We start from the raw sequence: 72089 nt of genomic DNA, 5'->3' as shown, positions 1-72089 counted from the left end.
TTAAGCGGTTCTTCAGGCTGCATGTAGACATTCATGTTGGCTAGGACTTGGGCCATCCCTGTCTCGAAATCATGCAACGGATCATCTTGAGAACTCATATTTGCTGTTGGAGGAGGTCCCACTTCATTTCTTCATTCATCGTCAGAATTCCCTACTCCTTCCTCAAGTTCTGGTTCAAGGTTATCTTATCTTTCTGACTTTGGTTGCATGTCTTATACATTTACTGGGCTGGATAATTCTATGGGTTGACTAACACTGCATTGAGGATTTTCAGACGTTCCCTGTTTTGACATCAACCTTGTAGATCCTCTGCATTTGTGAGGTATGCTTCCTGAAAGGGCAGTCCTTTTCTTTTTGGAACAAGGTTAGGTGCTAGCAGGTTTTCACCTCTTTCAAGGGCCAATATAAGATCATCCCAGGTTGATTGTTGTTGGGAATGGTTGTGACGAACTATTAACCTGATCAGACAATCGTGACTAACTAATGTTTCTGGATGTTGAGACCATCTCATCCTCTTGGAAGTGTCATGCAATAATGAATTCAATAGTGCAAGAAAATTAACAAAGCATTTTTGTTTTAAAACTACTAAAAGTTTGAGTTGTCACGGCATTACCACATCTCTATGCCCATTGTAGGTAATATAGTTCTGGAAAATTCGTGTCAATTCTCCCCATGGCTCTTCGAGAGAAGATGGCCGAATTCCTTTACCCTTATTGATTAGTTCCTGTCCTTCATCCTTAAAAATCTCCATAGCACCATGCAGACTTAATCACTTGTCAACCCATACTAGTCCTTCTGCTAGCAACATAGACACTTTTGCTATCACGACATCTATTACAGCGATTTGTCTGCCTCTTACCAAGGATTTTCCATTCTATAGATGCTGTAAAAATTCAATGGCATTTTCCTCATTAGGGGGTTGAAATCTTGTAAAATATGTTGTCCATCCTGCGTGGGCTAGAATTTCCCTGGATTATTCGGAGACATCCAGTGTTAAAGGTTCTTGGTGCATTGTTCTTCCTCCCATGACGCTTGACTTCTGGAAACGATTAGTGCAGTGGCGAAAGCACAACAACGTGCAGAGCCAAGAGATGGAACAAAAAATTGTTTTAATGGCTCTATCATGTGATTTTTTATAAACGTAAATACCATTATCGATGACTGTTATAATGCCACATGATCTGTGATTATGGGATGTCGTATTATTCTACAAAATCAAATGAAAAGATGACAGCGCATGCATGAGTATACTGGAGGTCCTCGCCCCCTCTCGAAATAATAGGTCACCTATGACCGAATGGATGAAAAGATGACGCACTGGAGGTAAAGTGTAGGGGTGATGGATTGGGTAATGAAAGTGGCAGAGTATGTACATTAATGAAAGGATCATAAAAGTATATTGGAGTAATGAAAAAAAGGCATGTAATGAGAATTATTAATAAGTCATAAGATGCTGTGAGGTGATGCAATAAAGAAAAAGGACAACATACGTAGGAGATGTTACTTTACCTTCATTATTCCACTTTAAAATGTTGTGATTGATTTTAAAATATTAACTCATGCATAAAAGTTCAAGGTAAGTTAGGGACATAATCTCTCCATAGAAAAAAATAGAAACATAAGAAGAGGGCATTGTAATAATTATTGATATAGAAAATAAAACTTCAATACCATAAGCAAAGCTTTTGTTGCCTACAGGCATCCATAGCCTTGACAGAGTTGCTTTCTAACCCTTGGGAACCATGGTCCTCTGTGTATAAATGGGGAAGTGCATTATAATGTCCATAGTAGAGACCAATGTGCTAGCATGGTAACCAGATGAACACATTGCCATTCACTGGGAAGTAGCGAAAGTGGTCAGGCCAGCTCGTGATGAGACCTCCTATTCCAAGGACTTTGTTTCTTGATGCATCCATTGGATCATATCCCTGGTGTGGTGGCCATAGTGGGAATGCCACTTCACTCCTTCCTTATGATCATGGTAGGCTGGCTCGTGATGGGACCCCCTATCCTCCATCTGTGGAAAAATAAAAAATAAAAAATAAAAATTCATAAATTGATAGTGATATATATATATATATATATATATATATATATATATATATATATATGAACAAAACGCTCCCCGCTTTATATATAGAGGGTGGCTCAGTACTCCTTAAGAGTATGGATGGCAGAAGAAGTTTGAACATATCAATAGAAAAAGCGATATACCTATAATATTATTGATAATAAACTGAGACAATTATATGAGATGAGGGAGAACCAACATGGTAAAGATAATCAATCAGTTTCATTTATAGCGGAAATGAGGACAGTAAAGTGATATAGATAATTGTGTCCTTTCTTTTTCAATCATCACAAAGAAATCTTGTTAAAGATGATAATATTCAAGATATTTTCTTGCTTCAATAGACTCCATACTTGTTGTCCTTAGATATGTATTATACTTTTATGCCATAAAGAGGATCATAAAGAGTGAACTGGGATGGGCTAGGAATGATCATGTAAGGGGGAGAAAGGTTGCTCTCAAAAATACTCACAAGGTGTTTTTCCTTGAAGGGAACAACAAAAGAAAACACACGCAAAAAGTGTTGTTCCCTATACTATCCCTGTAGGGAACAACAAAGAAAAATACATGCAAAAAGTGTTGTTCCCTACAGGGAACAACAAAGAAAAATACACACGAAAAGTGTTGTTCCTTATAGGGAACAACAATTGTTCCCTATAGGAAACATCAGTTGTTCCCTATAGGGAACATCAGTTGTTCCCTATAGGAAACATCAGTTGTTCCCTATAGGGAACAACAGTTGTTCCCTATAGGGAACATCATTTGTTCCCTATAGGGAACAACAGTTGTTCCCTATAGGGAACATCAGTTGTTCCCTATAGGGAACAACAAAGAAAAATGCATACGAAAAGTGTTGTTCCCTGTAGGGAACAACAGCTACTCCTTGTAGGGAAAAGCAAAGGAAAACAAGAAAAAAACCAATAAAAAATCATCTCTACTATTCTAAGCAAATGCAATTGAATAGAAAGAAAATAGAAAAGCAATTGTATGTACAGGTTTCATAAATAAATTCTTTACTGGATTGGTGTTGTCAAAGAGTTACCTTCTTCAACGAGAATTTGTATCGTAGAATCTTTGTTTATCTGTTGGCAAAGGGATTCCCTTGTAAGAGGCTTGTGGTAGAGGCATACCTAATGCCCATTTGTTTTGAAAGAATAGCCAGACCCATCAATGGTGGCTAATGTAAGGGTGCCATTATCATGCACCTCTTTTATCTCGCAGGGACCTAACCATCTAGTCTGGAGTTTGCCCGAGAAATCCTGGAACCTAGAATTGTACAGAAGTGCCTAGTCACCTTCATGGAATATCTTTTTATTGATGAGTTTTTCGTGCCATTTTGCTCTTTGTTTTTGAATAAGTGCAGTATGCTAAAGAGCCAATAGCCAGATTTCATCCAATTCATTTATTTGTTGTAATTTGTTAATTTGTTCTTCATTCAAATCCAACCCTACTTGGGCTATTCTCAATGTCTAAATTTCAAATTCTATGGTGAAGATAGGTTCATTGCCAAACACTAGCTGATATGGGGAGTATCTTGTGGTATTACTCCAAGTCGTGCGATATGTCCACAGGGCTTCTGGCAATCGGGTAGCCCAATCACGTCTATGCAAGGTGACTATCTTTGTTAGAATGGCCTCAATTACTTTTTTGGTACTTTCTACCTGGCCATTTGCCTTTGGGTGGTATGGAGACGTGATTTTGTGCAAAATGTGATGATTTTTTAGTGTAGCAGTAATATTATGGCCTACAAATTGTGGCCCTCCATCCGTAATTATTTCTCTAGGCAAGCCATATGGTATGAAAATTTGGAAAGAAAGTGGATTACTGTGTCCTATGTTGCCCTTGGTAATGCTTCTGCCTCCACCCATTTAGTCACATATTCCATTGCAACCAGTATATATGTCTTTTGATTAGATGATGGATTTATTGGGCCAATGAAATCTAACGCCTAGCGTTCAAAAGGTTCGATGACTAACTTTGGAGGTAGGGGCATCTCATTAGATTGGCGAGGGCGGCACATTCTTTGGCAGCTGTCGCATGTCTAGACAAATTTCTTGTCATCCTTAAAAATGGAGGGCCAATAATAGCCCATCTGTAATATTTTATGTCCAGTCCTGCAATCTACAAAGTGTCCACCACAAGGTCCATCGTGGTAGGCTTTTAGGATATCATAGATTTCGTCTTCCCTGACACACCTGCAGATATGCATATCGGCTCCTGTGTGAAAGAGGTATCTTTCGATCCAAGAGAACCGAGTGTTGCGTTGCACTATTAATTTTCTTTCTCTAGGCATTAGGTGTTTGGGTAGTTTTCTCACTGCTAGGTAATTCACGACACCTGTGTACCACGGTGTTTTCATGGTCACAACAAATAGCTGCTCATCAGGGAACTTGTCTTCTACCACCACTGTCTCATCTGTTCTTGGCACACGTGAGAGGAAGTGTGCCACCAAATTTTCCTTCCTCGTCGATCCTTGATCATTATGTCAAATTCCTACAAAAGGATTAACCATCGTGTCACTCTTCCATTTGTAATAGGTTTATTAGCTAAATATTTGATAGTAGAGTGATCAATATACAGGACCATAGGGTATCCTGTTATATAGTGTCTGAATTTGTTAATAGCATAGATTACAACTAGAAACTCTTTCTCGGTCACTGTGTAATTCAACTCAGCAGGAGTTAAATATTTTCTGATGTAGTATATCGCATAGGGTTTCTTGTCTTCTTCTTTACTGAGAACTACTCCAATGGCTATATCTGATGCATAGGATGAAATTTGGAATGGTCAATCCTAGTTTGGGCCCCATAGTACTGGGGTTGTTGATACTAGCCATTTTAATTCTATAAAGGTAATGTCACATTTGTCAATCCATATAAAATCGATATTTCCTATCAAAGCATATAATGGTGTAGTAATTTGGGAGAAGTTTTTTATCAATCTTTGATAATATCCAGAAAGTCCCAAAAAACTACGTACCTCAGTTTGAGTGCAGGGGGTAGGTAATAAGAGGGTTACCTGAATTTTTGCTAGATCTACCTGAATTCCAGCTGCTGAGATTTAATGACCCAGGAATAGGCCTTCAGTCATCATCATGTGTCATTTCTCATCGCTTAAGCAGAGCCTAGTAGCAATGCATCTTTCGAGGACTATCTCCAGTGTCTGTAATGCCTGGTCGAAGTCATCTCCATTGGGTGTAAAATCCCCCATGTACACCTCTAATCCCTCGTTTATCAAGTTTGGAAAAATACTGAGTATGGCTCCTTGGAATGTAGTAGGTGCATTGCACAGTCCAAAAGGTAATACCTTATAAGCAAACGTCCCCAAGGGGCACGTGAAGGTAGTCTTATCTTAGTCTTTAGGGGCAATTTGGATTTGGTTGTAGCCATTGAAACCATCTAGGAAAGAGAAGAAGTTTTTACCTGCCAATGTGTCTAGAACCTAGTTGATAAAGAGGAGGGGAAAATGATATTTTTGCATTGCTTTGTTAAGCTCTCTGTAATCGACACATATATGCAATTTCCCATTCTTTTTAGGAACCACAACTAATGGAGAAACCCATTTCCTATCGGATATAGGATAGATGAAATTTACATCTAACAGTTTTTGTAGTTCGTCTTTAAGAACATCCTTTAGGTGAGGATTTAATCTTCACTGAGGTTATTGAATGGGTCTCACATCTTTTTCAATGTAGATGTGGTGCATACATAATTGGGGGTCAATACCTTTCATATCTGGGTAATCCCAAGCGAAAGCCCCTTTATATTTTCTAAGGATTTGAATAAGCTTCTGCTGCTGGTCATCACTCGGGTTTTTGTTAATGTTAAGGACTTTAGATGGTTCAATTTCAATGGGTTTGCTGTTATAGACAGTTGTTGTTGGTATTGTTTGGTCATTGATATCTTTTAAAGGATCTTCTTCAATTTCATTATCCAGTGCTGCTTCAATCATGTGACATTTTAGATTAGATACAATAGCTCGGTGGTTAACGTAAGTGTTAATAATATCATCTTCTGTTTGATTCTTAAATTCAATAGCATCTGTTACAGTTAGTGGTGATAGAATATTTTCAGTTAAATATGTTACAGGTTGCTTCCTAGTTTTTATTATGGTTAAGCTTGGCTAAGCTGGAGGATATAAAGCTAGGTTCTTCAAATTATTTCCTCTGGCTATAGTCATACTTCCTGTTTGACAACTTATATACGCATCTGCAGTCACTAGGGAATGTCTTCCTAATATTAGAGGATGTCCATCTAGCTAGTTTCTAGGATTAATAATCAAGAAATCTATTCGGTACTCCCAAGAATCTACAGACACCATTACATCCTGTAATGTCCCTTCTAGTTTAATAACTGAATGGTCAGCAAGTTCCAGCAAGGTCGTAGTTGGATCTAAGGCTGTGATGTCAAGTCTCTGATAGGTTGTTCTTGTGGGAATATTAGTGGCTGCCCCTAGATCGACTAACACATTGGGAAAGGAAAATCCATTCATTTGTACTATGACAATAGGGTTTCCTGGGTCTTCATATTTCATTGGTATCTCTCTTTCTAATAATAAATTATACAAAGTTTCGACTACGTGGAAAGTTGGTTTTCCCTTTATTTTCCTCGTAGGCTTTTTGGTACACAATTCCGTAATGGTTTTTGCATAGATTGGAATGTCCTGAATAGCCTGGAGGAGGGGTATTTTTACGCAAAGATTTTTTAATTCTCCCAGGAGATTGAAATTGGGATATTTGATTGGATGAGGTATAATCAATCTTTCTGGGAATGGCGGAGAAGAGGTAATACTTTGTTCGTGGGTTTTTTGCTTGATAGTATTCTCCCTTTGAGGTGTTTGTTCTACAGGTAGTGGTTCTTCCAATTGTATATTTTTATCATCCTCTGGCTCGATTATTCATCCAAACCTCAATTTGAGTTCATTACATTCTCTCAACTTAGTTTCTGGATCCAGACCTTCAATAATTTGTACCGACTAGACTGGTCTATTATTAGGATATGGGTTGGGCTAGGCTGGGAGTTGTGGTAGTATATTGGGTTGAGGATTCTGCCACAACATGTAAGGTGTTGGTAGTGTAGGTTGAGGTAGGGGGATTGTCCCTACTGGCTAGTTCGCAAGTCTTTGCTAGCTTGATTGCCAATTCTGGTTTTGTGAAGTGGAGGGGGACCATTGACATGGATATGGATTGTTCTGCCAAAATGATGGAAATTAAGAGGAATTTGGCCAACCATTTTTTGGATTTGACTGATTGGACCAAGGTGGCATAGAAAATTCTTGTGGTGGCCAATTAGGAAAAGGTGGCTGGTTTTGCCATGTAGCTTCTGTGTATTGCTGAGAATTATATTGTGAAGGCTGAAAGAATGAAGATGGGTCGGTAGGCATATTTGTTTTCCGTGCTTGCCATTGGCAACGTTGGTTTAACAGGTAGACTAGTTCTACTTCTTCCTCTGCCTCTTTGAAGACCACTTTTAATCCTAGGAGCGATGGGCAATTTTCTGTGGCATGTTCTTTAGTGCATATGGCATAAGTCTGTACTGTATCCAGTGGGCATTCTTTATGACTATGTTTCTTCTTGCATCGAGGGAAAAAAATGACCAGGTTCTGTTCTGCATCGACTTGCTTCTGCTTGGCTTGGATGATGTCTAATTATGTTATCAGGGTTCCCAGGATATCCGTTTTGAAATCTTCCAGCAGGTTTCTGATTTTAGTACGAGTAATGCTTCCACCAGAGATTTTGATGTCCCTGGTGATCATATTGCATTCAACTAGTTTCAGTCTTGTACTGCCCTCAAGCACCTGATACACAAATGAATAATGTTAGCATAGTCTTCTTGATAGATGTCACCTTTACCCATGATATTTAATGTCTCTATCCACTATTCTTTCATCCCCTTAATCATCATGGTTTTTAGCACATTATCAAGAAGATTTGAATAGTGAGACCTTTGGAGGTTATATTGGAAACGCTCCACATACTCTTCCAAAGTTTCACCAGGCATTGCTACCATTTGGAATATCTCATCTTTTAGTTCTCTAGATCTTCAATAATCTTGATATTTTTTAAGGGAGGCAGTTTTCATTTGGTCCCAATCATTGATGGTGCCTCCACCCAGTCCCATAAAGAAACATAGGGCTACTCCCTTTAAAGTGGAGGGAAACAGCTTCAGTTTCTGGGTATTAGTGGTGTAATCATAACCCTGACAGAGGATGCTAAACTCAAACAGGAATGCATCCGGATCTTTTGAAGTGAGTCCATGAAAGGTGGGAATATTTTTTAGAGGGATAGCTTTCATGGCGGCCTTGACAGTTGTGTCAACAATAGGATACTGTAATGTATGGGTCTAGGGTGTTTGTATATTATTAGCCATTTTATCAAAGATATTCCAGTACCCTTCCAGGATCTCTGGGGCTAGAGAGTTATCCCTAGGATGTCTAAAAGAGGCAGGAATGATCTTAACAACACTCCCTTGATCTATGAAACTGAGTGTCCTCTGCTCAATTACTACCTTAGGGGGTCTTAGTTCCTCAGGTTCCCATGTTTCTCCTTCTTCGTCATGGATGTTGCAAGAATTCCCTTCTTGTGAGGAAATTGGTCACAAATTTTCAATATCTTGAAAACTCTACTCAGTCCCTTCAGTTTTACTATGGAACTCAGTGTAGGCTACAAATGGTGAGCTTGTGGCCTGAAGGGAGATAGTAGGTTGTCTAGAAGCAATGGTTCAGGGACCTACTAATGGCTGGAGCAAGCACTTTACTTGTTCTTTACGTAGGTTCTTACCTTCCGTTTTCAATACCCAATTCTTTCCCAACAGCAATTATCAGATATACATTACTCTTTGTAAAATGGAGACACTCTCCCCGGCAACGGTGACAAAATGTTGGTTGATAAAAGGTGTCTTTTAAAGCTCCTAATTACCTCATATTAATCATCAACCTGGGCAAGTCCTTTTATTCCAAGAGTGTACAAAATATGTGCATGCTATGAATCCAGATAGTGATGTTTCTTAAAATGAAGTATAAACCTTTCATACAAGAGTAAACGGATGCATTTATAAAACTCAAATTGCAACTGTTAAAGGAAATATTACATCTAAGCATCAAGACATAATCCTCTACTAAAATCGTAATCAAATATCAAACAAGCAATTCAATCAATAGCATCAACTGAGAGCATAGTAGCAATAATCAATCTCTTCTAACTGATTCAATCTAAATCACACTCAATCTCAATTAAGCAATCCAAATGGGAATTTTGTCAACTGAGAGTTCAATAGTGATAACCAAACTATTTTAGCTGATTAAATCAATAAGGTTCACTGTCTTAACGGCTAATTAACTTAATCTACAATAAGCATAAATAGAATCAAATGACAATGCTGCAAAACATGTAAAGAAAATATACTAACTTCAATATAGGAAATCAGTAAATAGAAAATAAGATAAAATCATAGAAAATGGGAAAAATATCAAACCACACAAACTTGCGTGAATCAGAAATATATAACACAAGGGATAGCAGTTCAATCCACCAGAGGTCGGGCCCTTAGCCACCAGCGAATACTGCTGAGCTACTTTAGAGAATAGGAATGAACAACAACATAAATTATATATTAACCATTGAGCTCCAATCTCATTACAATACAGTCCTATTCTCCAACAGCACGAGTCTATAAATTAAAATTACAATTTGAAATAAACAGAGACCCATCCCCTTTCCTCCTACAATCTTTTGCTTTTATAGTCAGAAAGAGGTAAAAGATGAATGCGACCCTCAAGATCGAAGATCCTGAGGGATTCGCAACTAAATGTTGTCTTCTGACACCCTTCATATTTAGCGTTGATCCTCTTGATTCGTCTTCCGACCTAACCGCAATTGGGATGCCCTATTCTTCCTTTGTTGGTTTATGATGTTCCGTCTCTAGGGAACAACGACTGTTCCTTTCATCATTTTTCTGCATAAAAAGGAGTAAGATTTAGTTACGATGGCCAAATTTTAATCGAGAGTAGTTCATTTGTTTCTTATCATAATCTATCAATATGTTAGCATATCAAGATATGAAAGAGATAAGAAAAGAGGAAAAAGGTGAAGGAATTAAGAGTAAATATATGCCCATTTCGTAACTCAACAGTAGGGATGTCAGATTCGATGACGAGAAGGCCATGCAATGTTTCCTTGAGAGGGAGATTCAACTCATGAGGTTGAGGAGCTTTTAGCTCCTAAGGTTGAGTAGCTTTTAGCTCCTAAGGTTGAGTAGCCTCAGATTAATGTGGATCAACCACATATAGAGGATCCGGGAGTGGAGACATCAACTCAGGAAGAGTCTTCTAGAGATGGGAGAAATTGCACTAGATAGGCTCACAGGTTATTGCATGATGCGAGAGAGAATGTGACATCACCCACATCCTAGTACAGATAGAGGTGATTACCTAACATGTACACAGGATACATGGATCTTATGAGTGTATGTGTTGAGACAAATCCATCTTCCTTTGATGAGGTAGTGTAGCAATCGGTTTCGGTTGATGCCATGGTGGACGAGTATGAATCCACTATTTGTAACAGTTTTTGGGATGTCGTCCCAAGACTTGAAGACAAGTCAGTGGTGAGATCTCAGTGGCTTTACAAGGTAAAGCAAGTAGTGGATGGTAGTATGGAGAAACATAAGATCAGGTTTGTGGCTTGTGGGTTTTCACAAGTAGAGGGGATTAACTATGATGAGACCTTTTCTCCTATTGCAAGGTACTCATTACTCAGATCCATATTGGCACTATCAATGCAGATGGGTTGGAAGATACATCATATGTATGTAAATATAACCTTCCTTAATGGCAAGATTGAGGAAGAGGTGTATATTGAGCAACCTAAATGTTTTAAGACCTTTGACCATGAGTCACATGTGTTCCAACTCAAGTGAGCATTATATGGGTTGAAGCAAGCACCTTGTGTTTGGTACACTAGGATCGATAACTACTTCACTAGGTTAGGCTTCACCAAAAGTGAAGCAGATGTGAACCTATACCATATTACCTTTGACCATGAGTCACATGTGTTCCAACTCAAGTGAGCATTATATGGGCTGAAGCAAGCACCCTGTGTTTGGTACACCACGATTGATAACTACTTCACCAGGTCAGGCTTCACCAAAAGTGAAGCAGATGTGAACCTGTACCATATTGTGGTTGAAGGTAATATGTTGATCATTGTTTTATATGTCGCTGATTTGATTCTCATAGGCGGTGATAAGTTGATCAACTTTTGCAAGGAGGATCTTGCAAGAGAGTTTGAGATGAAGAACTTAGCGATCATGCATTACTTTCTAGGCATGTAAGTATGGCAAGGTGATGGGGAAATTTTTGTCTCTTAGGGAAAGTATGCCAATGAGATACTGAAATGGTTCCACATGGAGAGAAGGAAACCCATGGAGCCTCCTCTAAAGGGTAACTGGAGGAAGGAAGTTGTTACTTCTGATGAAATAGTGGAAGCTACTGTTTACAGGAAGCTTATGGGTTCACTCATGTATTTGGTGAACACATGAACGAACATGGGCTATGAAGTTAACCAATTTAGTCAAGCGATGATTAGGCCTACCTAGATGTATTGGAAGATGACCAAGCATGTGTTGAGATACCTCAGAGGCACTACTCAGTATGGATTGTGGTAGAGATAGAGAAAGGGAGTGAATCTTCGAGGCTTCACCGATGTAGATTGGAAACGGAGTCCATTCGGCAAGAAGAGCACATTAGGAGGGATCTTTAGTATTGGGTCAGCAGTTGTTTCTTGGTACATAATGAAACATAGATAAGTTTCACTTAGTTTGGTAGAGGTAGAATACATGACTTCAAGCCAAGCCACATGTGAGGCCATCTAGATGAGGAAGATTTTGGTTGGTTTGTTTGGTCAACAAATGGATCCAACCGTGATTTACTGTGATAATCAGAGTTGTATCAAACTCTCTAAAAATCAGGTTTTTCATGATTGGTCCAATATATGATATCATCATCTTCGAGATTGTATATTGAGGTGGATTATGTTGTTGGAGTACATTCCCATAGAGGAGCAAGATGTAGACATTTTAAGAAAAGAATTGCTAAGATGTAAATTCGAGTTTCACAAAGACAAGATTGGGGTAGCTTATAATCTATTTATTGTTGAGAGGGAGTGTTGAGAAATGGAAATAAGAAATTCTAGTTTATTTTGTCCTTGAATTAAATTCTGAATTAAAATGAAATTATATTCTCATAGAAACTTGTAAATAGTTAACCAAGTTTAATTGACTTAATTAACTTAGGAATTTCGAGTTGGAAGTCTTTCTGTAGTAATGTATGTGTGATCCCTAAATTTTATGGGTCTAGGATGATTTTATTTGAGTTTTAATAGAATAAATTAGTTTGAATGAGTTATGGTCAGTTAAACTAGTTCTAATTGTTGGAGGAACTAGTAGAGTTCTAGTAGTTGGTGCACTGGCGCATCCTCAGTGCTACTCCAACTAACTGGAGATTCACTCAAGAGAAACTCATGCATGTTAGTTGAGAGAAAGACCCAATTGAGACTAGAGTGCAAGGACATTGTACTATCAGTTGTATGATTTTATGAGTTATACAACTCTTGCATGCAATCAATTATGGACCTAAGTTTGGATTGTACAGTTTTGGAAGAAGGATTTCCCAATTAAATATGGGTTGATCCTCTTAGGAGTTGCATAAGGAGATAGGGGCTTGGTAGGCAACAAAATTGGCTAAGTATTGGCTAGAGTAGGCTTGTGAGGCAGAGATTTGATTATACTTGTGTAGGGATTGTTATGGTGAGAACAAGCGTTGTATTTTTCATCTTGGATTTCTGATTAATGTAATATAGATAGTCGAGATTTTGAGTAGTTGATTTCCCCAGAGAAATATTGTGTTATGTGTGATTGATTATCTTCCTCTTGCTGATTATTGTTTTCATCGATTATTATTGGTTTCCATTTTCGAGAGTAGAGTAAATTCTTGTCTTGTGTTTCATAAAATTACATGATTTGTTGAATATACCAGGAAATCTACATTTTAGACTCACAAAATATGAAAATATTTTCGAGCACTTGTATTTTTGAATTCGTTAAAGTAAATGAAAATATGTCTACAAGGTATAAGTTTAACCCTTTTCCGGATTAAGCTAGACTATCTATGAAAAATGAATACCTTAGTCTAACATGACTAAGAGGTGCTTAGGAGTATTGTTTTCCATCTTTTCATACTGAAGAGACTATCTATGAAAATGAACCTTTATATTTTTCTTTTTTGCCTCTTTTTCAAACTCTCTAAACATGAAAGTGGAGGAAAGTTAGACCTTTGCTGGGTTTGTAAAAAAATAAAATAGTGATGGACTCGAAAAACATGACGGGACTGTACCACTCCTTCTTAGGGTTCATTAAATGTTGGGGAAATTGGGAAATATGGTACTTTACCTATTACTAGTAGTGAGTTGCTCTTGAACATGACACTCTACCACTTCATATTTGTTGTTGTTGGGTTGGGAAATCTTCTTGTCTTTTGGTTCATCAGACCATTTCAAATCCTCCAATTTTTTTTATCAATGTTGCCAACTCCATTTAGTTCCGCCGATGTGGTCAATAAAAGTCATTCAATTGATATCTGCTATGATGATCTTAAGCCTTCATTCTATGTCTACCATTCATGAAGTAGTTCCACAAAAAAATCATTTTGTCTCAAATGATTATACTGATTTCATGTCATTGTTTGGGGATACATCAAGGCCTTCCTCTGATGGGTCGCTTCCTATCAACATCATCTCATTGTCTAGAAAGTTGGCCTAGAAACTCTATATTTAGTACCTTGGTGCTTATATAAATCAATGGAAAGTTTCCTCACTCTTGGAAATAGGTTTACATCATTGGCATTTGACTGACAAATTTTGTGTGGTGTTTGGCTTCAAATCATTCAGTCACACCATATAGATTGTACTAATGTACCTTAGAACTATTAACATCATCAGTGGTTTCTCTCACGTCTATAAATGGCTTACATAGTTGCTCAGTAATCAGATGGTGTCTACCATATTTGACTCTAGCTCCTTTATTCTCATGGTTAGAATCGTACATTGAATGATCGAGTGAATGAGATAAAAGACCCTAGATCTAGTTCCATCCATCCAGGATGCAATTTCAAGATTAATGAAAGGTTACAAAGCATGATGGCTATGATCAAACAAACAGTTATTCGATCATACATTCACACTTTGTCATTAGTGGAGACGACTTATTTATCATTATACATGTAATGTTAGCTTATGTGTTGAGCATGGGTATGCCTCCCTCAGCAAATATGTCATGATATAATGCATTGTAACAAATTATGATCTTGACCAGTTGTTCTTGATTGATAATTGTCACAAGGTAAAGCAATTCATTTATGAGCCACTGATATGGCTTTACACTTTAGGGGTGTTGGCTTAGGGTGTCCTCACCCAAGTTCAGAGTTAGTTGTGCCAACCAACAAATCCATACACTGCTGGCCCTTTCGACAAAAACCCACGTAGCACAAGTTGCAGTCTCAGTCGAACCAGTATGGGGGGATGCAAAAACCAAGTTTTTGCATCTAGAGACAAGTGTGATGTCTTTTAGCACCTCAGATATGCCTTCACGTAGATCGATAATCCCTTAAAGCTTTGTATTGCAACTCTACTAAAACAACCTTCAAACCTTCATGAAGGTCACAATCAGCCTTTACGGACCCTTAATAGTTGATTTATCCACTTACGCACATTAGAGAACAATCCTAAATTAGCGTTCATGCAAATCTACTTAAGTTATTTAGTAAACATAATAGAATTCATATCATTCTTTGCGAAAACAATTAACATGCATTGCGTATTAAGATCTATTCAAGAGAACCACCCATCATTAGATCAATATTTCATAAACACATTATTTATCCACAACATATTAATCTTAAACCGAAGTAAACAAAGATAAATAGATATACACAATATTTCTTCGGTAACTTTATTTATTTGTCTTCAATTCAACTTTACAAACTCAAAACTACCCTATGCACTTAGCTGCAGGGGTCCGCACACCTAGGTGTGGACTCTACCTAGGCCTCTGCGCACATATCTATAGAGACTTTCTCTCCTATCTAACCCACTTCTCTATGTTATCACTTCTCTTCTATTGACCCATTACATCTCATATTATGCCTTAGACTCTCCAAGACACACCTACTTATAGCCTTTTACATACAATCCCATGGTCTGCGGACCATGGGTGGATCTCAAAACCGACTCAAATAGTACATAAACAAGGGGATAAAACCCCTTTGACTTCTAATCATCTACATTCTCCGCATCCACAAATCATAGAGAATTTACATTATTTACAAAAAATACATTGAAACTTGGGTTATTTTAAACCCAAAACTAACCCAAGGGACCCCATCCCAAAAGGACCCTAACACAAAGAGCGTGAATCACCCTCGAGCCACTTAGCTAGTGCTACAATCTTGCTACAAAGATCCCCTAGCTCTACCTAAATTACTGCAACCTTGACAGTGCTTTGCGTAGCTTCCTACTTGACCTCCTTGAGTAACTATTTTGTGGCTAGTCCTTCTGCATCAAACCTCATTGCCTTTTGCTTCTACTGCAAGCCTTAAAACTTGTTCTAGATGGTGGTCATGACTTGATAAGCCTGTTCCAACCATGGCTACAACCTAGCATTTAGTAAGGCCTCCTTCTTCTGTTCTTCTTCTACCTGTGTGAAGAGCTGCTTCCCCTCTTGTAATTTGGCTAGGCATTGCACTGTTGAAATGGACCGTGTCATTTCCCTAACTTCGTCATACTACCGTTGCAGCTCCTTGACCTATGTATTTAGTGTCTGCAAGTTCGAATCCTCGTGCAGGTTTGCTACCAACTCCATGGATTTCTCAAATAAGATTGTCCAGTCTACAACTGTGGCATATAGAGTGGCCATCTCTTCCTTGATGGCGGATCTGCACTGCTCTCGGACCCCCAGTGGAGTCGTGGGCTACAACTTTAATTACAGCTCGGTGATCTTCATGTTGAGTTAAAAATGAACTTGGGTATCCTAAACTTTGGCATCACACACACCAACATCTAGTTTTATGATCTTTGTTTTTGGTTGTACATCCTCGGGGATATGAAGCTCAGGCAGTGTCCTACATGCCTCCACGATTTCTGACTTCAGTTGTGAACTGTGCGCCTGGAGTGTCTCCTTCTCCTACAGAACCTACATCTTTTCAGTGAGCACCTGCTAATTATTGACTTTGATTTGGTTAACAACACTGAGTGCTCCTTGTTCCCCGATGCAAAGCTCTTCCACGACTCCCTGTAGTAATGCATGTAATGGTGCTAGTGATATCGTAGCAAGGTTCAGGCCCATATTGGGGACCTTGTCAAGGAGAGTGGGTTGTTCCTCAATGTCGGCGCGGACTGACCCTGTAGCCAAGGGGAAGACTATCACATCATGTGGCCACAAAACCATCTTCACAGTTGTAATTTTACCCCGTGCCAAACTGCCTTGTGTGCCACTCACCTTCCCAACATCTTCTTGGATCTTGGTTACTTGGAGTTGAAACTCTCGGAGATCCTTCTAAACTCCTCCCAATATCTACATGTATTGTTGTTCCAACTGCTACAGTAATTCTATTGTAGCGTCCTTGACTTGATCACCGATCTCATCCAGATCACTTTCTATGAGTGGCATGGGATCAACCTATGTATCCTGAGCTTTCTGCTTCTTCCACGATCCACCTTGTTGCTCTAGTTCACACCTTTTTAGAATGAAGGGGGTGCACTTACCTTCCTCATCTCCGTCGCCTTGTCCTATAATCTCTTTTGCTTTTACTTCTAGCGAAGGTGGCTTGTCACCTTTCTGGGACTCGGGCTGCTCCTATTCTGCCTTCTCCTTGGCAGTGTGTTCCTTCTTAACACGTGCCTTCTCTATAACATCCTTCTTTTTCTACGTGTCCAAGTTCTGCGCAGCCTGCTTAGCTTCCTCCTTCATTTTCTTCAAAGCATCACTCTCCACACCCATGCCTAGCCCAACAATGAGATCTGAAGGGTTGCACAATTCTTCGGGCCATCTTTCTACCACTTCTTATACATCCATTTATGTTACAAAATATGGCAAGTCATGCCACTTCTGCACTAGATCCTTCCGCGCCTAGATATACACCTTATGGAAGTCAGCCTTGAATGTTGTGTAGGATGAAAATTGCATGTACAAGGTTGGGGAAAACCTTAGACGCTAGTTAACGGCCATCGAGAGATTCGCTTCCACCAGGACCCAAAATATTTTCGTCTCTATGATCCACGTGGGGTGCTTGGTAGCCCATAAGGAGGTGAATTGTGCTACCTCTAGAAATCCTTCCTCAAGCGAAGTAAACTGGTTGTCCTCCGGAAATTCCCATGTGACAAGAACAATCAACAACAATAACCAAGTGTAGTGAAGCAACTTGGTTTAATCTTGGACCTCTTGACAGTTCACGAGGAACTCCTAACAAAGGTATCTGGACCAATTGAACTGCATGCCCTTCATGCATTGTGCAGCTAGGGACACTACGGGTGCTGGAACTTCATCTGCGCGACATTTCCTCATCACCTTTCTTTCTAATATGTTCATGTCCAATTGAATTGCAGGATTTGAGATTGATAAAACTGAGTACCTGTGCGACTTATTTATGAGTTCATACTCTTTCTTCATTCTTTCTGCAAGCTCCTTCTCCCCTATATTTTCACCAAACTCCTTGGTCAAGTTCAGACCTTCATATGGAAGGTGTTTAATCCTATGAATGAGCATATCTGTGATGGGTATAGGCACTCCTATCCATAGGCACCCATCGTGCACCAGTGTAAGTAGCTGGCATACAAAAATTGTGTTAATGGGGGTGCGGTGGTAATGTGGCACCCATAGCAGGTTGAGCAATCCTGATTGCTCAACACCGTGGACACATTCCTCTGTTTCCAGTGATGTCACACCTATGTCCTCATAATAAACTCTTTTCATATATTTATTTGTCGCTAAGTGTGGGAACTTAGCGTGATTCGTGACGTCCCAATCCTCCATCTTCAATAGTGGGATTTGCACGAGCTGCAGACCTTTGAAAGGAACCTGCGCAAATAGCAGGGGCATGGAAATGGTTAATTTCTTTGAGTCTCGGTCCTTTGTGATCTTCACCTTTCCCTTTCTTGGAGGGATATACCTAGATCACTTTGTCATAGGTTCCATGCCTTGAGTGTCAATATCTTCCATTCCCTATGCTTCTTCCACCTCCAGGTTTACAACCTTCTGCTTACCTTTTGCTGGCTACATATCTTTCTTCTGTGTTGGTGTTGTGGTATGCTTCCTTGGGGAAGCGAGTACTTGCATCATCTTTTTCTATTTTTCTTTGTTGCAGGTTGCTTTTCTTTCACCATGGGTTGTTTTGGCCTTGGTCACCTTGGTACCATGGGAACCACAAGCGTAGCTTCAACACTGGATACTTCAGGTCTTGGAGCATCAGATTGGCTTCTTCTGAACTCAAGGCTTCAGCAAGGTAGGTGGCAGTCATCCTCTCCATAAAAAACTCATGGGCTTCACGAGAAATGTTTGTGTGTGTAAATAATTCCTCCCAAAATGCTTAGCTCATGAGCGATATGCAACAAATTTCAACAACAACTCTAAGGCCACAATGTGTTTTGTGTTTGGACGACATGCAAAAATTATAGGGGGTTTTGAATTCAAATCTGACCGTTCCCCCCAAACTTTTACAATTAATCTAGTTTGGTAGCAAATCTTCAAGGATTTTTTCCTTAAATGCCACCAACTCCCTCCTCGTAACCATCTTCTAGCTATCAAGTCATGAATAGTGACTTCAACATTCATTTTTCTATTGTGTTGCATGACACCTTCCAGGATGGTGCAGCTCTCTGTGCACAACTCCCTAGGAAGAAACTTTATTAATTTCCATGTAGCCCACCTATTGCATAATCCTCTAGCCTAGGCAGTGTATTTTATAGTCCTGTTCTCCCTTGCAACTTCCTAGAGCACTAAGATTGTCCTACCACCATATAGTCATTACGCAGGATCCCATGTATACAACTTCAGTTGGCTCCCATTCGCTCTTCCCAGAAAAGGTTCTCCATTCAACTTCGCGAGATGAACTGTGCCTCCATCTGTAATTTCTTTGATAATATATGGCTCTAGCCAATGCATCCGAAATTTCCCTCGAAACTTAGAGAATTTACTCTCATATAACAAGATAAGATTGTTTACCTTGAACTTACGAAGTTTGATGTGGTGATCGTGCCATGCTTTTTCATGTTCCTTCTATACTTGCTGATGGAATCCTACCAAGAATCAGTCCTCTTCAAGCTCCATCACCTACGCAAGACATTCCTCCAAGGCTTCATGATCCACCATACCTGTGAGATATGCTATGCACAGACAAGGCACAATATACTCCATTGGCATAATAACTTCTACACCATAGACCAATCTAAATGACGTTTGTCATGTTAACTTCTTGCAAGTAGTCATATATGCCCACAGTACTGCAGGTATGCACACATCATAGTTATTTCGATACGCATTGCAGATCTTTTTCAGTACATTCTCCAAAATCTTATTGAAGGCTTCAATAGTTCCATTGGCCTATGGGTGATACAGTGTACTCTTTTGATGGTAGAACTAGAATTCTTTTGTCAATGCGCTCATCATTTCATTCAAAAAGTGTGTATCTCTGTCATTCATCAACACTTTCGGGCAGAAAAATGTAGTTAAGACATACTGTTACACAACAATTTATCACCAACTCTGCATTCCCTAATTTTGGACACTACCAATCCATGTTATTGACATCTCCCTTGTGTCATATTGCAAATTATGTGTCAATGTCTTCCTTGTCATCCTAGGAAGAATGTCTCAGTTTACTTCTCCTGGAGCAGACCCTTGTTTACTTATGTTTTTGGGTCATCGTAGGACAATAGTTGTTCCATCCGTGAAGATGTCCAAGATTTCACTAGCCCTACCTAAGTCTTCACTCTCTGTGTCTCACTCATGCCGAGCTACTTTTGGCAATTTTTTTAAACAACTCGTCGAAGCTTCAAAGTGTAACAACTTCATGGGTGGTCCTAGGGTTGGTTGTTGGATCAGATGAGCTCACATCTCTCCTTTGGGATGGTTGTTCCACCTTTTGTACAACCTCTCAAAGGGAGAATCTCTTTCTCCCATCTTTTATGGAAGCTCCTCCTCCTATAATACTTCCTCTGTGACAGAGATCAGCTAGCTTCAAAGTTTAAGAATTCAATAGTAAGAGTAGAGAGTTTTTGCTAGAGTGTGGAAGTAGCCTCTCATGTAATTTAGTTTGGGATGGTTTTGAGTGGAGTTAAATTGGGTGTAAGAGTGTTCTAGCATTATCCTTTTGTGTAGGAGAGAGAGAGTTATTCATCTTTTGGGAAACAATATACGAGTGAATGCTTGTGGAGACATGCTAACAGAATCCTTCCAGGAGACTTACGATGTCAAGGCTTGGTTGTAAGTTCTACTTTGATCTACATTAATACAAATCAACAAATTATTTATTATATCATATGTCGAAATGCATAATGATAGCTTGAAGCTCCTTGACTCTTTAAGTAGATAGTATTTTTCATACTCTATTATGTTCGTGGTTGCGTACCATATGTTGTTTTCAGGTACAAGTGATTAGAAGAATGAAATCTGGAGCAACACAACAAGGACTTCATCGAATGACAGTTTGAAGGTAAGCCTTCATGGCATCAACTTTCTAAAGAAATTTTCTTTGGTATTGTATTTGCTATGACTAGACCCACTCTAGGGATAGAGGGGTTGCCTCTGTCCATAGAGGGAACTTGCCTGTGTCACAAGTTGGCGACCATACTTGGGATCTTTGTTTTTTGTCTCTTGATTTGATTTTGTTTTACTTATTTATTGTCTCCTTTACATTTGGGATGAATTTTTCATTTTCTGGGTTGTTTTGACTACTCCTAGTAGTCTTCCCTCTATTGTGGGTGATAATTTTGGCCTTCCCTCAGCTAGTTTTTGAAAATTTTTATTTGTTTTAGGGTCATCGTAGTTTATTTTGTGATAGTCGTGAAGATAGTCATGCCTATGTTATCTGTTTACGTGTGCCTTCTGCTGTTTGGCATGTTTAAGTTGCCTCACAATCGCGAAGAGCTCTGAAATCGGGTTAGCTCTATTAACTGGTGTACTTCTGTGATGACGTTGCAAAGTGGCTAGTTAGGGAGGTGTGACGTTTCATTGTCAGTGCATGTTGGCAGTTTTATGCTCGTGAATATTCCTGTAGGTTTCAAATTTGAAGTTTTGTTTGTTGATTGGCTAGTGTGTCCTATCCTTTTGAGCTTGTCTTCTGCTTATTTATTGTGTGTCAAATTGTTGATTGCTAGAATATTTGACTCTGGGTTTCATTCCCGTGAAATTTCTCCATTTGAACTATGTGACCTATTCAGCTTAGGGTTGCTTGTTCGTTTCGACCTTTGAGCTATGTTTGAAACAATCCCTTGCTTTGTTTGAGGCTTTTCCTTATTAATTGCTTTTTCATTTTCCTAATTGGTACGCGACGTTTGGTTACCAAAGATTTCAATTCTTTCTTGTTTGGTTTCCTTCCATCACTTTGCATAGATTACATTGTTGTCTGGTCAGTTAGAAAGCTTTAAAGTTTTGCAAAAAGAAACATATTATTTGTTTTAAGTCTTTGATTATTTTCCAAGTGGAATTTTTCTCTTTTCTTATTGAATGATTTCATTCGGAAAGGACTTAAAACTAGCATTGTTTTGAGTTTTGCATTTGGTTGCTTGCCATATATTTGAAAGAAGTGTTGCATTCATTTTGCATTAGGAAATGAGAACAATCTTTTGCATTAGTAAATTCTTGACATTTAGAAGTTGAAAAGCAAAGGATGTATTCTTCATTTTCTTAATTAGATTGTTTACAAGTTAGTGAAAGATAGAAGCATAAATCTTTCCTCTTGATTGGTTTGCTTCAGAAATGATGAGCAGTACCATTCTTGCATTTTCTTTCTTGTTGCTTTGATTGCTTTGACATGAACCTCTCACTTTTCTTTAGTTAGTTTTTCATTGAAAAGAAATGGCTTCTTTTCTCATATAGTTGCATTCTAGTAGTTTTTGAAGATGCATTCGACAGGGCCTTGAAACTGACATCTAATTCAAGATAAACTGTTAAAATTTATTGAATTAACCTAAGGAAGCATTGAAAGTTAACGCTCACATCTAGAGGTCTAGGCTAGAGACGTGTTCTAACGTCTTTAAACCTAGTGGTTGTTATTTTCACTAAGGTTGGGTGATTCCTCCTTTTTTGATTCAATAAGTACTAGTACGAACTTGTGCTCCCTATACCATCCCATATATGATGGGAGACCCCACTAGGTTGCAATCCTATTATCCATAGGAAACTGAGACAGCCGCCTTGCGGACATGATACACTGAACACAACATTTAGGGAGATTGCCTGCTCGTACTTCTTGGTTTGTAGGGAGGTATTCTACAGTTCACGCTTGCCTGGTAAACCTTTTTCCTAGAGTTCTAGAGCAGTCACTTTCATTCCTTTTCGACTCTCTAAAATTAAAATGATCATCCAAGCACTTGTCCTTTCGATCTCATTTCCAATTGAAAGTGATAGAGTCACCTTTCATCCTCTTCTCAACTCTTAAAACATGAAAAGGCAAAGTTTTGTTTTAGTGCCCTAAACTTAACTTCCCACGAAATATTCCTGGTAAAAGTTGACTTCCTTAGTAATTCTTTAGAGACGATTCCAATGGCAACATTTTCGGAGTCTACCAGTGAAGGGTTCCCCTCAGAAAGGAAACCTGGTCCTTTTCCTTCCTTTGGAAACATTGGTGCTCCTTATATGGCAATGTTGTCCCTTCCTGTGTTAACCATTGTTTTACCTGTCTGGTTATTTTTGACCTCAGTGATCCCAAATGTCTCAACTCCTGCCCTGCCATCTCCTTCATTTGAATCATGACATGATGATTCTAAGGTTAACCCCTCACCTTCTTCCCTTGTTTCTTCACCTTCCTCTTCTACTTCACCTGGTGAAAGTTTCAAATCTAGTAACCAGGATGCTAAGAAGAAGAAAAAGAAGACAAAGAAGAAGAAGCCAGCCAAGCAAGGGGCCAACCGTGCTATTGTTACTCCAAATGCACTTCCTATCAGAAAACCTTTTGATCCTCCATGGAAGGTCAAATTCCTTTGCAGGTTGTGTAAGTGTGACCATATCGTCCAAGGCTACCCTGGCATTCCTAGAGTCTTGGAGGTATGGTCTCAAAATCTGGATCGACCATCCTTGTCGACCTCTGAAGATCATTTCGATGCTACACTCTTGGATAATGATGGTAAGAAGAAAGGGAAAATTAGATTTCCATGTAGGTTATGTGAAGGATAATGTCTTCTTCACTTTTTTCCTCTTATGGATAAATCTTCCAAAGTTTTGGAAAACATTATAGATTCTCAACCCCAACTCCCTGTTGGTTATCAGAGGCTTTCTTCTAACCCTCTCCCAGTTGGTAAAGAGATTGACTTGGATTCATCTCTTACCCATCCTGCTCTTCCTGAGCAAGACTCTCTTATGTCTGTTCCTAACCAACCATTGGTCAGAGAGAGTGTCGACTTGGTTTCACCACTAGTTGTTCACTTTGTTCCAGAAGAGAGTGTTGATCATACTGCTCATGTTCTTCTCGTCTCCTCAAATTCTCATGAATCGAAGAGTGACCCTCCTACCCCAGTTGTTTAGGAGAGTCCTTCTTCTATTCCTATAAAGCATGAGGGAAATCATATGATACCCCCACCAAGTAGGTCTATCATTTCTTTCGATTGGAGTCACTCGACTGCTTATCGCCTCCCATCTTATATACTTTTCGAGATCACAGTACAAGCCTATAATATGGTAGTACCTGGAACTATTTTAGATGAAGGTGCGTATGTTAGCATCGTGTCTTCCACTACTTGGAAAGCTTTAGGCTCCCCACAGCTTGTGCCTATCACCGAGAATTTGTTGGCTTTCAACGGAGGAACCATTCAACCCTTAGGGATCCTTCATAGTTCCCCATTAGTTTGGGAGGAAAGATCGTCTATATATACATGATGGTGGTACAAGGTCTGTTAGATTTCAATCTCCTCCTTGGATGCAACTATGTTTATGTCATGGGAGCTCTTGTTTCTTTTCTTTTCTATGTGGTTTGTTTTCCACATGAAGGGAGAATTGTGACTATTGACCACTTGTCGTTCATTGGTGACTAGGCACCTCCTTTACAACCATCATCCCCTATCGGCTCTTGTTTGAAAGTAGCCCCTTCCATGCCACAGGTCAATTATGTGGCTTCCTGTTCCGTCTATGCATCTACTGATGATCACATAGATGGTATAGTACATTATGTACTAGGGGCATTGGAACCTGATCTCTTTTTGGTACCAAAAGACATGCATTCCTCCCAGAGCATGGTCCTTCCATCTAGTGAAAACCTCTGGGAGCCATGTTCTCATATGGTCCATGAATAGTCATGACGAGAGTTCCTTGTCTTGTTTCAAGCTCGTTAAAAAATGAAACAAGGGTCTTGAGTATAGTTCTTTTACTCTGTCAAGCTCGTTAAAAAATGAAACAAATCCCTTTTCCCAATCGAGTCTTTGATTAAGATCTCGTAAAATCCTAGTCGAGTCTTTCCAAGATCTCGAAAGTGAACCTTCATTCCATCCACCTAGTTAAATCAAATGAAGCTTGGGGGGCATGTACCTCGATCTAAGTCATGATGTTGGTGGCATGCGAACTTATAGCAAGCATAGTTTTTTGTTTCAAGCTTGTGCAAACATGAAACCAAATCCAAGCAGTGTTCTCCATGGTTCAAGCTTGTGTAAAAATGAACCCACACCTGATTTACATCTGGTGATTACCATTTTAATCAGTTGATTTCTACTAGATGAACCTTCGTTATTTCATTCCATCATTACCATCTCTTTGGACGACCATACACTTTCACTTGGTTGTTTTTCCTTTCCTGAGGGACCACAATGATGAGTGGTTTTATTAGCTAGCCTCTTGACCATTACATGTTTTGAGAAAATCCACCATTGCTGGAAATAGTTGCTACCCTTTATACCACTTGTTCCTCTAGGATGAGTCACCTTTAAGTTCTTTTCTGACTCGTAAAAAATGAAAAGATCGCAGAGTTTTTTCCCTTTTGACTCGTTAAAGAGAATAAAATGGGGGGTCTACTTTCAGCTCTTTTTCGACCCTTTATAAATGAAAATATGGCTGAGACCTTGTCGTTTTGAACTTGTTAATGGATGCGAAACACCGTGTGCCAAGTATAAGTTTACCCCTTTTTAGGATGGGAGGCACTATTTACGAAAAAAGTACTCCTTGGCTGAAATGGTCAAGCAGTTCTCTCAAGTATTGTTTTCTATCTTTTCAGATTCAAGGGACAAATTTACGAAAAGGGACCTTTGGAGTTTTATTTTCCTTATCTTTTTCAAACTCTCTAATTATGAAAAAGACTCCGAGTTTTACCTATGTCGGACTCGTTAGACCCTGATGACATTAGACTTGTCATCATGATGAGACCGAGTTTCTCCTTCCTAGGGCTCATTAAAAGTTACTAGGTCGGATTTGTTCGAAAGAAAAACTTACATTACAAGCATATGCTATCCCCTTCAAGCTCGTGTTTCAAAAACAATTGGGGTACTTGCCAGAAATGGTGGGGGGGATTTTGGAAGTATTCTGTTGATTATTACAGCAACTTGTCGCTCTTGAACATCAACACTCTTTCTGCTTCGTGTCAAGTTGGGATATCCTCACTTTATCATTGGCCTTCCAGGTTTTGGGTTATCCATTTTACCTCATTCCATCTGATCCTTGCTACATCTTCATGACCTTTGATCCTTTGGTACCAAAATGCTGCCAAACTCCGGAGTCATGTCACTGATATGTTCAAGAGTTTAATCCTTCTGTAGTTTGTATCCTTACACACCTTCCTCATATTCTCTATTTCATCCACATTCATATTGTTATTTTGTCTCGTGTTAATGATGTGGGAATCATTATGGCCCTCCTTCGACTGATCGCTTCCTGTTGACTTCATCTCATTATCCAAGAAGTTGATCTAGAAACTCATTTCTGGTACCTTGGAGATTTCATGCCTTAATGGCAAGTTCTTTGCATTCGACGACAAGCTTTGATCATTGGCATTCGACTGGGTGATTTCACAGGTGTTCATCTTTAGATCATACTTCACACTTCATGGATTGTACTAGAGGTACCTTGAGAACCATTGACATTACTAGTGGTCTCTCTCGCGGTAGTTAACGATTTTCATCATTGACCGGTAATCAAGCAATTTTATATTATACTTGAATTCAGCACATCTGTTCGCATATTAGAGTTTGTACCTTGATTGGGTTGGGTTTCAAGACCTTGGGCTTATATTACACAAGTCCAGGTTGCGTGGATTGGTTCATGATTGTATACATGACTCTTTTGATTGGATGGCTATGACCATACCTGAGTCTTTCATATGGTCCTTTTGATTGGATGGTTGTTACCATACCTGAGTCTTTCATATGGTCCTTTTGATTGGATGGTTGTGTCCATACCACAGGTCATTTATGTTTATCTTATGGATGGTTGCACCCATGCCTTATGTACATGTATGTCCTTTCACTATGTACTCATGTATCAGAGATATCAGTTGTACATGCGTTGCAAGTTCTCCACGATGGTGTTCTATTTCGGTTATGGATTTGTAAAGCATTTCACCCCTCCCACTCTCTTGGCCTTCATGCTTTAGGGGGCATTTTTTACACAGTGATTTGTCACCAACCCTGCATTCCCTGATTCTGGACACTGTCGGTCCATGTTATTGACATCTCCCTTATGTCATATTGCAAATTATGTTTCAATGTCTTCCTTGTCATCTCAGGAAGAATGTCTCAGTTTACTTCTCCTGTAGCAGACCCTTCTTTACTTATGTTTTTGGGTCGTCGTGAGACAACAATTGTTCCACCTACGAAGATGGCCAATATTGCACTAGCCCTAGCGATGTCTTCGCTCTATCTCTGTGTTGCACTCACGTTGAGCTACTTTTGGCAATTTTTTTAAACAACTCATTGAAGCTTCGAAGTTTAACAACTTCATGGGTGGTCCTAGGGTTGGTTGTTGGATCAGATGAGCTCACATCTCTCCTTTGGGATGGTTGTTCGACCTTTTGTGCAACCTCTCAAAGGAATAAGCTCTTTCTCCCATATTTTATGGAAGCTCCTCCTCCTATAAATACTTCCTCCATGACTGAGATTAGGTAGCTTAAGAGTTCAAGAATTCAATAGTAACTGTGGAGAGTTTTTGCTAGAGTATGGAAATAGCCTCTCATGTAACTTAGTTTCGGATGGTTTTGAGTGCAGTTAACTTGGTTGTAAGAGTGTTCTAGCATTAGCCTTTTGGGTAGGAGAGAGAGAGTTATTCATCTTTTGGGAAATAGTATACAAGTGAATGCTTGCGGAGACATGCTAGCAGGACCCTTCCAGGAGAATTACGATGTCAAGGCTTGGTTGTAAGTTCTAATTTGATTTACATTAATAAAAATCAACAGCTTATTGTTGGCATTATGATATAGGTATGACACAAGTGTTGTCCTTGATGGCAATGCACTCGGATGACAGATCATAGTTCAAACTCATAGAATGAAGAAAGAAAGGTATACGTAGGTTCACTATATACCAAGCCATGTATACACGTAGTTTCACTATATACAAAAGCATGTATATCATACACATGCACTTTCAAAGAAGGAAAGGTGCATACATGTTGGAAAGCTAAGTTTTGGTCTGTAGTATTTGGTCCATGGTATTCGGTCTGAGGTATTGACCCTAGGTATTGGGTCCAAGGTATTGGTCCTACGTGGTTTTGGACCATGGTATTGGGAGAGGCCTAAACCTATATAAGGAGAAGAAGATCATTAGCCCAAAGTGCAAGTGTGCGAGATTTGAATATCTGATGAAGTGTGAGATCTAGTATTCTGGTTACAAGTTTGTGATGCTTTGCTTGATCTAAACCAAGGACGTACCTATGCAGTTGATGATTGATGATGGATCGGGATCATAAGGCTTGGAATGTATTATCATTATGTGGTTTGATCATGGATAGAGTAGATCTGAATTATTGACGCATGTTTTATTGTATAAATTTTATGATCTAGGTATGACTGATGTCTGGTATAGCTGCAAAGTTCTAAGTTAATATTTGTAGATGTGTATGTGGGTTCGCTTTGGTAAAAGCACATATACATGTAGGTTCAACTCATTGAAGTCGCATATACTATTTGAAGTATGATATTTGAAGTTGTATATTGGATCTGGTTGTTGTTGCAGAGTTCTGGGTTCTACTCTATGTTCTGGTGACTGTGTTTTGATGTCATGGTTTCAGTGATTCAGTGTTGGGTGATTGGTTGATGCAATAGTTGTATTACAATGGTGATTGATTTTGTGCTTCAATGTTGTTGATGGGTCCAGTATGAAAATTGGATGAAACATGGCCTTCATATTATGGTGTTGTGATGAATCAAGAAGGTTGTAACCTGTAGTAGGCTGGCGCCTATGTACTAGTACAAGAGCTAGGGGGTTGTAGCTCCCTTCCAGTAGTAGCTAGAGAATGAGAGAAGGTTGTAGCCTTCTGCAGGTGGGTGCATACATACTTGTATGAGTCTGCACCAGTACAAGACTGTAAATAGGTTTTTCTTATCTTAAAGAAAACAGCAGCAGGTGGTTTTTGTCCCGCATTGGGTTTCCACCTTATATCATGGTGTTCATGTGTGCTTCTTATGTGTGATGATCTATTCTATTTTACTGCACCTGTTTACTATTCATATGGTTAATGAAGTTCTGATGCACTGATTAAAGATCAACATATTATGGATTAATTAGATCATAAGTTTACTGGATATACGCTAGTTGCATTAAAGACAATTGCATATACATGTGGGTTCCCTTAACTGAAGTAGCTTATATGAATCTAAGTATGAAAATGAAAAAGTTAGTGATTTGCTAATACTGATTCACCCCCCCCCCCCCCCCCCCCGCTCAATATTATTTCCAACAATTGGTATAAGAGCCAAGTCATTTGGTAGAAGCTTGATCGCTTGAAGAAGATTCGTAGAACAATGGGAAAGAAAGCACGCTAGAAGAAGAAGACAGCTCAAAGGAACAATGACAGCTTGCCATTGAGTGGAAGCAAGTATTCAGATTCTGAATCACCTTAGATTGAAGATGAGCAAGCAAATGAAACATCAGATAAACTCATAGATCAACAAGATCTATTTAACAAAAGGGAGAGTGCCCTCAAAGAAGAAGTTATTAGCTTAAAAGCTCAGCTGGAGTGTGCCTTCAGAGTACGTCAAATGCTACAGGAGCAGAATGAAGAACAAGAAAATGAGATTCTCAAACTAAGGCAACAAGTGGAAGAAGGAAGAAAGTCTGAAGAAATCTTGAAGAAGCAATATCTAGAAAAGGAAGAACAACATCAGGTTGAGGTAAATATCTTGAAAGGTAAATTAGAAGAAAACAATAAACTATTATGATTTCAAGACAGTATTAAGATTTTGGATGATATTCTTAGTAGTCAAAGGTCACCTGCTATCAAAACTGGTCTTGGTTTTTATGAATTTGTTGAAGGTGAATCTAGCTCAAAAGGTGAGACAATGAACTCTAATGCAAAATTTGAAATGCTCAACAAGGAGATGAGAGGTCAAACCCATCAACAACCAGGGAAAGATAATCTTCAAAGAAAATCTTTTGCTCCTAAATATGGAAGTGATAGAAAATTATTTCCTCCGATGTATAATATTGAATGTTATGTATGTCATAATTTTGGACATGTTGTAGCCAGATGCAGAAGTAGAATTGTTCAAGACCATCACACAGAAAGATCATCACGTTCTAGGTACTTTAAGGGATATTGTTTTTCTTGCAATATGTTTGGTCACAAAGTTGTTGACTACTACAAAAGTAATATGAAACATATCAGATGTTATGCATGTAACAAGCTTGGAGATATAGCAAAGGAATGCAGGAGAAGACTTTGGGCACCATACCAAAAGGAGAAAACATCATCAGAGTTGAAGATATGGAAGAGAAAGGAAGTGCAGTCAGAAATATATGGCATAATAGAGTATACAGACATGACAGACTCAGAGGGAGCTAAAAGTGTGGAACCTTAGTGTTCTAAAACTCATATGAAAGTTTCATGAAGACAAGTCGCGTGTATACACGAGTTTGAAGCTACACAGTTGCGTATATGTTCATTTAAGGAAAAGCAATGGGACATACTCAGGAAAAAGGGTCTAATATGGTTCAATCAATTATTTACTCTGTTTGATGATGGTTACAATCTAGTGATGATGTGTGGAAATGTTTTGGTACTCATAAGATGTTTTTTAGAAGTAATTTTCATCCTAACTTGATGATGATGATGCCTTGATACTTCTTGCTAATATATGCATGAAAAGATCTGACAGTATTGGTAGGCATAGGTTCAGGGGGAGCATATGCTTCGAATAATGCTTTGTTGGCATTATGATTAGAAGTCTTTGGTGATGATGCTTATGTGGCTAAATGATGCATCTTTCTACTTATTGTTGGTTGGCCAAGAGAATGGTATTGCAGGTTATAGGTCTGGATGCTGGTGATAGATTATTATGCTACAGACCATATGGTGTATGATAGTTGCTGATGACTATCATGGTCTTGTTTATGTCGTTGGTCTTTGTTAAAATGTCATGTATTTCTTTTAAAGACCCATGTGTCATATGATGTAATTTGTAACCCCATTTTGCATGGGAAGGATGATGCAATAATGTCTATTTCAGTCATGTATAAACATTTGGTATATCCCCACTTGGTTGGGTGGATGAGTCAAAATGGTGTATCCCCACTTGGTTGGGAGATTGATGTATGTATGAGTCATTGGTGATAGGAAGGTCATACTCACTTAGTTGAGTTGTAGAGTCATGTTATTCTTTTGAAAAATATCTTTGCAGAATCTGCATGTGCTTAGGGGGAGAATGGACAGATTGGCACATCTTGGCATGCACAAAGGGGGAGTTCAATAAGAGAATTTAAAATGTGCTCAGAGGAAGCATGGATGGATTGGTACATCTCAGCATGTACAAAGGGAGAGCTCAATCAGAGATTTTAGCATGTACTCAGGGGGAGTATGGACAATAGAATGTATATCAAAGGAGAGAATATCTTTGTCCACCCTTTGCCCTCGACGTCAAAGGGGGAGAGTGACTTGGTGTGGTGTTTCCATCAAGTCCAAAGGGGGAGATTGTTGGCATTATGATACAGGTATGACACAAGTGTTTTCCTTGATGGCAACTCACTCAGATGACAGATCACAGTTCAAACTCACAGAATGAAGAAAGAAAGGTATACACAGGTTCACTATATACCAAGCTATGCATGCACGCAGTTTCACTATATACAAAGGTGTGTATATCGTACACATGCAATTTCACAAAAGGAAAGGCACGTAAATGTTGGAAAACTAAGTTTTTGTCCATGGTATTTGGTCTGAGGTATTTACCCCAAGTATTAGGTCCAAGGTATTGGTCCTATGTGGTTTTGGACCATGGTATTGAGAGAGGCCTAAACCTATATAAGGAGAAGAAGATCATTAGGCCAAAGTGCAAGTGTGCAAGATTTGAATATCTGATGAAGTGTGAGATCTAGTATGCTGGTTAAGGGTTTGTGATGCTTTTCTTGATTTGAACCAATGATGCACCTATGTGGTTGATGATGGATGATGGATCAGGATCATAAGGCTTGGAATATATTATCATTATGTGGTTTGATCATGGATAGACTAGATCTAAATTATTGAGGCATGTTTTATTGTATAAATGTTATGATTTGGGAATGACTGATGTCTAGTATAGCTGCAAAGTTCTAAGTTAATATTTGCAGATGCGTACATGGGTTCACTTTGGTAAAAGTGCGTATAGACGCAGGTTCAACTCATCAGAGTCGCATATACAGTTTGAAGTATGATATTTGAAGTTTTAGATTGGATTTGGTTGTTGTTGCAGAGTTCTAGGTTCTGCTCTATGTTCTGGTGACTGTGTTTTGATGATAGGGTTTCAGTGATTCAATGTTGGGTGATTGGTTGATGCAATAGTTGTATTGCAGTGGTGATTGATTTTGTGCTTCAATGCTGTTGATGGGTCCAGTATGAAAATTGGATGAAATGTGGCCTTCATATTATGGTGTGGTGATGAATCAAGAAGGCTGTAGCCTTCAATAGGCTGGCACCTACGTACTAGTAAACGTATTTTCTAGTACAAGAGCTAGGGGGTTGTAGCTCCCTTCTAGTAGTAGCTAGAGAACAAGAGAAGGTTATAGACTTCTGCAGGTGGGTGCTTGTGTATTGGTATGAGCCTGCACTACTAAAATATTGTAAATAGGGTTTTCTTATCTTAAAGAAAACAGCAGCAGGTGATTTTTGTCCCACATTAGGTTTCCACCTTATATCATGGTGTTCATGTGTGATTCTTATGTGTGATGATTTGTTCTATTTTACTGCACTTGTTTACTATTCATATGGTTAATGAAGTTCCAATGCACTGATTAACGATCAACATATAATGGATTAACTGGATCATAACTTTACTGGATATACGCTATTGCATTAAACAAAGTTGTGTGTACACGCGAGTTCCCTTAATTGAAGTAGCATATATGAATCTAAGTATGGAAATGAAAAATTTAGTGATTTGCTAATACTGATTCACCCCCCCCTCTCAGTATTATTTCCAATACTTATTTCTTATATCATATGTCAAAATGCGTAATGATAGCTTCAAGCTTCTTGACTCTTTAAGTAGATAGTTTTTGTCGTACTCTGTTATGTTTGTGGTTGTGTTCTGTATGTTTTTTTTAGGTACAAGTGACTAGAAGAACGAAAGATGGAGCAACACAATAGGAACTTCATCGAATGATGGTTCGAGGGTAAGCCTTCATGGCATCAATCTTCTAAAGAAATTTTCTTTGGTATTGTCTCTACTGTGACTAGACCCACTCTAGGGCTAGAGGGGTTGCCTCTATTTGTAGAGGGAACTTGCTTGTGTCACACATACTCAAACAAAATCTTTTCTATTGTAGCCCTTGTACAATCCTTAATCGGTTGTGCTTCTGCCCATCTAGTTATATATTATGTCATGGTGATGATATAGCGCACACCAGTTTTCTTCCCTGGCGGCTAAACTAGTCCAACAAAGTCAATCAACCATTTCTCAAATGGTTGCAAAGGTATTGAGGTTGTAATTGTAATTCATTCCTTCACGATGGTTGAACCATTCTTTGACACGCATCACATGATTTACAATATGCCTTGGAATCCTTGTGCAACATTGGCCACCATAGACCTACGCGCAAAATCTTCTGCACAGTTGCGTTTCCTGCATAATTTCCTCCCACAGCCCCTCCATGACCTTCAACGAGAATGCTATCTCTCTCAAAATATAGTACATATCTTCGCAATATTTCATCTGCACCCATCTTATACAGATGTCCCGCAATAACTGGAAATTCTATCATGCGTACTACTAGTTCCTTCCTTTTTTGACTTGTATAACCTTCCGATGCCATCCTCGTAGTCAAGAAGTGAATGATATCTGCAAAATGATTATCTACTATGCACACCATGAAGAGCTACGCATTTGGAAACCCTTCCTCCAAATTATTAGTCTCCTCTCCTGTTTCGATACACAATAGATGGTTAGACCCTTCATTTAACCTCCTTGGCTTCAAAATTCCTTCAATGTCATACTCTTGAAATAGTAGAAACCACCTGCAGATCTTCCCTCCAAACACAGGCTTATTGACCAGGTAATTTCAAGGCAAAATGATCTGTGTACATTCTACAATGGCCTCCTAACAGATAGTGCCTGAATTTCTCTAGTGCGTACACCATGTCCAATCCTTTGCACTAAATCGTTGAATAATCCTTCGATAATTTCATACTCGCAAAGGCTATAGGATGGTCCATTTCTCCTTCACCAGCTTGCGTTAACACTGTACCCAACGAACTACAAGAGACATCCACATGTACGTGAAATTCCTTCTTCCAATCCAAGAATACCAAGATCGGCACGGTGACCATCTTTTCGTTCAAGAAATCTAAGCTACACTGGTGTTCTTCATCCCAACAGAATGTTGTGTCCTTCTTCAGTAGTTTCTTCATAGGCTCGGTACTCTAAGAATACGCTTTGATAATTTTTTTGTAATATCCTGTATGTCCTAGCGTCACGCACAACTACTTAACACTTCTCAGGGCCTCCAAATTCACTATCACTACAATCTTGGGAGCATCCATCATTAACCCTTGCTTGCACACCACATGACCCATAAAAATTCCAAAGGGAACATAGAATAGGAATATTTTCAAATTTAGCAGGATCTGATATCTGCAACACATATCCAACATTAGGCATAGACTCGCAACATGGTGCTTTACTAATCTGAACATCATCCATTCATCAAAGTACACTTCCATAAACTTATGAATGAACTCCTTGAATGCCGCAATGACTACGCAAGAGAATATCACATGCACATTCTTGAGTCCACACAACATCACAGTGTATTGAAAACAACCCCATTCTATTGTGAAGGTCATTTTGCTCCTATCCTTATGCGCGATCTTGATCTGATGATACCCAAAAAACCTGTCAGTAAATGAGTAGGCTTCCTGCCCTCCAACATTGTCCAACACTTTGTTTGTAAATGGTGTTGGGAATGGGTCATGGACACACACGTCATTAAGCTTTGTAGGTCTATGCAAATCCTTATCTTGCCCTTCTACTTCTTCTCTTGAACCACCATCCGGCTTACCCAATCAGATTCTTCAAAGGGTTCTATGATGCCTGCTTCCAACATCTTATCAAACTCTTGGTGAACCTTTTCCTTGTATTTAGGATTAAGGCGATATGGTCTTTGCTTAATAGGCTTCGCGTCCAGCTTCAGAGTAATCTTCATAACACCAAAATCACCAATTATGTCGTTCAAACTTAAAAAATTAGTAGGATGTAGATCATGATATTCGTGAGTAACTCAACAACTTTATCTATAGTAGCATCGTCTCAATAATCTCCTATCCTGGAAAACTTCAGTTCTGATTCAGTCCCAATGTTTACATGCTTTGTCTTCAATGACACGGTGATGTCTGGGTTGTCTATTTTTGGATCGTTGACTTTGTGATGCCCTTCTACCTCTAGATTATTAATATTTCTTAGATCGTCATCCTCCTCTTCAGCATCCACATTATAGCATTCGAGTGCATGGCATACCTGGGTACTCTAGTCTGGTTGGACCCACTCCATAGGTTCTTGCAGTGTTTTGAAGATATCTTCCTTAATCTCCTGCAGGGCTTCATCGATACTGGCAATGCCATATTCAAAACTGAAGTTCAACAAAAATCCTTCTCTCAATATATCCCACTTCGTGGTGCCATGGTGGAGCTCTATTTCCAGATACCAGTTCATGGGAATTGTATCTAAAGTATGGAAAAATATGTGTACCCACTCCGGTTGCGATTCTGTCCCCCATGATTTAGTCCATTTTTCTAGGTGATCATGTGGATCATCCTTCCCGCTATATTTCTTAGTCAATCTAGTGTTAGGGTGCCCAAACCATAACCTCATTATTCTTTTGTAGTCATGCCATCCATCAAAGCTATCCTTGTGTGCACCCCACCATCGCGTAGAAGTAGTGTGCAGTGCCAAATCTAATGCTTAGAAGCGGTGATCCTCAGGGACTTCACACTCAAATGTATCCAAACACTTATCCACATTAGTTAAACCATCATAATAAGGTAAATTCCTTACCTCTGATGAAACATAGCACATTGATTTCGTCATCATATTGCAGCGCAGTGTAGAGACTTCATGCAAATGATTCTGCCAATGCTCCAAGTCTTCATTTGAATCAGAGGTATAGGAACTCTCCTGGTCCCATGCAATCCATCCATCTACCATTGGATTGATCCAATCCTAGTCTCGCATTGTTATTTTATATATCCGGTCGAGTTAATCCTCACTTTCTTCATAATCACAGATTGGTTCAGTGTAGCGTGCTCCTTCTACAGGGTCCAACAACACTACAACCTAAAGCGAATTCCTTTCAAATGACATTGTCCTCTTTTTCAAATTGATAACCCTATTCATGTCAATGGCCTAGTCAATTTACAAGGGCGTAGCATATGGCTTACTGTCATTAACGATGTCTATTATCTCAAAGTCAACCATCACACTCGCACCTTCTATATCAACTTTGACTCCATATAATCATACCACAGGGATGATATTCTGCTGGTTCACCATTTTGACCTAAATCAGATACCACTGTAGTGTAGGTCTCCCCATTCTTTCCCATATTTATTTTGGAAAAACATTCACATCAAACCCCATATCTAGAATGTCATGGTCCATCTCATAATCTCCTATCTGCGCAGTAAGCCTATTCTCGCATCTTGTGCGTGCCTTGTATTTGCCAATTTTTCTGACCACTGGGTGTCCATCAAGGACCTTCTCTTTGCTGGTGCATTTGTTTATTAACTCTTGTAAACCTTCCATAACTTTTCTATCGCGCAACAATTTTATGCAGGTATCAAAAAACGTAGTAAGAATAGAGGGGTCAACCTCTACAGGCGCATTGGTGCCTTGCATCTTATCCTGACTTCCTGAGGTGGATGCTTTAGCGAAGCTTTTCTTGGCCTCCATAAATGTTTCCTTATCGCGCACCAGATCAAAACCCACTTCCTTTTCTGGGGCCTTGCAGACCCATCCATCCGCTTCAGGTTGTTTACCCTTATCATCGTCCATCATTATTCTGCTTCTTAGCACTACATTCATGCTTTGATATTCCTCGCGGGGCTCAGCTCTAATCATCTATAAGTTATGCATAGGTTACTGAGCCTGTGCCTTATTCTCCTGCATCTTAGCTATCAACATCGGGCATTCTTCTATGGTATGGTCAAACTAAATGCAATATTGACATGATGGGCATGTCTGATTCTGACACTCCCGCGCGTAGTGCATTGGTGCCTCGCAGCTGTAACAAATAACTTGTCCCCGACCTCTATGCCCTCCTCCTCCTCAACCTTGACCTCATCCCTGATATCCTCCGAAAGCTCCTCTGGTGCCCTTCTCTGGAGGCTGAGTTTCTTCTTGCATCCAGTATGTAGGTGTTCTCTCCATCATTGGCTCGTACCTGCAATAGTGGTGCTCATCGTGGCCCACTGATTTGAAAAAGTTATAGAACAATTGCTAAGGTTTATGAACTAACTTTTGAAGTAAATGACAATTATTCATCACATGTTGTCCAGAAACCTGACAAATAGCACACCGTAGTGCATCCCCTATGCTCAGTCTTGCTAGAGCTTCTAGCCTAAGGGGAATTGGCCCCCCTCCTATAATATAATTTGTAAATATGGGACAATGGTCTTCATTGTGTCCCTGTCTCTTACACTCTAGACACCAGACTTCCGCATGCACCTATGGTTTAGTCTCCTTGTCTTTCTTCAAGCTCTACAATTCTAAGTAGAGGGGTTGTAACTGAGAGTGGATCTACTGTACCCCCAACATCACATCCTGAGTGGGAGTTGCGTGCAACCTCATCAAAATTTTGAGGGCTTCTACCTAAGTTCCTATCTTATGTTGCGACAGAGCAATCCTCAGGTGAGGTAGAAGCAAAGCTATAAACCATTCACGATGTTGACCATCTGTGAGTTGCATGTTAGCTTCTCGAATCACACTTTTCAACCTTTGATCTAATTCCCAAGGAATCTCATCAACCCTCATCATGATTTCCTTAAATGCAACTACTCACTATGAGTCAGACTTAGGCTTACTAAACTTCTTATTTAAAGCATCCTTAGTATCTGCTAGTGCTGCCAGAGGATTATCATAACAATACTTAATATACCAAGTCAGTGCACAATCCTGCAGAGCAACAACCAATTGTGCCTTTCTTATATTGTCATCTATAGTCTGCTATGCTATCCACACAACATTCACAACAAACTAGAACTCATCCATATCTTTGCTCCCAATGTCCTTGAAAATTGACAACTTCATTGTGTTCGACATGTTAAATGGTGGTGGTGGAGGCATGGGTGAATGTGTATGTGGTGGAGGTGGAGGTGGAGGCGGAGTGGATGGCTCATGTGTTTGTGGAAAACCCTATGTTATTAGCTAAACAATGCTTTGTGGCGGAGTTCATTCCACCCCTTCGTCATCACTTGGAGGAGGTCCAATAAATAGAGTATACTTTGGTCCTGATCCTTGATGATTTCTAAAGAACCATCCACTTCGCATAGCTCCGAAAACCAAGTTAATAGCATCACCTGTTTCTCACGCAATAACATTTTAATATAGCTATTCAAAGATCTTAAATACTTACCTCGCATTCCTTTGAAAAATCACTGCTCTGCTTCATTGTAGCTGACTGAGATATCAACTGCAAATTTCATAATGAATCCTTGCAGAATCTGATCGAGCCAATGATCAATAGCCCACATGATCTAGTTTTTAGAGGCTTCTAATCGTCACACTAATTCAGGAGTCCATACTATAGGATTATCAAGCTTCCACCTTCCTTGGCTCGCTGTCAATTTGGCTAACCACTTGTACACTTCAATGGGAAAAGTGCAGAAGAATATCTCGTATATCTCTATGTACAGGTACCTATTCAACCACTATTCCTTCGATAGGCGTGGATTCATGTTTTCTTGCGCCACGAACTCGTGAATCTTCTAATCCAACCACTTTTCAATTTCTTTCTTGGTCAGATTCCAATGATGCGAAATCACACATCTATTTCAAGAAGATCACGATCCTGGCAATGGAACCATTTGTTGGCTCAGGGGGTCCTGACCAAGGTTCAGAGTTAGTTGCGCCAACCAAAAAATCCCTACACTACTGGCCCTTTTGGAAAGAACCTATGTAGCATAGGCTATAGTCTCACCCGAAGTAGTATGGGGGGATGCAAGAACCAAGTTTCTGCATCCAGAGAGGAGTGTCATATCTTTTAGCACCTCAGATCTGCCTTCGCATAGATCAATAAGCTCTTAGGGCTCGGTGCTACAACTCTACTAGAAAATCCTTTAGACCTTCACGAAGGTCTACAATTAGCCTTTGCGGACCCTTAGTAGTAGGTTTCCCCTTGTTGGGGGTGTGGAAATTCTAGAAATTTGGTAAAATTAAAAATAATCCCAAAGATTCCTCTTCCATAAGCTTCCAGGAGTTGTTTCAACCATTTACCTTGGATAATAACTTCAAATCCCATCTGATCCTAGCTTGGGTATTTCACCTCCTACCCCTTGAGCTCATCCTCCCATCAAGAGTGGATTTCTAGCCTACATTGGTAAATGGATAAGAATTCCTAAACTTCCACACTATGCTATAAATTTACAACCATCTACAACATCAAGGTTGGATTTTGCAGACTAATCATACCCTCGTGTTGTCACCTTAAATATAAGAGAGTCATCATCTTCGTGCATTCGGGTGACATTGAGGTGTACTTTGTGACAAGGAAGGAGAAGTCAAAATGGGGAGATCTCTATAAGATCAACTACTATTATTGGTTGTAAAATCTCTCTTATTCATATTAATACAAAGAGTATACCATTTTCTTATATGTGTTATGTTATGTTTATATTCATATATTTCAATGCTTTGTTGATCATTTAAATAGAGGATTTGGATAATGCTACATAGATGTCATAGATATTTGGCTTGTGTTGTTTGTACGTGTAGGTTATAATCATAGAAATTAGTTCTACAATTGTAGGTTACAAGGAAATAAGAGAGAAGAGCTTGCGGAAGAACCCAAGTAAGTCTCTTTCCATTCTCCAATTTCTCTAAGGGAAACTTTATATTCTTTACTTTTTGTTGTTCTAGACCAGTATACTAGGTCTAGGGAGGATACTTCTATCCACTGTCGCAAATTTCACATAAAAAGTATCCTATGCTTATATATGGCTCCTCTTGATCTTCTCAACAAATTACGGATCCCATGTAAGATCCTCCCTCACTCCTCCTTATTTTCCATACTCAATATCCAAAGGTAAAGGTGGAAAATATTCAAAGCGAGTTTTAAACGGGGACATACAAGTAGAAGTGTGTAGTAATATGTTATAAGAGTGATACATATATACCATATTTTCATCTCAAATCTTCATATGCTTATGATTGTAGCCACTAAAAATTGACACCAAATTCCTATTGACTACTTTTGTTTTCCAGTTTATTTGTGGATGGAATGTTATAGACCTTTCCAACTTCATTTCCAACTTCTCCTTCAATTTAGTCTGAAATGAACCAAGAAACCTTATGTTCTTATTTGAAATGATGCTCCTTGGTATCCCAAAGTGCACCCAAACCTATCCAAAGAATAACTATGTTTCTTCTTATTTATTGATGGTATTTTTACAAGGAACTAGAACACTCATCTTACTCAACCAGTCAAGTACCATGAATAAATAGTCGTCTCTCTTCCTATTTGTTGGTAAAGCTACCATAAATTCCATGAAAATTATTTCCCAAAGATGAATGGGTACATTAAAGGTATGATATATACCATTTTTCCTATTAATATGCTTGTTAGTTAAACAAAGCATGCATCTCCTTATGAACCTAGCTACCACTTGTTGAATCATAGGCCAGTACACATACCTCTACAAGTTAGTCATTATCTTCCATAAACCAAAATTCCTTTCAACCCTAGAGGTGTGAGCTTATTTGATTAGCGACAGTCACCTACCTTTAGAAAGACATAAATTATCTAACCAATGGAGTAAGTCATTCTAGAGATGGTAATCAATTGCATTGTCACCATCATGCACATGAGTCTAGATTTGCGACTATTAAAATACCTCCTTTAATTCTGCATCCTATGTTATGTCTCTTTTTATGCATTATGGGTGAAAGGATCCATGTGTGTAAGAGTTCCAAAACATGTGATATTTGATGTGGATGGCCCTAAAATAATTTCATCCAACTTGTTTTTGTTTCCCTTCTTGTACTAGATCACTAATTGAAATTATTGTAAAAATATCATCCACTTGTAATTCTTAGTCTGTTATAACTTGATATGGGCCTATAGGTACTATAGCGATTGGTGATTTTTCTAGATTCCTATTTCCTTTCTGATCAAATAAAACTTCCACTTATTCACAACTTGCACTAGGGCATAAAGAACCTTATCATAAGTAGGTTAGTTGAGAAGCACTACATGAAATAATTTATAATGATAGCATATAGTACGTCCTCCATTCATAAAGGATACTCCTATAGCATAATCTTGTTGGCTTAAAATTTTAATAGAGAAGGATTGTGGTTTCAAACTCAGGGTGCCAATAATGAAGTTGATCGTAGTCTAGCTATCCGTCAACATTTTTGCCTTTGATAAGAGACACATATGTTAAATTTTTAGATTGTTCTATTTTGTATCGATTACTTTAGCCCAATTAAAAAGTTCAATTAGCGATATTTCTAATATAAAATAATATTTTCAATCATCAATATTAATTTAAGATATATCAATAAATGGAATGACAAAGGATACAATCAACACATCAACAAGAGATACCAAGTTTGGTCAAAGACTATGGAAAAACCCAACAAGGGGAAAACCCTTTGAAATTATTCTTATATTAGATTGTCATAAAATGTTCAGAAAATAGTAAAATGAGCCCAGTATAGTATCATTTAGATAAATAGCCAAATAAAATTCGAAAATATGTTTTCGTCATCAATATATACCATAGATAATGTTTCCTATCTACAGTCAATTGTGGTTAGCTTTGGTCATTGGTCAAATTTTAGTCAAAATTTATAGTCATGGGGACAAGGAGTTGTGCAAGAGACTGAAGGCTTCCATTTACTCCCTTGAGTCTACAAGCCAGTGACTATAATAAAATTTATCCTTTGACAATCCAATGACTATAACCTAAAACCCCAAAAATAGATGCAAGCTTCAAACCCTGTGATTTTAGACCATTGCAAAGTTCTTTTGTCAACTCTGCCTCTGACCTATGTGAACCAATCAATGAATAAGGGATTATTATTGATTTCCAAATGAGCTTTAGGTCACTTGAATTTATAGGATTCCAAGGGTGATCAATTTATGATTAGGGCCAATGTCTCCAAATGTGCATATATGGGTTTTTCTTCATAAGTACACTTTCCCTTGTCCAAATTTGATGATATTTAGGTTTATTTTCATCCTCTTGAAAAAAATAAAATGAAATCATCATATCCATAAAATGATCTATCCAAAGTGGAAATTTTCACTACCTTTCAATTTTTAACACTATGTTGGGCGCGGGATCCCCTAAGGGATGTTTTTGGGCTTAGAGCCCATATTTTGGTCAAATATTGTAATTCCGATGTAAAGACTCCACATTTTGTGGGCACAAAGCATGTAGTTTGTAAAAGATTCATAGGGTTGTCCGCCCTTAATTTTGTTATTGTAATGTCAACTATAGAGATCTATCCATGGTCCGCAGACCATGGGATAGTATAAATAGAGTGAGGCTCTAAGTAGTTAAGAGATCAATTAATAAGGGAAGATGAGCATATGATGTATGCGAGATAGACCTGTGGAGCAAGGTCTAATTTTGGGTTGTAAAGTAGGAGAAGGCTCTGCGGCTGAGTGCGTAGATGCCTAGTAGTCCACAGCTGAGTGTGCGGAGCCCTGCAGCTGAGTGTGCAGGCTGAGTCGAGTCTGTAATAGTTGGAAGTATTAATAAAGAGAAGTTTCCTATAATTTCCGCATATTTATTACCTATTTTATGCATCTGTTACATTGGATATGAATTGCACTTTTAATGCTTTTATGATGTGTGAATGTGTATAATTGTGTTGATTAAGTGAATGCAATATAGAATATCTATTTACACAAAGTTAACTAGGATCTATTAAGAAGATAAGTAAGATACACAGTGCAGTTTGGGGAAATAGCATAGGTTGCTGCCATAGCAGCATGAAAGCACCTCAACCCCTAGTTAGGGCTGCATGAAAGATGATTATAATAGATTGCGAATGTATTGAAGGTTAGGACAGTGCATGAAATGACTTGCATGACAGCAGACATAGTTGGACTAAACTGACATCACAAACACCTCAAGGGTGCAGAAACTTGGTTCTAGCATCCTCCCATACTTCCTCGGGTGAGAATTCAGTCCGTGCTTTGCGAGATGATGCCGAAAGGGCTAGTAGTGTAGGGATTTGTTTGGCTAAATAACTCCAAACCTAGGTTAGGCCCCCATAAGCCAACAAGTTGTTCAACTAGTCATTCGAGGTCCTTACCACCCTACAAGAGGACATGAGAATACAATGCCTACAGATAGAGGTGCACGAGTTGCAGCAGAGATATGATGAAGTAAAAGGGACCATGTAGACGGTTGCCCTTACACAAAGGCTCACGAGAATGCAGCAAGCTAAAGCGCTTAAGGAGCAGGTTGATGCTACTTGCCATAAGGAAGTTGTTTTGAAGGCACACCTACAACTGTGGATCGATGAGGTGTACACCATTACAACCTCCATTGAAGAAAAGCTCACGCAACTGCAAGAAATGTAGGAAAGGATCCAAGGCAGAAGTTCAACCATAACGGTCATTGAACAACGCATCGAGGAAGTACAACAGGCAGTTGCTCATTGTGTTGTTGAACTTGCAGCGATCCAGTTAGAGTTGTGAGGTCTTCACACAATGATCTCAACATCAACAGAGTGACTTGAGGGTGAGTCATGATGTTTGTGTTGGGGGCCTCTTGGGTGCAGGATCCCCCAAGGGAAGTTTTGGGGCTTAAAGCCCAGATTTTGGTCAAAGATTGTAATTCCAATGTAAAGACTCTGTATTTTGTGGGCGTGGAGCGCGTAGTTTGTAAAAGAGTTATAGGGCTGTTAGCCCTTAATTTTGTTATTGTAATGTCAGTTGTAGAGATCTACCCATGGTCTGCGGACCGTGGGATTGTATAAATAGAGTGAGGCTCTAAGTAGTTAAGAGATCAATTAATAAGGGAAGATGATCATATGATGTATGTGAGATAGATATGTGGAGCAAGGTCTAGTTTTGGGTCATAGAGTAGGATAAGGCTCTGCAACTGAGTGCACAGAGGCCTAGTAGTCCGCAGTTGAGTGCATGGACCCCTGCAGCTGAGTGCCCAGGGTGATTCGAGTCTGTAACAGTTGGAAGTATTAATAAAGAGAAGTTTCCTATCATTTCCACATATTTATTACCTGTTTTATGCATATGTTAAATTGCATTTTTAATGCTTATATGATGTGCAAATGTGTATAATTGTATTGATTAAATGAATTCAAGGTAGAATATCTATTTACGCAAAGTTAACTAAGATCTATTCAGAAGATAAGTAAGATACGCAGTGTAGTTTGGGGAAATAGCATAGGTCACTGTCGTAGCAGCGCGAAGGCACCTCAGCCCCCAGTTAAGGCTGTGCGAAATAATATTATAAAAAATCACAATGGTTTTAAAGGTTAGAATAGTGTGCGAAATGACTTGCGCGAAGGCAAACATAGTTGGACTAAACCGACATCACAGATATCTCAAGGGTGCGGAAACATGGTTCTAGCATCCCCCCATACTTTTTCGGGTGATACTTCAGTCTATGCTCTGCAGGCTGATGCCGAAAGGGCTAGTAGTGTAGGGAATTGTTTGGCTAAATAAATCTAAACCCGGGTCAGGCCCCCATAAGCCAGCACACTACCTCTCAACTAGGGAGAATTCCACCTGCACCATGTCATGCATATCCTATTGTCATATCATGTCCCATCTCTACTAAACTCTATCTACTGAAACATTCTTGAATATAAAGAAGAATAATCATCAGTGAGCGAATTATACGACCCACTACATCATCGAAGAAAACAAATCAATTTGAAAACAATATCAGGGAGCACATCTCAACCCAAAACTACATCGGGGAGCATATCTCAACCTGAAATCTCACGGGGGAGCTAAACATCTACAACCCCATATCAAGAAATAGATGATATAGGGGACAACACCTCAACCCATCCTATTTACCATTGATATTCTGAACAATGACCCTCAAGAGTGATGTGGTAGAACACCTGCATCATAATCAACTTTGGTTGTATACCCCCAAGTACACTCTCAACCTCCTGGCTAGATGGGGAGTAGTATTCCCTACAAGCCGAGATTGTGGGTATGATGCCAACTGCAATATACTATATAAATACTAGGATAGGGGATAAAAATATCCAACCCTATGGGTAACAGATAGGGGACCCACACCTACGACCCTATTATCGAGAAGTCCCTCAACCCCAATAGCCCTTCATCTCAATTCCTCACAATGGGAGCTCAGATTTGGGGGAAGAGTTGGATCAATGTTCTTAATCAATGATGCACCTTATCTATAGGGGTCACATCCATATTTCCAAGCTTCTATTTGATGACCAATAACTTCCCCTTCAAAAAATCCTTGGTGAGAATATCTATAATTTTCTCATCTGTTGATCTATGATGGAGTCTATCGGCTCCTCTCTGCACCATGTCTCGAATGAAGTCATATCAGATCTCTAAATTATTGGAAATTTCATGAAATATGAGATTATATTCCAGAAGGATCTCGCTCTTGTTGTTGTAGTATATCACTATAGTTTCTAGGACTTCTCAATTAGTTCTCCAAAGAGCTTCCTCAACCAAACTGCTTCACAACTAGCCATTCTAGCGGCAATGTACTTTGCCTCTATGGTACTCAATGCTACGAAATTTTGCCTCCTACTCTTCCAAGATATTAATGTAGATCCAAGGTTAAAACAACATCCTTACATACTCTTCCTATCAACAAAATTTACTTCCCAATCAGCATTAGTGTATCCATGAAGTCAAACATCTCCAGCAGAATATTCTATACCAAGTGTGATCGTCCCATGCAAATATCTCAAAATTTGTTTGGTAGTGATCCAATGTACAAGGAGAGTCTTGATCATGAATTGAATCAACTTATTTATTGTGTAGAATATATCTAAAGGGGTTTCCACTAGGAACATCAGAGCCCCAATAAATTGTCTATAATTATATGAATTTTCCAAATCAGGTCCTTCAGTCTCTCCACATAACATCTTGAATTTCATTTCCATCAGTGTGGGTTGGAACTTGAATTTTTTCATTCCAAATCTCTCTAACAAATTCACAAAATATTTTCCTTGTGAAAAGAAAATCTCACGAGGCCTTTGCCACACCTCAAGACCTAGAAATTAGTGCATCAGTCCAATATACTTCATCTTGAATTCATAGGCTAGCTCCCTCTTACACTTGATCATCAAGGACTCACTACATTTTAAGAATCTATCGTCAACATATAAAACCAAAAAAAACAACATACCTTGGACTACCTTGAAGTAGAGGTTAGGATAAAAATTTCTTTTTGTGAATCACACCTTCAACAAATAACTATCTATTGAGGTGTACCATGCATGTTGGGTTGTGTTATATTCTTTCCACAACTATCCCCCTAGTTAACTGGGGTGTTAGAGGGGGGGGGGGTGGAGCCCCCCCTTCCTTGTGCTAATTTTGTAGTGGGGGAGCCACAGGGGGTTTGATGGAGGTGGTTAGCCCCCCTCTACGAGGTCCGAGGTAGTGCTCCAGGAAATTTTTTTTGGACCCTATATTAGGTGGGCAGACCTACCTATGGTTTTGTGCATGATTTTCGCACATGGTTTTGGGTGCAATGGTTTTCAATCCATGGTATTGGATGCTTTAGCATGTATATATATATGTATTATAACAGTGAAAGGAACATAATAAAAAAACAATCTGGTAGTCCTAGTTTTGAGATCCAGGAGAAAATTTGTGTGCATATTTGTTTTATGTATTATGATCTTGCTATTGTTTATTTTCTATGTTTTATAATTCGTATGCAGGTAATTTATGTACAGGGTTAAAACCTACATTCGGTATCAGATTTGTTTTGGATTAAAGGGGACACCTTTGTTTCTGAGGGGTTTCACTCGGGCCTGTGGTAGACCCTGTTCAGTGGGAGATCTAGGGGATCGATTTTGGTGGTGAAAGAAGATGGCGAGCAGTGGAAAGATAGAGATCGATAAATTTAATGGTCAGATTTTTGAGTTATGGAAACTCAAGATGGAGGATCTGTTGGTAGATAAAGATCAGTGGATCATGGTAGATCCAAGTACTAAACCAATGGGAGTGTCCGATGAAGAATGGAATAAGTTGGATCGGAATGCAAAGAGCACAATACGATTGTGTGTCTCAAATTCAGTATTGTTGAATGTATCAGGGGAAGCTACGGTTAAGGCTTTGTGGGACAAGTTAGGGACTTTGTACCAATCTAAGTCTCCGGTGAATAAATTTTCCCTATGGGAAAAGCTGTATAACCTGAGGATGAAAGATGGAGACTCGGTGATAGAGCATCTGAATGCATTTAATATTATGGTAAGTCAGTTATTATCTCTTGATATTAAAATTTTAGATGAAGATAACTGCATCAGTTTGTTGTGTTCTCTACCATATTCATGGGACAGTCTGGTTATTGCAATAGGTAGCAATGCAATTACCGTAAAGTTTGATGAAATAGTCTCATCCTTGCTGATGGAGGAGATGAGATGGAAAAATATGGAGAGCCAGAATGGTGATGTCTTGTCTGTATGAGGAAGGTTCCAGAACAAAAAAAAAAATAAGTCATTGAGTTTGAAATCTAAATCTAGAGGAAGATTTAAATCTCTAGGAAAACTTGTAAAGGTGTGTTGGAAATGCGGAAAGGAAGGGCACTACAAAAGGGATTGTAAATATAAAGCTCCTAACAAAGGAAAGGGATCTAATGATGCTCCTTCTGCAGAGGCAAAAGCCACCTCAGATGAAGGTGGGGATGTGTACTTGTCTTCTAAAAGTAAACACATGTAGATCATGAGGCATGGTTGATTGACTCAGGTGCATCCTTTCACTTCACTCCCCATAGAGAGTGGTTCTGCGATTATGAGAAATATGATGGTGGTGATGTCTTATTGGGGGATGACAGGAAGACTAAAATCGCTGGTCATAGAAAAGTTAAGTTGAATTTGTAAGGTGGAAGGATTAGAACACTTGCAGGTGTTCTACATATTCCTGCATTGGCCAAAAATCTGATTTCTGTAAGCAAGCTAGATGACGTAAGTGTAAAAATAGTGTTCAAGAAGGATACCTCCAAGATGGTTCGGGGAGGACTGGTATTGATGCAGGGAGTTCAGATTGGAAATTTGTAAAATCTGCAAGGTACCAGTGTTGTCGATGGGTGCAATAGTTCTGTGGTTCCTGATAGTGGAGTAGAACATGTAGTGGTCTCTGGAGAAAAGACCATGTTATGGCTTCAAAGGCTTGGACATATTGGAGAGAAGGGCCTTTGAATACTTCATGGTAAATGTATGGTAGAAGGTATGACTAATAGCTCTCTTTATGTGAAAATTGTGTATATCGGAAGCAGAATCGGGTGAGTTTCCCTTCTGGTGGTAAGAGGGAGAAACAGATATTAGAGCTTGTGCACAGTGATATGTTCGGACATATGAAGGATCCATCATTGGGTAAATTTGTGTACTATGTATCATTTATAGATGACTTCTCAAGGAATACATGGATATATTTCCTCAAGAAGAAATATGAAGTCTTTGATAGGCTTAAAGAATTTAAGGCTCTGGTGGAAAACCAGACAGAGAAGAAGACAAAGGTGCTGAGGATAGATAACACTGGCGAGTTTTTCAAGAAGGAATTTGAAGAATTATGTAAGAAGTGTGGTATAGAATGGTAGAAGAATACTCCATACACACTTGAGAAAAATGGAGTTGCAGAAAGAATGAACAAGATGTTGATGGAAAGGGTAAGAAGCATACTAAGTGGTGCTGGGCTAGGATAGGAATTCTGGGTAGAGGCGGTGGAGACTGCATGTTACCTAGTCAACAAATCACCTTCATTAGCATTGGAGGATAAGACTCCATAAGAGGTATGGACTGGTAAGAAACCCTCTCTTTCACATATGAGGGTATTTGGATGTGATGCATATGTACATCTTCGAAAGGAGAAAAGAACAAAGTTGGATAGTAAATCTGAAAAGTGCATCTTTATTAGGTATAAGGATGTTTAAAAGGTTATAAAATTTGGAACCTAGTAACAAGGAAGATTGTGTACAAGCAATATGTGGTGTTCAGAGAGGTGAAAGATATTATTAAACATGAATTCCAACCAAAGGAACTTGAGAATATAGAGTTTGAGCTTAAGGAGGAAGAATCAGACTCTACAACAGAAGGGAAATCAAAAGATGAAAAGCCACAAAATCTGGTTGTGAGAAGATCAGTTTGAGAAAGAAGGCAGCTAGAAAGGTATAGTCCATCTTCTTTCTATTCAAATTTTACTTTATCTATTATTGATGATGATCCAAGAACTATGAAGGACAGAGGATGGGAAACTATGGAAATAGGGCATGGTTGATGAAATGCCATCTTTGCACAAAAGTGAGGCTTGGGATCTGGTGGAGTTACCGGCTAGAAGGAAACCCATTGGTAGAAAATGGGTGTTCAAGAAGAAGACAAATATAAAATCAAGAGTGGAGAAATACAAAGCTCAGTTGGTAGCAAAAGGTTATTCCCAGGTGCTGGGAATTGATTTTGGTGATATTTTTTCTCCTATTGCCAACATAGCTTCTATTAGATTACTTTTATATGTTGCTGTTGCTTTTGATTTTGACGTAGAACAGATGGATGTGAAGACAACATTTCTTCATGGGGATCTGGAAGAAGAGATATACATGAAGCAACCTGAAGGCTTTGCGGTGAAGGGTAAGAAAGAACTAGTATGCAAGTTAAAGAAGTCTTTATATGGGTTAAAACAATAACTAAGGATGTGGTATTAGAAATTTGATACATTTATACGGGGACTTGGCTTCACCAGAAGCAAAGCAGTTCACTATGTGTATTTTAAATTAATTGGTGACTGTGTTATTTATCTGGTCTTGTACGTCGATCATATGTTTCTAGTTGAAAATGACAAATAAATTATCCAAGGTTTGAAGACCCAATTGTCCTCCAAATTTGACATGAAATAACTTGGTGCTGCAAACTATATTTTGGGCATGGAAATTAAAAGAGTTTGGGCAAAGAGGAAGCTCTGGTTAAACCATAGGAATTATGTTGAGACAATATTGTAGAGGTTTAAAATGCAGGATAGTAAACCGGTGAAGGTTCCTATTTCTGTAGGTGTAAAGTTATCTGCTGAACAATGTCCCAAGACCCAAGAAGAGGAAGAGGACAGATCCCGTGTTCCATATGCAAGTGTAGTAGGTAGCCTGATGTATTCGATGGTCTGTACTAGACTATACATTGCACATGCAGTGGGAGTATTGAGTAGGTTTATGTCAAAATCAGGGAAGGAGCATTGGAGAGTAGTGAAGCGGGTCTTCAGGTATTTGTGTGGCACCAGTGATTATGGTTTGTGCTATGAAGGAAGACCAGGATTGGATAGAGTTTTCGATATTCGTGGTTTTGTTGATGCAGACTGGGTTGGAGATCTGGATCAGATAAGATCTAGAAGTGGGTATGTGTTTAACCTTTTTGGAGGTGCAGTCAGTTGGATGAGTAAGAAACAATATGTAGTGGTATTATCAACTACAGAGGCAGAATACATGGCAGCCACTTATGCAAGCAAGGAATCAGTCTGGTTGCAAAGATTGTGTTCATGTATGGGGTTAGTATAGGGAGCTATAAGAATAGACTATGATAGCCAAAGTGAAATTTTCTTGGTAAAGAACTCTCCTTATCATTCAAAGACAAAGCACATTGATGTTCAGTATCACTTTGTGAGGGATATGATAGAAGACAAAAAGGTGTAGTGGTAAAGGTGGACACTTTGAAGAATATTGTAGATGCATTAACAAAATCAATGAGCTCTAAGAAGTTCTCTTGGTGTAGAGAAACAATGGGCATTGCAGGGCTAGATAAATGACTAAGCTCTCCTGTGGCCCCCTAAGGAAAGAAAACAACAAGTGGGAGAATGTTGGGTTGTGCTATATTCTTTCCATGACTAGCCCCCCTAGTTAACTAGGGGGTTATAGGGGGAGAGGAGCCCCCCCTTTGTTGTGTCGATTGTGCATCGAGGGCATCATAGGTAGTTTGAGGGGGGTGGTTATCCCCCCTCTAAGGGGTCTGGGGTAGCACCTGGGGTAATTTTGTTTGGACCTTATATTAGGTGGGCATACCTACCTATGGTTTTGTGCATGATTTTCGCACATTGTTTTGTGCGCGATGGTTTTCAGTCAATGGTATTGGATTCTTTGATAGGTATATATATGTATTGTAACATTGAAATAAACATAATGAAAAATCAATCTGGTAGTCCCAGTTTTGGGATCTAGAGGAAAATCTCTTTGTATATTTGTTTTATGTTTTATTCTCTCACTATTGTTTATTTTATGTGTTTTAGAATTCATATGCAGGTAATTTCTGTAAGGAGTTAAAACCTACACTAGAGGATTCATTCAAACCATACAATGCCTTCTTCAACCTACAAACATGTGTCTTCCGATCCTCTAATTCAAATCCCTGTAGCTGCTCAACGTACACTTCTTCTTGTAACATGCCATGAAGAAATGTTATCTTCACATCCATCTGATAAGGGTTCCATCCTTGACTTGTGGCAAGGGAAACTATCAAATTAATGGTTGTATATCGATCCAAAAATGTAAATATATCATCATAATGTTCTCCCTCTTTTTGGGAGAATCCTTGGGCCACAAACCTTGCTTTATATTTCTCAACACTACCATCAACTCCATGCTTGAGAATGAATAACCAATTTGAGGTCACCATGAATTTCCCCTTTAGTATCGGCACAAAATCCCAAACTTCATTATTCATGATTGATTCATATTCTTTGGCCATAGCATCTCTCCAAATTTGTTCCTTCATGACTTCTTTAAAGGTGGGAGGTTCAACTTGAATCATAGTGCTCATGGCTACAACATATCCCTAGTATCTGCATGGTTTCTTCCTTTCTCTAAATGATCTTTGAACAAGAGCTTGTCTCTCATCATCCTATAATGTTTCTCGAATCAAAGTGGAATCTTCCTAGTAGGTGGATCACATGGAGGAGTATCTAAGGGATTCATGGGCTCCATGGGATAATCAATAATATTTGTCTCGGATTTAGGCATGGAAGGACCATCTAAAATATCCATATCATAATCTTCTCAGGAGGAGGAAAAGAAAGGTCTCTTACTTTCCCAAGGGCAGCATCTTCATCAAATGTTACATCCTTGATAATCTCAGCCTTCCTTTGACTAGGAATATATATTCTAAAAACTTTAGAATTTTCATAATATCTAGCAAACTTACCTTTTCTTCTGATGCCTTCCAACTTGTTTATTTTATCCTTCAGTACATGGAAATGTATGGGGCATCCAAAGATACATAGATGGATACCATAACACTTGGCACCTGTGAACACTTCTTTAGGGGTCTTGTTGTCTAATGCTTGATGAGGCACCCTCTTTTGGACATATACAACAACATTCATTGCTTCTCCCCAAAGGAACTTTGGTAAATTTTGATCATGGATCATGACACATGCAACTTATATAATGGAATTGTTCTTTATTTCATCCACTACATTTTGTTAGGGAATATAGGGCACAATTGTCTCTTTCTTTATGCCTTCCTTCTTGCAAAAATCAATGAACTCCTTTGATGTGTACTCTCCATCATTGTTAGACCTGAATGTTTTTATTTTATTCCCTATTTTATTTTTTATCAAAGCTTTAAACTCCTTGAACATTTCAAATGCTTCATCCTTGTGCTTCAAATAATATATCCATCTAATTCTTGAGAAGTCATCAATTAAGGTGATGTAGTAGAGATGGTCACCAATAGAAGGCATAAGCATTAAACCACATATTTCAGAATGAATGAGATGGAGGATGGAATTTGTCTTGTTCTCACATAACTTGGACATACTCCATCATGTTGAGCTTGAATATTCGGAATCCCAGAGAACAATTGTTCCAAATTTGGAAGAGTATCTTAATGTAGATGGGTCAATATTCAATATCATATCTCTCTTAGATGATTAGTATCATAGACCAATGGTAGAAGAGGTCTTTCAGTAACCCTGTAGAGTTGTCCATATCTTGATCCCAATGTGAATGCATCTCTCATAGGTGATCCAATAGGCCAAGTAAGAACCTTTCCCTTGATGGAGGCAACCCTCATCCCTTTGTCTTCCAATGTGAGTATTAATACCCAATTCTTCCTCAATCCCAACACACACATCACACCATGGATCAAAATAGATTCCCCAAAATTCAAATGAAAATTTTTAGACCCAAAGCCTTTAACAGGATAAGTGGAGTTGTCTCCCTAAATAATTTTCAAATTTGACTCCCTGTTATAGCTCCAAATCTCACCCTTGATATTTGTGATGCTACACTTATGGCCTAGGGCAACCCCTTCTTCCAAACCTGGTCCAAATACTTCAAAAACAGTGTTTCACTCCCTATACGTGACATTGCCCTAAGATAAAAGCGTGTGTACGTGGGTCTGTGTATACCCAACCCACGTATATGTCTTAAAACATTAAAAAAAATTAAATCTCCTTAATTTTGGGCGGAGTTCACGGGTTTTACCTGTTGATTACCTATTAGTGCATGTGGCCCAACTATTCCCAATCAATTCCCAACTAAAAAAATACTTTGGGAGAAGTATAAAAATGATTCAATGGGAAGGCCTAAGGGAGAGAATTGAAAGAAAATTACTCTGTTGAGATTATCCCTGATCAGGTTTGAATAACCTTGTGCTTCTAGCACTCCACCCATTACAGGAAACCCTTGTTTCCTTCAGTTATGATGTCATTTCACTAGTTGAGATATCTTTGTATGAGTCATGGAAGGAGCCTTTTGAAGACTTGGGATTGGATGGATCCAGAGGATGGTTCCGCTTGGAGCTAACAAGAGGAATATTCAAGTGATATCATTCCTTACTTTGTTTTAGTTATCTACAATAAAGAAACATTTGTCTTGTTCCCGAAATCAATCTTCTTTATGCTTATGATGTTATTGTTATGGTTTGCATATGTATAATTATTCCCATGTATAACTAACCACCTTTCAATAAGTTATGAAGTTGATTTCTATATGATACTTTGTCTATATATTGCTATGCTCCTTTGAATTGGCTATTTTGTAGGTTCAAGGATCGAGAGGAACTCAAAGAGGGTTTGGACCCTGGCTGGATCTACCCGAATGAAGGACCACTAGGTGCACCTCTCTTCACATAGTTTGTTTATTTAAGTATCATCGTTGTGTGGAATGTTTGTTTCTTACTGTAGATAACCCCCGCTCTGCTAGGTGTTGACCCAAAACCCTAGGGGACTTTGTCCCTCAACAGAATTGGCGACTCCGCTGGGGACAATAGTATTGTTGTTCCTACTTTGGGTTATTTTAAACCAATCAGGGCTCAACCATAGTTGTTCTTGTTGTAAATGGTTTGTCTGTTCCTAAAGGAACTCAGACTTTAAATCTGAGGAGTTTCTCCAGACTCTTCTCTCTTTTCCTTGTGAACTATTATATATGCAGTTTTGTCAGGTTATAGTATCATATGTGTGCAAGTTTCCCCATATGAACCCACATATACACAGGTTTCTTTGGGATGAGTCGCGTATACATGTAACTGTGTATTGACACAGTCCTGTATACCCTAATTAACCAAGATTTTGTCAAGAATTTTTGTTTCTGAAGATTTGTTTTCTGGTCTGAGGGTTTCCTGAGTAGTCAATCTTTGTTGTCAGTCTTTGGTTTTGCAGCAAGTTTATAGTTTTGAATTCTCTCCTGTTGTGGAAAGTTTTGGTCTTGTTTTACTTTATTGCAAGTGTCAGCATTGGTGTTTGAGCACACAAGATTTCTTTCTGAGAATCTTGGCTGTTCTGCTCTTCCAAAGCAGAAAGATTGGTTTCAATCTTTGTGACAAACTTTATCTTTGTGATCTTCTTGCTTTGTGTCAAAACTGCATCTTGTGGCCATTTGCTTTTCTCTCTTTTCGAAATTTGTTGATTGACGATTTTGAAAGTTGTCTTTCTTGGTCTTTTGATCAATGTCACCAAGCTCTTTTTACTACTTTTTGGTTGTTCAGGGCATCTTGAAACACCTATTTTGTTGAGTTTTCGATCATATTGAGTTGATAACTTGCAAAGTGTTTTTTTTTCCTTTTTTCGGTCTCAAAACCTTCAATGGTATTTGGAGCACTTTTGAAAAGTTATGTTTTTTCTTTTGTGAAAAAGAAAACTTCTTAAAAACTTGGTTTTTGCTTTCTTTTGCCTTGTTTTGATTTGGTTTCTTTTTGCATGTGAAAGTGCATTTTGTTTGTCTTGAGATTTTCTTTTAGTTTTTGGATGAAAATGAGCATTAGAAACTTATATTCTATCTAAACATCTTAAGTGGCTAATTAGAAGTGATAAACAGGTTACTTTCATTCTTTGCTTTAGAGTAGTCTTAAGTTTTTGCATCAACATATACTCATTGCATTAGGATAGTTTGTGCATCTTTTAGGGCATCTATAGTTTTTGTTAGTTTTTGTGCGTGTGAAGCTTGTTAAAAGAAAATAAAAGAGAAATTTATTGCTTTCTTAGAAGTTCCTTAAAACCTGGTAGAAATTTCTTTCATCGAAGAACAAAAAAATTGCATATGCATATAGTTTGGTTTTTATTATTTTTCTTTCATTGAAAAATACCACAAGTTTCATTTCTGTTTATCCCTTGACTTAAGAACAACCCATTTAAAAACAAGCGCTAACTAAAATATACTAGAACTTTTTTATATTGTCAATTTAGACACACCAACAAGTTTTAGGATATTTAGGGCCTTGGATTAGGTGAGTGGAGAGAAAACTCTCCAAGGCCACTTTAAACTGTCAAACATGGAAGTTTGAATAGAGAGTGCGAATCCAATAGTGTCAGGGAGACTAGGAAAGCTCCGGATCTGGGAGTTAAGCATAAGGGTTTTGAAGATAAGGAACAGAGATACCCCCTCTCCTACTTGTCGGATATTGCCTCAAGACTATTCCACCTGACTTCTGACATGAGTTGGTAACCTTAGTTGCTTATCCTAGGGATCTACATAGGTGGCTGCAGAGGGGAATCTCGTGGCACCTGAGGTCGACGTTGTATCGCTCTCAAAAATAATTCTGGAGGGCACCGTTGAAAAGCTCGGGGGCTTACACCAGCTCATGCTATTGTTTGGAGGTCAGTGTAACTTCCTCTGATGCCTTCGCTGGTAGGCCTGTGCTGTCATTATCCCAGACTATCTTTGGAAGGCCCCTACTTCACTTTCTTGTGTTTTGGTGTTCGGTCCTCATCACCCAGAGCAGAAATACTTGAATGTTGTTTGATTGGCTAACTTCTTTAGGGACTTTATAGTAGAGAGATCTTTGCTCCTTGTATATGGTTGGCTTCAGGTATTTTTGTTTAGTCACTTTTGGATTTTTGATTCTAAGTGACTGACCTACCACTCTGTCGATTTTGAAAGGCTTTTGATCTTTTTTTCAAAAGTTGTGGAGCCGCCTCCTCCACGGCAAAGGTTTTGATTGTGTGTCTATCTTCCTTGAAAATTCATTTCTACATTCCTTAAGGGAAGGGTCTGCGAATAAGTTAGATATGGCCAATATTCCTGTGGAAACCAACCAAGGTACCCTCCCAAAAGGGGATCCTTGTGCTTTTCCTTTCTTTGGAAACGTTGGTACTCCCTTGATGACCACTTTGAATATTCCTGGATTGAATGTTGGACTACCAGTTTTGCTGTGGTCCACTCTGAATATTCCAAATATTCTTGAAGCTTCTCAGGTGAATGCTTTATTTCAGGGGCACCACATGGATGTTAATTGTTCATCTTCTTTCAAAGAGAAATCTAGGATTCCTCTTTCTCCTCCTTCTTGTAATAAGAGATTTGAAAAGAAGAGAAAGAGGAAGACGAAGAAGAAGGATAAATCTATCCATTCATCATCAACCTCTGCTAGTCATGTTGAACATGAGCCTTCAGCTGCTGCTAGTCATGGTGGGGGCACAAGTGTAGTCACTGTGAGTCATACTAGCACCTCATCATCAACCTCTGCTAGTCATGTTGAGGATGAACCTTTAGTTGCTGCAAGTCATGCTGGGGGTGTAAGTCTAGTCACTGCGAGTCATACTAGCAATTCATCATCAACCTCTACTAGTCATGTTGAAAATGAGCCTTTAGCCACTGCAGGTCATGCCGGGGGCACAAGTATAGTCACTGCGAGTCATACTATCAACTCATCATCAACCTCTACTAGTCATGTTGAAGATGAGCCTTCAGCCACTGCAGGTCATGCTGGTGGCATAAGTCTAGCCACTGCAAGTCATACTAGCAAAGACTCACTAACCTCTGTTGGGTTGTGTTATATTCTTTCCACGACTAGCCCACGTAGTTAACTAGGGGGTTAGACGGGGGGCGGAGCCCCGCTTCGTTGTGCCGATTTTGTAGCCGAGGTGGGTGTTCACAAGAGGTTTGAGGCATACTCGTAACCCCACTTTATGGGGTCTGGAGCAGTGCCCCAGAGAATTTTGGTTTTGGACCCTATATTAGGATGGTCAGACCCACTTATGGTTTTGTGCATGATTTTTGCACATGTCTTTTGGACGCGATGGTTTTCGGTCCATGGTATTGGATGCTTTGGCATATATAAATATGTATTATAACATTGAAAGCAACATAATGAAAAATCAAGCTGGTAGTCCCAGTTTTGGGATCCAGGGGAAAATCTCTGTGTATATCTTTTTTATGTGTTATGCTCTCGTATTGTTTATTTTCTGTGTTTTAGAATTTGTATGCAGGTAATTTTTTTACGAGGTTAAAACCTACATTTGGTGTCAAAGCTATTTTGGCTTCAAGGGGATGCCTTTATTGCTGAGGGGTTTCACTCGAGCCTGTGGTAGACCCTGTTCAGTGGGAGATCTATGAGATTGATTTTGGTGGTAAAAGAAGATGGCGATCAGTGGAAAGATAGAGATCGAGAAATTTAATGGTCAGAGTTTTGAGTTGTGGAAACTCAAGATGGAAGATCTGTTGGTGGATAAATATCAGTGGATCGTGGTAGATCCAGGTACTAAACCATTGGGAGTGACCGATGAAGAATGGAAGAAGTTGGATTGGAAGGCAAAAAGCACAATACGATTATGTGTCTTAGATTCAGTATTGCTAAATGTATCTGGGGAAGATATGGCTAAGGCTTTGTGGAACAGGTTAGGGACTTTGTACCAATCTAAGTCTCTGGTGAATAAACTGTTCTTGTGGAAAAAGTTGTATAACCTGAGGATGAAAGATGGAGACTCGGTGAGAGAGCATCTGAATGCATTTAATACTATGGTAAGTCAGTTAGCATCTGTTGATATTAAAATTTCAGATGAAGATAAGTGCATCAATTTGTTGTGTTCTCTACCAAATTCGTGGGATAGTCTGGTTATTGCAATAGGTAACAATGCCACTTCCTTGCAGATTGATGAAATAGTCTTAGCCTTGCTGACGAAGGATATGAGACAGAAAAATATGGAGAGCCAGAATGGTGATGCCTTGTTTGTATGAGGACGGTCCCAGAACAGAAACAAAAATAAGTCATCGAGTGGGAGATCTAAATCTCCAGGAAAACCTATAAAGGTGGTGTGCTGGAAATGCAGAAAGGAAGGGCACTTCAAAAGGGACTGTAAAGCTAAAGATCCTAATAAAGGAAATGGATCTGATGATGCTCCTTTTGTAGAGGCGAAAACCACCTTAGATGAAGGCGGGGATGTGTACTTGGCTTCTTCAAGTACACATGTAGATCATGAGGCATGGTTGATTGACTCAGGTGCATCCTTTCACTTCACTCCCCATAGAGAGTGGTTCTACGAGTATGAGAAATACGATGGTGGTGATATCTTCATGGGGGATGATAGGAAGGCTAGAATCATTAGTCATTGAAAAGTAAAGTTGAAGTTGCAAGGTGGAAGTGTTAGAACACTTCCAGGTGTTCCACATATTCCTGCATAGGCTAGAAATTTGATTTCTATAAGCAAGCTCGATGATGCAGGTGTAAAGACAGTGTTCGAGAAAGATACCTGCAAGATGGTTCGGGGAGCACCAATATTGATGCGGGGAGTTCGGATTGGAACTCTATGCAAGCTGCAAGGTAGCACTGTTGTTGATGGGTGCAACAGTTCTGTGGTTCCTCAAAGTGGAGCTAAAAATCTAGTGGTCTCTGGAGAGAAGACCATGTTGTGGCATCAAAGGCTTAGACATATTGGAGAGAAGGGCCTTCAAATACTTCATGGTAAAGGTATGGTAGAAGGTATGAGTAATGCCTCTTTGTATTTTGATTTCTGTGAAAATTGTGTATACGGGAAGCAGAATCGGGTGAGTTTCCCCTCTGGTAGTAAGAGGGCGAAACAGATATTAGAACTTTTGCACAGTGATGTTTTTGGACCTATGAAGATTCCATCACTCGGTAAGTCTGTGTACTATGTATCATTTATAGATGACTTCTCAAGGAATACATGGATATATTTCCTTAAGAAGAAATTTGAAGCCTTACAGGTTTAAAGAATTTAAGGCTATCGTGGAAAATTAGACAGAGAAGAAGATAAAGGTGCTGAGGACAGATAATGGTGGAGAGTTTTGTAGCAAGGAATTTGAAGAATTCTGTAAGAAGTGTGGTATAGCATGACAAAAGACTACTCCATATACACCTCAGCAAAATGGAGTTGTAGAAAGAATGAATAAGACGTTGATGGAAAGGGCAAGAAGCATGATCAGTGGTGTTGGGTTAGGACAGGAATTCTGGGCGAAGGCAGTGGATAATTCATGTTACTTGGCCAATGGGCCACCTTCATCAGCGCTGGAGGATAAGACTCCACAAGAGGTATGGACTGGTAAGAAACCCTCTCTTTCACATCTGAGGGTATTTGGATGTGATGCATATGTACATGTTCCAAAGGAGAAATGAACCAAGTTGGATAGTAAATCTGAAAAGCGCATCTTTATTAGGTATAAGGATGGTTTAAAGGGTTATAAGCTTTGGAACCCAGCCACACAGAAGGCTGTGTACAACCAAGATATGGTGTTCAAAGAGGTAAAAGATGTTATTAAACATGAAATCCAACCAAAGGAACTTGAGAAGATAGAGTTTGAGCTAAAGGAGGAAGAATCAGACTCTACAGTAGAGGAGAAATCAAAAGATGAAGAGCGACAAACTCCGGGTGTAAGAAGATCAGTTCAAGAAAGAAGGAAGCAAGAAAGGTATAGTCCATCTGCTTTTTGTTCAAATTTTGCTTTATCTATTACTGATGATGATCCTAGAACTGGGAAGGAAGCAGTAGATTCAGAGGATGGAAAAATCTGGAAAGAGGCCATGGTTGATGAAATGGCATCTTTGCACAAAAATGAGGCTTGGGATCTGGTGGAGTTGCTGGCTGGAAGGAAACCCATTGGCAGAAAATGGGTGTTCAAGAAGAAGACAAATGCAGAAGGAAAGGTGGAGAAATAAAAAGCTTGGTTGGTAGCAAAAGGTTATTCCCAGGTGTCGGGAATTGATTTTGGTGATATTTTTTCTCCTGTTGCCAAGGTAACTTCTATTAGATTACTTTAATCTATTACTGTTGCTTTTGATTTTTAGGTAGAAAATATGGATGTGAAGACAACATTTCTTCACAGGGATCTGGAAGAGGAAATATACATGAAGCAAACTGAAGGCTTTGTGGTGAAGGGTAAGAAAGAACTGATATGCAAGTTAAACAAGTCTATGTATGGCTTAAAACAGTCACCAAGGATGTGGTATCAGAAATTTGATACATTTATATGTGGACTTGGCTTCACCAAAAGCAAAGCAGATCACTATGTGTATTTTAAATTAATTGGTGACCGTGTTATTTATCTGGTCTTGTATGTGGATGATATGTTGCTCATTGGAAATGAGAAAGAAATTGTCCAGGATTTGAAGACCCAATTGTCCTCCAAATTCAACATGAATGATCTTGGTGCTGCAAACTATATTTTGGGCATGGAAATTAAAAGGGATCGGGCAAAGAGGAAGCTCTGGTTAAACCAGAGGAAGTATGTCGAGACAATATTGCAGAGGTTTAATATGCAGGATAGTAAACCAGTGAAGGTTCCTATTCCTGTAGGCGTGAGGTTATCTGCTGAACAATGTCCCAAGACACAAGAAGAGGAAAAGGACATGTCCTGTGTTCCATATGCAAGTGCAATGGTCTATACTAGACCAGAGATTGCACATGCAATGGGAGTATTGAGCAGGTTTATGTCAAAACCAGGGAAGGAGCACTAGACAGCTGTGAAGTGGGTTTTCAGGTATTTGTGTGGCACTAGTGATTATGGTTTGTGCTACCAAGGAAGATCAAGATTGGACAAAATGTTGGATATTCATGGCTCTGTTGATGTAGACTGGGCTAGAGATCTGGATCAAAGAAGATCTACAAGTGGGTATGTGTTTAACCTATTTGGAGGTGCAGTCAGTTGGATGAGTAAGAAACAATTTGTAGTTGCACTATCAACTACAGAGGTAGAATACATGGCAGCCACTCATGCAAGAATGGAAGAAATTTGGTTGCAAAGATTGTGTTCAAGTATGGGGTTAGTACTGGGAGCTATAAGGATAGACTGTGACAGCCAAAGTGCAATTTTCTTGGAAAAGAACCCCGCATATCATTCAAAGACAAAGCACATTGATGTTCAGTATCACTTTGTGAGGGATATGATAGAAGACAAAAAGGTGTTGATGGTAAAGGTGGACACTTTGAAGAATACCGCAGATGCATTGACAAAATCTGTGAGCTCTGAGAAGTTCTCTTGGTGTAGAGAGACATTGGGCATTTCAGGGATGGAAAAATGACTAAGCTCTCTTGTGGCCCTCTGTGGAAAGAAAACAACAAGTGGGAGAATGTTGGGTTGTGTTATATTCTTTCCACGACTAGCCCATGTAGTTAACCGGGGGGGCAGAGCCCCCCTTCGTTGCACCGATTTTGTAGCAGGGGGGGGGGGGGGGTCACAGGAGGTTTGAGGCATACTCGTAACCCCACTTTATGGGGTTCAACGTAGCGCCACAGAAAATTTTGGTTTTGGACCCTATATTAGGATGGGCGGACCCACCTATGGTTTTGTGCATGATTTTTGCACATGTTTTTTGGACACGATCAAGGATAATTTTAGGGGCGAATGTTCGCCCTTTGGCGAAATTAAGGGGTTTTAAATTTTTAGTGGGCGAATATTTTGTATCATAGTACATTTTTACAAATCACCTCAAATAGGCCACCTTATTTTAAGGGAGAGGGTAAAAAAGGTAAATTTAGCCCTTGAAATTAGGACTTACAACCTTCCACAAAGTTCCATTCGCCCATTTTCAAGAATAGGTTTTATTTAAGTGAATCCTATGGGCCAAATACCATATTTATAAAAGAGGTATGGTAAATTAATAAAAATATAAATAAATGAGAGGTATGGTAAATAAATAAAACATTTTTTATATTTACTCCATAAGTCACCTTATATACATGTAAGGGTGTAAACAAATAAAAATATAAGTAAAGTGGAGGTATGGTAAATAAATAAAACGTCTTTTTATACTTACTCAAAAGGTATGGTAAATAAATAAAAATATAAATAAACTAGATGTATCGTAAATAAATAAAACCTCTTTTTATATTTAGTCCATAATCCTCGTTCTATTTATAAAGGCTCGAGAAAGAGGTTTTATTTAAGTGAATCCTATGAGCCAAATACCATATTTGTAAAAGAGGTATGGTAAATTAATAAAAATATAAATAAACGAGAAGTATGGTAAACAAATAAAACATTTTTTTATATTTACTCCATAAGTCACCTTATATTTACCAACACTCAAAAAATGGGTTATATTTAGGTGAAACCTATGGCCAAAATACTATGGGACAAATACCATGGACTAGATTGTTATTAATACCATGCAAAAAACCATTATTAACCCTAATATTAGAATTAATAAAAATAAAAATGGCACATGGTATTGACCCATGGTATTCACCAAAATGGCACATGGTATTGACCCATGGTATTCACCTGGAATGTAGCCTATTTAAATGGGGGAATTAAACCAGCATGTAGCCTATGCTAAGATTCACTAGGACTTTACAAAGTTTTATTATTTAGTGAAAGACTCGCCAAGATCTTACAAGATTTTATAATTGAGAAAAATATTCGCCATGCTTGGTGAGAGATTCGCCAAAAAATTATATATACATATTATATTATTGATAAAATCGCCTTCCATTTTTCCTATATACCATGGAGATTCGCCCATTTATTATATTTATAAATTTAGGGGGGGTTCTTAAAATTTTCCCTGGACACGATGGTTTTCGGTCCATGGTATTGGATGCTTCAACATGTATAAATATGTATTATAACATTGAAAGGAACATAATGAAAAATCAAGCTGGTAGTCCCGATTTTGGGATCCAAGGGAAAATCTCTGTGTATATGTGTTTTATGTGTTATGCTCTCGCATTGATTATTTTTGTGTTTTAGAATTCGTATGTAGGTAATTTATGTACAGGGTTAAAACCTACAACCTCTACAAGTCATGTTCGGGACTCTCCGCAAAACACTGCTAGTCATGTTGGTGGAATGGATGTTCATAAGAAACCTAGACGTAGAAGTTTTAAACCTAAGTTCCCTTATAAGATATGCAAGGGAGACCATCTTACTCATTTGTGCCCTGGTATTCCAGAGGAACAAAGGATATGGTCCAAGTTTGAAAGTTCTTCTACTCCTCGATCTAATATGGTTTCCCAATAGTCCCATCAACCATTGGTCGATAATTTGGTTGAGCCAGTGCAATATATGGCTGATTAAACTCCTCTTTCGGGGGGTGAAATGCCTAACAAAAGAGTCTGCTTGATTTCTAGTATAGATTCTTATGATATAGGGGCCATTCCGATTGCTTCGAATGTTCCCCCTCCAAGTTCTAGGAGTGTCTCCTTTGATTGGGATAGTCTTGTCGAGCCTTGTCTTCCTTCCACTGCACCTTTCCAAATAAAGGTCAGAGTTAATTCCAGAAATGTCTATCGATGTATGGTGGATGAAGGATCCTCTGTAAGTATTATATCCTCTTTGACTTGGAAAGATTTGGGTTCCCCAAAGTTGTTGACAACTCAGAGTCAGTTGTTAGCCTATGACAGAAGGCCTGGTCAATCTATGTGTGTTCTTCCTCAATTGCCTATTACTTTAGGTGGGAAGACTGTCTTAATCGATATGATGGTAGTTCATATCCCTTTAGACTTTAATATGCTACTTGGGTGTGATTATGTCTATGTTATGAATGTTGTGGTGTCTTCACTCTTTTGAGTGATGTGTTTTCCTCATATAGGGAATATTGTCACTACTGATCAGCTTGCATCTGATAATTACCACCCTAAGTCAAATTTACTGCAGAATACCCCTTGGTTTGTTCTAAGTGTTCAAATAGACTCTACCCCGCCACTGGTGAATTATGTGGCATTGAATCCTAAATGTTCAATTGCTTCTGAGAAGGATCCTTTGAACTATTATTCTCCTTCTTGGGACCTGTTCCTGGCAGTTGACCGAGAGATTCTTCCTATAGTGACATGGGTCCCTTTAATTCCCTCTTTTGATCCTTGTAGTTCTCATGATTTCTCAGAATTTTATTTGCCATCACAGGAGGAACTATTTGAAGCCATGAGTTTTGACTACCAAAGGAGTCCTTGGCTTGAGCCCTGTAAGGGGTTTGTCCAGAAGAACTATTATATGTAAGCCACAAGGTTGCGTGGTTCCCTATACCATATTGTGTATATAAGGTACCCATTTTCAAGTTTTGTATTTTAGAACAAAATATTTTATATGAAGTTTATATGTGGGATGTATTAACTTCCTATCTAGTGTTCCTTTAATGTTTACAGAACTTGGAAGATTTCTTCTTTGGAAATTTGTATGGTTGATCCGTTCTGATAGGTAATGGTTCTTGAAACTAGCATATAGGTTAGGTTTTTTCACCTGCATTGTTCACTTATCAGTTTCCTTTCACATTTTGGCCTTAGGATCGACCCCACCAACTTATGGTGTAGAACCTTCTCATTGCTTAGAAGTATCATGACTTGTGTGGTAGAGCCTACCTTATCATGAGTGCCCTAGATAGTACCTTGTTGTCACTTGGCACCCATGCTGATTCATTTTCCTTAGGCTCAGGAGTCCTCTTTAGTCCTACCATTACTTGTGCATTGAAGACTCATTCCTCTTTGCTTCTTTGCTTCGTTATGGCCTTATAACCTAGAGGCTCCTTTGTGTTGAGTTGTACTACTGCATTGCATGTTGACCATTTGCACCTTTTGGCCTTGAGCTGGCTTCACTTGGACTCGTGTTTAAGCCACTTTTTGACCATGTCTCTTGCAAATGAACCTTGCAATCCCTTAGCTTCTGCAACTTGACACACCCTCAAACCTGTGGAAGGAACATACCTTTGAGTATCTTTGACCAGTTTTCGCCTCCCTACATTGAGCATAGGATTGTTCCAATCCTAGGAACTAGATCATCTACTTCACCGACACTCGTTCTTTCCACTGTATTAAAGCATTATTTTATTCTTTTTCAAGCTTAATGAGAAAGACAAAAAATTATATATTCCAAAAAGAGCGGGAACGGGACAATATTTCCATTTATTGTTGGCAACTAGAGTCATGTCGCCCTTGAACAAAGCACTCAAAAAAAGTGTCTCCTCCACTTGGGTGGGATTTAGCTTGACTTAGGTATGCCTTAACCTTGTTATTGAGTTAGTCCTCCTCCGATTGGTTATCTCTTCCAATCATATGGAGAGTTCGTTCATGCCTCCTACGTGGCGAACTTATATAAAGTTATCATATGCTACCACAAAGTCATCATTTGAGTCATGCTTTTGTTCAAGGGAAGTAAGCCTGAATCGGCCTCTCTACAGTGTCTCTTGACTCATTTTTCAGTCAGCCATCCCTGGTTTTCAGTGTCTTGTCTATCATCACATCAGTTATATTGGTCCTTTACTTGTGCCAATTTGAGAAGGTCTCCATTTACTTCTTGCTGGTGGGTTTTGTCCTTATCGACAACAACATCTTGCTCTGAGGACAAACCTAGAGCAGCACCCTGGCCCTATTTTCATTATTGATAGGTCACCTTGTGCTCAACATCGATCAGTATCATGGGTCTTTGACTGAGTGGTTTTCCTTGTGTTCAACATCAACTTACATTATCACACATTGGGATTCAGGTAGTACCTTGGTTTCCATTTGACCCTATTTGTGGATACCTCACCTCTATGTCAACTTTCATTATTGGTTGGTTCAGAGGGTTTCTATCGCGCGCTAGCCACATCTTGTGTACACCGAAAAAGTTCTTTGGTCAGGTTACTACATCTTTTTCATCCGATTCTTTCCACATTATTGGCCTGCGGGCTACACTAGCACTAGATTGATGAAGGATGCCTTAATGCCTTCCTTCTAGTAGATCTTTCCCCATCGACTATGACTCATTGCACTGGAGTAAAGGTCTAGAGTCCATATGGCAGTACTTTGGGGTTTGCAATCATTATTGGCAGATCCTTCACTATCGACAGTGGGAAACCATCATTATCTCCTGATCGATAGATTCTTCCAGGTGTTCAACTTCAGATTTATTCACACTTGTTAAATTGTACTAGGGTACCTTAACTCTCATTACCATTATCAGTGAGTAGTCTCGCGTTTGTTAATGGTATACATCAATGACCGGTAATTAAACGATTTCTCACATGGTCGAATTTAGCTCATTCATTCCCATTGTGTAGAAATGTACCACGGTGGTCAGTGAAGACCTCAGGTTGCATCAGCATTCATTGGTTCACTTGATAGTTTCTCCTGTTGCTGCTAGTTGATACCATTCCACCTTATATGTTGCAGTCATTCATGGAAACATTCTATATGCTGGAACTTGAGTTTACAGTGTAGTACCATCCTATTCCATCATGTTCATTTGGTACTATTGGGATCAGTCTTTGATATCATTGGTCAACTTCATCCTTTAGCATCATTAACATTCTTATATGTGATATTTAGACATGTATTAGTTTGATCATGATCAGATGATCCATTATGTATTTCCAGTCTCCTATACTTGTATACTTAGTGGATCCGCTTGTACTTGATATGCGGACATGCTTTACTTTTTCTGAGCATGAGTATGCCTACCTTAGACATTATTTCTTTATAATCTCCTTTTGTGGCTTGGCAGGTTGAAATTTGGTGAAGTCCTTCTCAGTTTTTGACAGGTTTCCTTTCCATGTACTTAATACATTTCGGTCATCATGTACCCCTTTTGACCTCATATATTAGTGGTCATCTCTTATATCTCAAAAATCTCACCCTTGATGTTTGTGATGCTGCAAATATGGCCTAGGGCAACCCCTCCTTCCATACCTGGTCCAAATACTTAAAAAACAGTGTTTTACTCCCTATACATGATATTTCCCTGAGCTAAATGCATGTGTATGCGGGTCTATGTATACCCAACCTGCGTATATGTCTTAAAACACTTAAAAATTAAATCTCTTTAATTTCAAGTAGATATCACGGGATTTACCTATTGATTACCTATTAGTGCCCATGCCTCAACTATTCCCAATGAATTCCCAACTAAAAAACTACTTTGGGAGAAGTATAAAAAGGCTTCAATTGGAAGGCCTAAGGGAGAGAATAGAGAGAAAATTACTCTGCTGCAATTATCCCTGATTAGGTCTAAAGATCCTTATTCTTCAAGCACTTCCCCCATTACAGGAAACCCTTGTTTCCTTGAGTTATGATGTCATTTCACTAGTTACGATATCTTTGTATGAGTCATGGAAGGAGCCTTTTGAAGACTTGGGATTGGATAGATCCAGAGGATGGTTCCGCTTGGAGCGAGCAAGAGGAAGATTCAGGTGATATCATTCCTTGATTTTTTTTAGTTATCTGCAATAAAGAAACATTTGTCTTGTTCCTAAAATCAATCTTCTTTATGCTTATGATGTTATTGTTATGGTTTGCATATGTATAGTTATTCCCATGTATAACTAACCACCTTTCAATAAGTTATGAAGTTGATTTCTAAATGATACTTTGTTTATAAATTGCTATGCTCCTTTGAATTGGCTATTTTGTAGGTTCAAGGATCAAGAGGAACTCCAAGAGGGTTTGGACCCTGGCTGGATCTACCCGAACGAGGGACCCCTAGTTGCACCTCTCTTCACATAGTTTTCTTATTTAAGTATCATGGCTGTGTGGAATGCTTGTTTTTTATTATAGATAACCCCCGCTCTGCTAGGGTGTTCACCAAAAAATCTAGGGGACTTTGTCCCTCAACACTACCTCTCTACCAAACAAGAGAGAACTTCCTTATCTCCAGAGAAGTGATGCGTCAACCAACTATCAACTAGCCAACTATCCCATGAATCCGGAGGAGATGAACTAGTAAGGTTAGAAATAAGAATATATTCATATTGACTCAAAACATTACTTTCATACTTAGAGAATATTGATTTCTTTTGCGGATGACAATCTTCTTAATAGTCACTAGGATCATCTCTTCTTCTTAAATATCTTCCATTGAGATCATTCCTTCAGTCTTCTCTTTTTCTTCGATCATCAAACCCATTGTTGTTGCTTCTAGTGTTGTAGTGTTGACCATTATTCTTCTTGGGGAAATCTTGAGCATAATGACATTTCTTGTGACAATTGTGGCATTCAATGTGAGATGATGATCTATCATTCCTTATTTTTGCATCTCGAAATGGAGGCTTTCTTGAGCTTGTTATTGATAGTAGTGGAAGCAGTATTCAAAGGTTCATGTACTTCTCCTTGAATATAATCCAAAACATCATTGTTGTCAGCTATGATCTCCAACCTGATTTTCCATGCAGTAGAGTTAGATGAGTCACCCAGCTTATCATTTTCCTTGAAGAAGGAATACATATTGTCCTACCTATATTAGCTCTTTCATATTTTCTAAAGATGATTGCTTCAACACTTGTATCTTTTTGGGCTTCACTTTCACCTTAGCTCTAAAACCATGTTAAATTTTCAGTTTTTTCTATGTTGTATCAATTAAATTAGCCCAAATCAACATGTAAATAAGTAATCTTTCCAATAGAAAATAATATTTTCAATCATCAATAGTAATTTAAGATAGAAAAATAAATGAAATGGAAAAGGAGATAATCAACACATCAACAAGAGACACCAGGTTTGGTCAAAGACAAGGGAAAAACCCCTTGAAATTATTCTTCTATTAGATTTTCATAAAATGTTTAAAGAAGAGAGTAAAATGAGCCCAATAGAACATAATTCTGAAAAATAACCCAATAATATTCATAAATATGTTTCCAGCATCAATATATATCAAAGATAACTTTTCCTGTCTGTGGTCAATTGCGATCAACTTCGGTCAATATTAAAATTTTAGTTAAACTTTCCAGTCACAAGGAGGAGTAGCTCTGTGAGAAACTGAAGGATTACAACTGCTCCCTTGAACTTGCAAGCCAATGAATATAGTAATATTTATCCTTTGATGATCAAATGACTATAACCCAAAATGCTAAAAACAGATGTGAGATTCGAACCCTGTAATTTCATACCTTTGCAAACTTCTTTTGTCGTCCGAGACTCAGACCTGTGAAAACAAATAAATGAAGAAGAGGTGCTTGGTGATGTCTAGATGAGCTTGAGGTCACTTGAATTAATAAGCTTCCAAGGCTAATTGATTTCCCATTAGGGTCGACATGTCCAAATGTCCATATATGGGTTTTTCTTCATAAGTACACTTTCCTTTGTCAAAATTTGATGATATTTAGGTCCATTTTCATCCGCTTGAAAATATGAAATAAATGTAATCATCATATCTATAAGACAAGTTTTCAAAAGTGGTTGGCCCTAGTTTCCAATTTTGAACAATGTCTCATGTGAGGCGTGTCGATACTTAATAGAAAAATAAGGGATCTTAAAATATCATTGAGGAAAAAAATTAAAAAATAGTCAATTAATCATTGACATCATATTATATCTCACATGAACACATAAACTGCAATCATAAATAGGATAAAACACCATAAAATAAAAATCAATTAGAGTCATAATTTTAAAAAATTTAAGACGTCAAATAAATTATCATCAGTCAGTCACACAAAAAAATCCCACAATAAATCTTTCCCTTAATAACATGATCAATACATTACAAAAATATCCTCATGAGACAAGAGCTATGATCAATATTGCTCAAAATGCAACACAAAGTTTAGAGAAATATTAGAGACATCATAAATCCTTTCCAACGAAATAGCAACAACATCTCTATGTATGCTCAAAAACTATCTCTCTGTCATCTTTCTTCAATCGTTTTATATATATATTTTATTTCCTTGATACCACTCACTTGATCTGGTCCACACTGACAAAACTTGGATGTTTTGATGCTTATTCCCTTTTATTATTCCAAATTCTTGCACACCAATCCTTCCTTTGCGGTCTCTCCAAAAATTCCAACATAATTACTTTTTGTTTTCTTTTTCGCTTATTTCTAATTATTCCCAGCTTATGGTTATTTTAGTCATTTTATTCACCTTTTCTAGTGATGTCTTCTGCAATTGTTTTTTGACCAATAATTTGATAAAAAAATTCCAAAATTGTTGTCAAAAAACAAAGGACCCAATAGTCCATGATCATAGTCCATTGACCTATCCTCGAGTCAATCTTCTACTAGCACTTATGCTTCTACTTATTGTTGGGTTACTTGTTCTTATGCCTCCCCTTCTTGTGCTGCTAGTTCATCTTCAAATGAAGTACCCAACTCATTTATTATTTGTATGGTTCAAACATTGAAAGTAGAGTAGAAATCCATAACATATTTCCATTAATACATAATAGAATTGGTTTGATCAAGAAAGTAAGTGGTCAATTTAGTAGTAGGTTGTTCTTCCCATGTACTTACCAAAACTTTCCTTCAACTATCGACTTTAGTATTGAGTTGGTGCAAGTGGAAGAAGTGTTTCTAAGCGGGTGGTTGAAGATCCTGTAATACAGCCTTAGCTGCATGTGAATCCTCTTTTAAGTAGTGTATTTTCTTCTCCAATGCATCAACTGGGGAAACAAATTCTTACTGTTGAGTAAGGTAAATACTAGAAAATTCTTAGTTAAATAAATTTTTTGTTTGCTGGCACAACTCATATAAAGGTTGATTCTCTTTTGCAAGAAGATCATCCCAATCTTGGACTTTCCAGAAGACATCCTGTGCATCATCAATGAGTTGGTGAAGAGAATCTCTAAGGGAAGAAAAATCAGCTAGTTTCTCCTCAATCTCAGCATTATACTAAGTCATGGGATCAAGAATCACTTTGTAAATAGTCTCAATAGTATGGCGCAATTATCAATTAGTAGTAATGAACTTAGTGTATGTAGTCACAACATAGTTATAACATTCGGATAAGGAACAAATAGATAAATTCTCAAGAGAATCTGGGACAATGTTTGTAACATTGGGACATATTCTCTATAAATTAGTACTAATTCATTCAACCTCTTGCTCCAAATATTCTTTCTCACTATGCAATTGGTCTTGTTTAACCATGACAACAAGAAGTTGTTGTTGTTGTTCATATTCAGAGGCTAAAGAGTTGTGATGATTTTCTACATGAAAATCAATGAATTAAATAATGTTAAGTAATTGTCAAGAGGACTAGATTTGAATATTATTAGATCAAAAATCATCAAGCAAAGGAAACACAACCTACAAATCTTGACTTAGCAATAGACTTCTTGGAGTGATCATGCAGTGAAGTCTCACGTTCATGGCTCTACTCTTTATGAAACTGAGCACGAATATGT

This window comes from Pinus tabuliformis, chromosome Q (assembly GCF_031772625.1).
Source record: "Pinus tabuliformis cultivar Carrire ecotype Pingquan chromosome Q, CPIR1, whole genome shotgun sequence".
NCBI lineage: Eukaryota > Viridiplantae > Streptophyta > Pinopsida > Pinales > Pinaceae > Pinus > Pinus tabuliformis.
Note: the sequence above shows the minus strand (reverse complement) of the source record.